The sequence below is a fragment of the Candoia aspera genome, chromosome 1 (assembly GCF_035149785.1).
Source record: "Candoia aspera isolate rCanAsp1 chromosome 1, rCanAsp1.hap2, whole genome shotgun sequence".
Lineage (NCBI taxonomy): Eukaryota > Metazoa > Chordata > Lepidosauria > Squamata > Boidae > Candoia > Candoia aspera.
In genome coordinates this window covers 146,653,724-146,725,812 of record NC_086153.1, presented here as the reverse complement: position 1 = coordinate 146,725,812, position 72,089 = coordinate 146,653,724, and positions in this window count along the sequence as shown.

Sequence of the window (72,089 nt, the reverse complement as noted above, 5' to 3'; positions counted from 1 at the left end):
CAGGTTACACGGTAGCCCCTCCCACTTAACTTCTGATCACAGGACCCAGTTCACTTTTCAATTTTGGAAATCATTTTTGAAGTTGATCGGCACCAAACAGGCTTTGTCCACTGCGTCGCATCCTCAAACGCATGGTTCAACTGAGATTCTTAATGCTACCTTAGAACAGTTTCTTAGAGCTTACATTAACTACCATCAGGATGATTGGGTGGACTTACTCCCCTTTGCAGAGGTGGCATACAATAACTGTGCACCAGAGTACTGGGAAAACCCCTTTTCAGGTGGTTAATGGACACGACTTTGTACCTATTCCAGAATTACCCCAGCTTCCCTCCCCATCTAGCTCTGTGGCTGACTGGGGCACCCGAATTTCAAACTCATGGCCAATCATTCAACAAGCCTTGGCTGACGCCCAGGACGCCTATAAAAAACATGCTCACCTGCACCGCTCCCCTGCTGAAGAATTTAAAGTTGGAGATAAAGTTTATCTCTCCACCAAATACATCAGATCCTCCCAACCTTCCAAAAAGTTGGCACCCAAATGTATTGGGCCCTTTCCTATCATTGACATCATTAATCCTGTGACTGTGAAGCTTCAACTTCCCCATAATTTAAAATGCCTCCATCCTTTCTTTCACTGCAGTTTGCTGAAGCCTTTTCGTGCCTCGCACTGCTGGCAGCCATCTCCACCCCCACCTCCTCCAATCATGATTGATGGACACCAGCATTTTGAGTTAAAGGACACTGTAGATTCCAGAAAGCTGCAAGGCTCCCTGCAATATCTTGTCTGCTGGAAACACTTCCCTCACCCCGGATGGGTGCCTGCTCATCACGCTAATGCTCCTGACTGAACAGCTTTCATCTTGCCTACCCTGACAAGCCACATATTTAGTTTGTTTCCTGCTATTAACCTGTTCTTTTCCTAGTCTTCTTTCTTTCAGGGGGACAGAATGTCATGGTTACTGTTCCAATGTTCCTGGAAAACATCGAAATGGGTTCCCATGCCATGGGGCTGACACGAGTTGCTGTACGGGAGGGGGCTGCTCCTGTTCCTTGTACCAGGTTGTGATGCGAGGAGTGAAGAATGAAGAATGCAAGTTTGGGTTATCTCGCCTTGTCAAGGACATTTCCTGCAGACCGGCAGGAACCGTTAGGGGCACCTATGGGCATGGAATTGTGCTAACTTTGGGGGGAGGGACTGGGAGTTGCTTGGGGTTTTATTGGGAGACATCCTGTGCTTTTGCTTGTGATCCTGCATACTATTCATTATTAAATCAGATATCCATGAAAGCCTTGTGTGAGTCTGATAGTGATTTTGAATAGGCAATCATTACACATTAACTCCTACTCTCACTAGTCAAGTATCTAGGGGGTGCCATAATCTACTGCCTGAAGCATGGAGGATTTCAAAGAGACTTTCTCAGAGTTCCATTGTGAGTTTAAACAGTCCTTCAGACAGATTTTTTCCGATTCCTGTCAAGCTATTTGCAAGATATTCAGGACACTACAGAAAATATCAGTTTTAAAATGTGTTATCTGGCTGAAGATGCTGTGGAAGAAGTTGAAGATTTTAACAAAGAGATGTTTCTACTGACAGCAAGATTGAAGCCTTTGTTGAAATGCCAGGCGACGATTACATTCTGGTGTTGAAGGGGTTAAAGGGACAGTCTGAGTTGCAAATCACAAATGGAGTTGTTTTTCTGATGGAATGTTATAGGAAAGAAGAGGCTCTGTTCTGTGGGAGGTTTTTTGCTGAGAAGTCTGAGTTTCTAATGGGGGCAGTTGGGCTGTTTGATTTCTGCATGAAAAATGCTTTGTGTGTGATATGGAGATATGTAAATGCTTTGGTATATTTTGAAGTGGGGTAAAGATTTAAGAAGGTTTATTTGGATTGATATTAAGGCATGAATGATTTCATTTTTCTTAAATGATTTGGATTAAGATTTACTGAACTGTTTTTAAGGTTTGTTTGATTTTTAAGATTTATAAAGTACAATAATAATTGCTTGGTTTTAGGTTTAATAGGGTTAAGATTGTTATAGTATTATTAAAGTAGACAATTTATATGTTTTTATAATCTTTTTACTATAGTGAACAGAAATAAGGGGGGTTGATTTGGAGGTTTCTATATATTTCTTTTTCTTTTAATATAAGGGAATGAGCAATTGTATTTAGTGATTTTTATAATGTGCTAATGGAATGATTTATAGAAATAATGTGATCTTGGTTTGATATAGAGCAAGGGATTGATTATGGAAATTGCTGTATATTCTTGTTGTTAAGAGTTGGAAGCCACCTCTTTAGGTAATCTTCAAAATTATTTTTTCTTGTGGTTTACACTTTTTTGTTTTGTTTTTGTTTTTGTTTTTGTAGCTTTTTGCTTTTTTGTAGTTTTTATCTTTGTTTTAAACTTAATAAAATTCTTATAAAGAAACCTTTAGAGATAGCTTGAAACCTTTTGATGTATGAATTCAGCAATCTCTCCCTCAGTTGTGCTGGCAAGTTTTATTTTTTTTCCAAGATTTCTACTTTGAGATCTGTAATGGAGTTGAAATGTTCTGATATCCTTAAGAACATAGGCAGTGCCATGCTAGATTGGACTCAGACTGTTCTCAGACTGGCCAAGCAACTGCCCTAGGAAGCCTACTAAACTCCCAGCAGATGGCCTTCAAAGGCAGTCATACTAGGCACCCCATGGTTTTGAGTCTTGATATCAAATTTGTGTCCAATAATTCTTTTGTGCAAAGTTTGACCTGTTAGCCCAACATAGAATTCAAAAAGGCATTTCTGGCTAATGATGTCATATGTCACATTACAGGAAAAGCATGTACCGGTACCTTTAATCTTATATGTAAAATTGCTGGGGCCTATGCTGATCCTGTTGGTATAAATGAGGCAGGCAAAGTATATCTGGGTTTGTTGCAGGGCCCAGTTCTCCTGTTCTGTTGTGTCTTGTTCCTTGTGAGAATCTGCTTCAGACTGGATGGTTTCCTGTATGCAAATATGGACCTGCCACCCAGTGACAGAGAAAGTGAAGTGTCATTGTCAAGAATGGGTTGCAGATAATTAATAATGAGACTGCGTGGCTTGAGAACCAATAGAGTTCCATTCTTCTGTTTTTGTGGTATGTCTTTTAATAGGTCCTCCCTGAGAATTGGTCTGGTTCTGTTGACTTGTCCATTGATTTCATTGGGTGGGTAGTTCAGTTCCCTAAATGCCTGGTTTGACTCTATCTTTTGAGTATCTCTGTCAAGTGGGTCAGAACAAATGCAGCTGTAGCACAGAGCCGGTGTGTGACTGATAGACTCCATGGTGTGTCCTGGACGGAAGCTGAAAGCAGGTAGGTATGCATGGCAATCTATAGGTTTCCTATATGATGTGGTATAAAGGCAGAGATCAAGGAGGAAATAAACGGCTGTTGACAGACAGCATGCACTCAGTAAGGAAATCAGAATTGGGGACTTCTATTTTTTAATATATAATTTTTATTAAAGAAAATTTTTACAAAGTTAAAAGATAACAATGAAAAAATTGGAAGGAAGGGAGGGAGGGAGGGAGAAAAAAGTGTTGAAAACAATAGAAAGTGGAGAAAAAGAAAAAAAAACTTAAAGAAGCTACTTCTGATTATCTTTACAGAAGTTATAGACATACTTAATTGCATTTCCCCCTTCAAAATTACATAACATACTTCCCTTCTCCCCATATACAGCCCTTTTTAATCAGTAAATCCAGAAATCACCTGTTCATTTTTATCCATTTTCAGCAAAAAGTCCATACAAGGTTTCGAATCTTTTATAAAAGTAGTCATTATTCCCTCCCTAATCAAACAAGTCAATTTAGCCATTTCTGCAAGTTCTACCATCTTCGCAGTCCACTCCTCCGTTGTCGGTATTTCTGTATTCCTCCGTCTTTGTGCATGTAATAACTTCACTGCGTCACCATACAAGAACTAGTGGCTTCTAGGATGACAAGGGTCAGTTCCAAAGAGTAGAGAAGCACAGGTGAAACTCAGAAGAATTAGAGAAATGTCTAAGCAACTGTGCAGCTATGGATACACAGACAGAAACAGATAAAGAGACCCAGGGCTCATCTGCATTACCAGGTTGCCCAGGATACGTATGGTCCACTAACTATTTCCTGATGGCAAGAAATGCACGATGTTACTTCCTCCCTGCCCCCAGGCAATCAGGGAAGCAACCTCCCCCTGTCTTCTCCTGCTACACATCAAAAGTAGTGCTTTGAGATTTGTGCCAATACAAGGGGTGCCGTGTGCTTCACCTGCTTCATCGTCATTCATTGTAAACAAACGCCTCGTGGTGCACCCCGGGCAACGTGTGACTTGCCACAGCTAAATAGTCTACACACCTGGCTGCTGGACCTCACAAGGATTTCCCAGCAAGAAAAAAAGCAGCATGAACATCAAACTGCTGTGCCATATGATTAAAAACAACAACAACAACTCCACACCAACCACTGAGCACTGGCAGGAGTGCCCCCTCCCTTCATCACTGGTTGCTGCTGCCCTCCAAAGCCATTTTGTAATGGGTTGCCAGTTTGCTTCTGAAGAAACTTGGATCACTGGGGTTTTGTTTTGTTTTCTTTTACAAGTGGAAAGGTGAAAGTAGACCTTTCTTTTTTCTTTTCTTCATCTTTTCTCTGCCAGAAAAAAAAATGACAAGATTTCTACACTATCTATTGTGTACAGCTGCGACCTCTAAACAACCCTCTGTAAGACACAAGGAAATTCATCCCATTGAGTGCAGTGGCTCTGTATTGGTTAAACTGCAAAACTGCTGTACCTCTGTATGATTTTCCTTTTTGTAACACAAGCAGTAAAGTAAAATGATAGTTGACTGCTCCTGACTAAAAGCCTGATGCCCAATAATGGGGGTGGCAGCAAGAAGGCCTAATTTGCCAGTCACTTTTGCCCACAAGCAGGCCTGCAACTAGGGTCTGTGTCACCCGGGGCAAACATGGATTCTGCGCCCCCCCCTCCCACATGGGCTGGTGAGGGAGATGTTAGCAAGTTTTATTATTCTATTATACATTAAATTAATAAAACATTCCGTTTACAAAAACTATTTTGTCATTTTGGCACTCCCCCCAGTGCAGTGTCCGGGGCACATGCCCCTCTTGCCCCTCCCAGTTGCAGCCGTGCCCACAAGCATGGATGACCTCAAAACCAAAAGACCTCGGAGAAGGGGCTGGTTCAACCCTGAGGGCACCTTTTCCCCATATTAAATCTATTGCAGATTCATCTGCTTTTATACATCTTTACAAGGGGAAACTAAGCTCTCTGTGTTCCCCAAGGACATTGCCCCTTAACACACACATACGCACCCCATGATTTGGAGACTTGTTTAGCAGGCTTGTTAAAAGTGAATAGTATAAAACCTGGAGAGATCCTGCTAGGGAATGTCTGGAAGTGTCAGTTCATTGAACCCAGAACAGTTTTGGTATTAAAGCAGGAGCTACACAAGTATTCCATCTGAAACCCTTTATGGGCAAAGCAGCTGGTGCTCTTCTGTTGAGCTCTTGTCCTGACTCCCAGGAAACACGCTGAGACAGGGAACTGGTCTCTAATGTTTTATTGCTAGTACTTAACAGTAATCCTAACAAACTGAACAAGCGTGGGAAAACCCAGACATATAACCCCCAAGGGTTAAGGCAGTCCCGATCTGTGTCTCTTTGAATGGCTGCCCAATTCCTCAGTGCTACGCATGCGCTTGACAGTCTGGATGGGAGCCCCCTGCTCGCCATCCTTACTCATGACAGCTCTGGCCCTTTCAAAGGAAAATGAAGGCAGATCTAATTTTACGAAACAGACTGAAACACCGTTGACAGTTTTGGATCTTCACCAGACCGGCAGGAAGAATAAGTTAAAATGTAATAACGGTACACTGACATAAGAGAAAAACTTATAAGTCAACCTGAAAAGGGGTTTAGAAGATGAAGATTTGTGTCTGGACCAGATTGATGGAGACAAGTGCAGAAAATTACATTTCAGTTTCTTGCCTTTTTAGCAGTTTTCAGAGCCTTACTTTGGCAGCCTCTTAATGACCCTTAGTGAATAATAAGAATAGAAAAAATGATGTATCAAAAAGAAACTCATATGGCATTAAGAGCTCAGAATGATAAAAGTTGAAAAATCTGTTGCCTCCACCAAGTTTTAAAAGAGGCTGAGTTCCATCCAGCCTTAGCCATGGTTGGAGTAGGTACATCAAAATCCATGGGACATATTAATTTATAGTAACTGATTTAACTCCCAATGATTTAATGGGACTTAAATTGATCATGATTAACTTCAGCCCCATTAATTTCAGTGGGTTTTCTCTAAGCATGACTAAGACTAGTTTCCACCATCACCACCACCCCCTTTTCTTTTCTTTTCTTTTCTTTTCTTCTTCCCACAGACAATGAGAATGAAGGCAATTTTAAAATGATACAGACTGATGCTTAGGTTATGATGGAGTAAATATCATTAAACGCAGGATTTACTTACAAGTATAGATCCACTTCGACTACTCTTAAAAAAGGTATGTGGGGTCAGTCCACCAGAAAATCCAAAGACTGTAGAACAGACTGGGAAGTTGTGCAGAGCGAGGAATCCTGGCAGAAGACAATGGCAGAACCTCTTCCATATCATCGCCAAGAGGACAGCATCAACTGGGGAGAAGAGCATCTGTCCCTGGAAAGTTTCCCCAGAAAGTTTTTACTTAAGTTTAGTAGTTGTTTCCCTTTGTTTTATTCCTCTAGACCTTTTTTCCCTCTGTATTTCACTATTCTAATAATTTAAAAAAATCTTTAAAGAGAAAACAACATAAATGTATCCATGCAGTTATCAGGAGAGAGTCTGAATTTGTCTAGAGGGAGACTAGGCATTGGACTACACTCTTTATGCAGTTCTAGCCCTATCTGCCTTTTAATGTATCCACTGCCTAATTCACCTATTTTTTTAAGCCCTGAGCGATGAAGGAATGAGATAACTTCCTTTCCTGTGCAGTCATCAATTTATTCTCTCCAGCAAAATGACTGATTATTTTAGCACTCATAATTGCTGAATTATTACTGATAGATGTATCCCACACTTTGAAAAAAAATCCATCTTCCAACATTCAGTGCAAAATCTCCTGTGGGAGTTCCTTCCTTCTAACTTACAGCTATATGCGATGAAGAGTGTTGCATACCCCTAATTCATTAGCTGAGTCAACATTGCATCTTGTTGATCAGAAACCAACTGTTTCTCCCTGCTGTTTTTAAAGCCAAGGATATTAAGTGTTAATGATGATATGGTTAATTATGATAAAAGCATTGTTGCTTTTTATTACTGATTTATATTGTTGTTTTAAAATATTCATAAGGAAGAGCTGTAGCTCATTGGTAAAGCATGTGCTTTGTACAAACAAAGGTATAATATTAAATTCCCAGTTTCAAGTAAGACAGGAAAATCAATCAATCGATCTATCGATCGATCGATCAATTTGAAACTCGGAGAACTGTTGCTAATCATTATAGAGCAAGGCACAGGTATTGCCGAATTACAGTTCCCAGTAGCCCCTTCTAGCATGCTAAATGGTGAAGGATGCTGATAGGTATAGTTCAGCAACATTTGGATCATCACAGGATTCCCATGCTCATCTTAGGCAATACTGAGGTAGCTGAACCGACATGCTGCTTCTCAAAATCTAGCTTCTAGGGAACGTGCAGAATAACATTCTGGTGGCTTATCTAGAGCTATAAAAAGGGCCCATCCATCTTGGGTTGATCTGGAGACAATCACACTGGTACCTGAATCTGGAGTGCTTTGAGAACAAATAGATGTCTTGTTTCCCCATCATCTATCACAGTAAAAACATCAACAGCTGTAAACTTTTTGTTTTTCAGGAAAATGGGGGTTGATTTGCAAGCAATCTAAAACATACGTGGAAATGAACCCACATTTCATAGATACCAGTATGAGGGGGGCAGCCACATTCCTTTAAAATCTGTGTTTTTAAGGTGCCTTTAACTGTTGTTTAAGACAAAATGCAGTGATAACAATAATTCATTATCTTGTGTCAAATTTCAGGCAGAAAGGCTGAGGAAGAGGTTCCTTAAGGAAGAAATGATGGCCCTTCCTGAATACAAGAGATCTGTCTATCTGGGGATGAGGTAGGAGAAAGGCTCACTTCTTCTGAATATGATGGTATGAGAATGATGAATGTTACCTCCAGGGTATAGCATGTTATAGTCACATTGTGAAAATTATTGACATTTGTGTAGCCATTTTTTCCCCCCTTTTGGTGTTTTGAGTCAGTCTTGACTCCTGGTGACTGCCCGGACAAGTCCCTACACTTTTCTTGGCAAGATTTTGGAAGTGGTTTGCCATTGCCTGCTTCTTCCTGGGACTGAGAAAGAGGGGCTGGACCAAAGTCACCCACCTGGCTTTGTGCTTAAGGAGGGGCTAGAACTCATGCCGTTCCGGTTTCTAGCCTGATGCCTTAACCATTCCATAGACTCCAAAAATATTTTTTTGGTTGAATTACCCTAGTTTTTAAATAAGAATTATACTTTATGTTTCTTAAAACTTGGGACCATTTGATAGTATAAGCTATTTCTTTATTCTATATTTCTTGAATATTGCCCCAATTTATTTGTATATACTTTCTAAATTGTTGATAATATTGAATTGTTGTTCAGCCTCTATAAAAACATTTCCAATGCATTCAAAGCTGTCAGATTTTCAGAGGTTGCTAAAACGTCTAAATCATAGTAAAGCATTTGTTATATTCTGTATTTGATTTAGACGTTAGATTGATATTCAGCTGTTTGGGGTAGATAATATTATTTTTGTACTCTTCCAGAAGTCTTTAAAAAGCTTATAAAAGCAGTATACAATAAATTATACAATGAACATCATAACATCACAATAACAACTACATCATGAACAGTGTCTTAAGTATATATACCATCCATATTCTTTAACTAACAGTAACCTGAGTACATATATCATCCATATCTCAGTCCCCAAATGCCTTCTCAAAATAGGCAAGTTCTCACTAAACTTCTAAATATTAACCAAGATGCTGTTCTTATTTCTGATTAAAAGTAATTATCCCATTTTTCACCCAAGGAGGATTACCTTCAAGTGTGAATTTCTCATGAGAACTAGGGTACAATTTTAAAAATTTTTTTACCAAATATACTCATTTATGTCCAACACTTTGACATGCTGGAAATATCATATTATTCCTACTATAACTGGAACCCAGTTCTTACCAGGAGTTCAAAGATGCCATGTAGTAACTCTCTAATTGGGCCTATAATGGTATATATTCAATATTATTTGAATTCTAATACATTACTGATATTAACAAGTAAGCCCAATGGTGGTTTAAAAACAGGAAAAGTTGAAACCATCACTATCATGTTGAAGGCATAGATTTAAAAGAAGAATCCTTGGTTTGGGCCTTAAATTGAAAATTAACCATTGAATTATCTATCTATTTAAAATATTTGAGTGAAAGTCACATAGCCATTATTGTCAATGTACTGTATATATCAACCCTGAAGTCATATTGATTTTCACTACATTTATTTTTCTCCACAGACTCATAATTTTTTTTTCATATACTTCTGAATATCCCCATTTATCTGTGCTATGCAGCTCTAAATATTCATATCTGCTAACACGATATTTTCCTAAAAATAATTATCCCCAAGTATTTAATAGCATCTCTACAAGAAACCAGTCCCAGTTTTTTATAAAGATACCGTGTAACCAATTGGCAAATATTAGATTTGCTCCAATATGATGGAGCAGTATGATGCTTAATTCCCATATTACTGCACCACTTCTACAAATCTGGCTAAAGATCTTTGTTCATCATTGAAAAGACCCAAGATATCATCAGCATATAGTAACCATTTATGATTGATTCCTGCTGCCCAAATACCCTGAACATCCCTAGACTGTGTTATTAAATATAAGTTCCAACACCAAATTAAATATTGAAGGAAACCGTTTAAGCTATTCAAATCCATCTTAACTCAAATTGCCACCACTGTACAAAACAGAAGTTCTATCTTTCATAATTGTATGATGGAGGGAAATCAACTTTTTTCTCAGTTCAGAATGATGGGCAAAGCATCAGCTGATTTAGGCCTGGTGTGGGGTTCTCTGAAATACAGATTCCCCTTGATGTGCCTCCTGTCTCCAGTGCTATTCTCAATGGTATGTTTTCTCAGTGCAGGGTTTCAGCGGCTTCTTAAAAATAGTTTTTCATTTTACTTGGGATGGAATGAGAGAAAGAGAACTGCCACTGTTATGCAGCACAATGAGAAACCAATTTGGGTTTCAGGAACATGCTGCCTCTTAGATTTGTTTTACTAAAATGAAAAAAAAAGAAAGAGAGAAGATATTTCATTGTTACAAAGAGCTAATATATTAACAATAAATAATATAAATCAAACTGGACAGTGACATGGGACCAGATTTAGACTGATCTGCCCAACCCTAAGCAAAACATGCAGGTAGAGATCCTATTTCTGACAACTCGCATGCTGGAGGAATTATCCAGTTTATCCTCCAGGGAAACAAAGGAAGGCAAAAGACAACAGCAAACAACAGAGAATGAAGAGGAATGATGTAGAACTGAGTGGCTAAGAAATCTTTTTTCATATCACAGGGAATGACTTTCTGGGATTCTCCAATTAAATACTTTGTGGGAAGAATGGGAGCGGATCCTCTGCTGCACTCTTCTCTCTGCTGTCTGTTCAATCTGTCTCAACAGAGCAAGAACGTTTGTCAAGCTTTGGTCGAGTGAGATTTCACAGAGGGTGCTAAGATCAATGTGGTTTATTTGAATTTGGCTAAATGTGACGTATGGCTCCATTGTGGTTTCTAATATACTTTTCTATAGGAAGAGCTCCTTCCTTCCTTCCTTCCTTCCTTCCTTCCTTCCTTCCTTCCTTCCTTCCTTCCTTCCAAGAGAAAGCTCAGAAAAACAGGCTTTCTCCTAGAGCATGTAATTTCCTTATTTATTTTTATTTGACCTTTAGGACTTTAAGCATTCTCTGTCTAGATACCCTTAACGGGACTGGTTTTACTCACAGATCTTTCTTGTTTTGCTAAATATGGGCTTCAGTGAATAAATTGGAGGATCACAACCAAAGTTACCTCAACATTTTATCAACAAAGTCAGCATCTAAATACCTTCTATCCCTTACAATGAGTCTATCAGTATTTAAATAGGTAACTTACTTTTAGTCCCTGCTGATTCTGCTAAATGTGAGCATGCAAATTCAAGGAGGTACATGGCTTCTTTTATGTTGCTGCTAAAAATGTTCCAGTCTCAATTGTATTACTTCATTAAAGAAATATTTGGGGAGGGTAAATTTTAGGCCAAAGTACCTCCCCAGATGAATCAGCTTTGGAACTGATTTTCAATTTTTCATGCAAAATATTCTTGCTTTAGGGAAAGATTTCAACATTTAAATGAATAATACTTTTTTCAATAACATCAAAATGACATTGAAAACTTGAAAGTCCTTGAATGTGTACAATAATTGAGGAGGCATCTGAATGAATTGGCCAGACAAATGTAGATTAAAAAGGTATGTTTTTACTGCTGATACTCAGCTTCAATTATGTTCATTATATATCCTACGTAGGATACCTATTTTTGCCACCTCATATTTACCATTCACCTATTATTTGAATCCAATGGATGGAGAAATAAAATGTGATGCTTTGCATGTGGAATCAGATTTTAGCAGTCAGTGACCGTAGCAACTGGGGGTGGAGAAAGTGTCTTCACTCCTAACCTGTGAAGCAAGACAGGCTATCAGATCAATTTTGTTGCATATTTCTGAGGTTTTGCTGCCACCAATACCTAGTTTGAAAGAATTATTAAACTTTGGTCTAAACAAGCAAAAATCAGGGCCTATCAGCTGAACTCTAAAGAAGACATTCCTGATCCAGAGGTTTCCTTTTCTCTCCTTAAGAACCACTTAAGAAGCCAGCACTCTGATACATGGTAAGATCAAGTCAATACTAAACTATCTCCATTTCCTGATGCAGTCTGTTTATTAAAAACTCCAGCAGAGAAGAGTCAGACATGTTAAGCTGCAGTTTAAAACAAAACACAACATAGATTCTTATCAAAACTTATAATTAACTTACTAAGTTGATTAGGAACTTAACCCTGGATTATATTTACAGGAATATTCTCTGGAACTCCACAGAAGGATCTGGTCTCTGCCAGTCTTTAGAAGACAAAACAGGTGCACCAAATGTTGTTTGGTGGGAATAGCTTCTGATGAGGGCAATTGAAACTGGACCTCAACAGGTGAATTCTTGTAGGACCTGTTTAGCATAAGGCTGAGTCATAATAAATAAATCAGTCTAGGAAGAAAATTCAGAGAGGTTTTGGCCTGGGCATGCTTGGAGATATCCTTGGCTTAAAGAAATTGTCTAGCAGCAGAGGAATGTGGATTTGTAAAGGGGACAAAAGACTATAAGCCCTATCTGCATACTTTTTGAAACATTTCTTTAAAAAGCAGAGCAAGTGATCACTGACAAATATCAGACAGTCTTGGCTGAAAAGAATATTCAATATCCATCTCCAGCCTAGGCTGAGAAAGAACCTTACTGACCTGTGAAATAACCTATGCTGAAAGATGCACATGGGAATGTGATCCAATTCATTCTTTTGAACCTTTCAGTGTCTTTCAGTATCATTCCAGTAAGGTATCAAAGTCAGGACACAACAGCACTGAATTCTGGTATTTGCTCCTACTTGGATGGCTGATTCCAGAAGATGGTATTCAGAGATAGTATTCTGCCCTGTGACTGTTGCACAGTGGGACTCTTCAGGGCTATTTTATCTGCTGTTCTTTATAATACCTATGTGAAACCACTAGAAGAGGTATGGAGGAATGTGGACTGACACAAGACACAATAACACTCAGCTTCTTTTCATGCAGTGCAGGTATGTAAACTGATGATTCTGAGAAGTTCTCCAACAGAGTAATGCCTAGATGAGGACCAAGAAACTGAGGCAATTTGTACAAGAATTTCCTAATTACTGTATTTACCCTGTTACGGAGCAGTTGCATTCTCCCACTAAAAGATAATATGCATTATTTGCGGGGTGGAGAGGAATGATGCTTTTGCCATTTTTGTTGGTTGCTAAATTTAATTGAAAATGTTGCTTTTCAGATGTAAAGTCTGAAAAACTTGAGGTCAGGTCACCTGCAGGAAAATTTCCACCATATTGATCTAACAGGTGGACCCAAATACCATTATCTGAAGCCCTGTTTCAGATGCTTAAGCAGATGGATTGAAGTGGGTGCCTTAAAAGAGGAAATCTTTTTAGTAAGGGTGAACCCTTTATTCTCTTAGGTGAAAAGCATATGCTCTTTATTCTCTTACCTATTTAATGTGCTAAGTTTTAAGGAATATACAACATTCAGGTCTCTTATTTCATGTTAAACATTATATATACTTGCCTTGTTGTACAATGTGTTTGTGTGTGTGTGTTTTAATTTCTATTTTTTCTAAAAAAAAGCTAAGATTCAAAACTGCTTTTTGATATGTTTGTCAACCCAGTGACTCTCAATCCTAATTTCAAGTGTAGGGTTCTAAGAAAGAGAAGCCTGGCTGTATTGCGGTTTAGTAGCTTTTACTTACTCTGGAATAACTCACTACTCTAAGTCTTGTTATACTTGATAGTTACATCCAATTCTCAGCAGATGGCATGCCAGGTAACCCTGGGTCAACCTGTCTAAATTCAGTAGCTAAGCAGGGTCATGCCTGGTTAGTACTTGGATGGGAGACCTCCAGGTCTGTAGGCTAGATTAAATGTGGCCAGAGCTCCAGTTTGGAACTGGATGGAGTTGGCAAACTTGGGACACTGCTAATCCTAGGCTAGATTTTTGTATTGTTGCCAAGAAAACTACATGGATATGTCCATGAACTCATGAGAAGCCAAGCTTGACTTGGAGACTTTACCATTTTATATTTATATTCATATTCATATTTCATATTACATTTATATTTATATATGACACACTTTACACTGCAGTAATTTCTGCATCTTTCATTGATTCTGTTCTTTATTTGAAAGAACTCATTTTACTAAGACACAATACCCTTTGAAAGAGCCCCATCATAGAGAGGAAGAATTGCTTTCCAAATGCATCGAAGAACCCTTGATTACAGTTATATTGTCAAGTTCATCTCCTCATTTTGCATATATATTGCAAAATGATATTCTTTAGAACCGTTCTCCCTTTGTTTACTTTCATCCTTGCTTTGGTATAATTGAATATTAGTTACTTTTCTGCTGCATTCTTATATGTCAGTGGGAACTATGCACCATCTGCTCATTGGAAATTGGATGGATTTTCTCTGCTGCTAAAGGTAGGACTTAAGTTTCTTTGCCAACATTCTTGTTTTGCACTGTTGGATTAAAACTATTTGGTATATACAAGACAAAAGGAGTAGGGTACATCTGAAGCATCCTTCCACAACTCGCAACTTCTTTTTTCTATTGTGTCTCTAGAACATTGCCTTCATCTCATCTTCAGCCTATTTGTGAGAGAGACTTTAAGTTGTCCTTAACTATACTGTTGTTAAGGCAATATTTTATCTGTTAGGTTGAGAACATTTAGCAACAGCCACAAGACATGTAAAATCTGTTTAAAATCCAATACACTTCACCCATTATGTTGGAGCCAAAGTCAGGTGACCAGTAGTCTGTGGGATCAAGAGAGGTGGTTCTCTGCCATTTCAGACTAATTTAGGCATGCTTCGATTAGTCCATTCCTGGGTCATCCTTATCTGTCACCTTTCTCTCCATATAGAGCTGGATGCAGTATTTGTCAGGATTGGAAAATAGCCAGAAATCTAGCACAAGGCTGAAACACTGAAATGACTGGATTGGCACTGCCACCATTGCTTCCCAAACACAGTATAGAACAACATGGAAGTCAGTCACGGAAACTCAATAGTTGGCTTTAGACCAATCACTGTTTCTCAGCCCCACCACACAGGATTGTTGTGTAGGGAAAGGAGGAGGCCAGAGTGCTCTGCATGCCACTTTGAGCTTTTGAATGTTAACAAAAACATACATATTTAACATACGTAAGTTAAATATGCTAACACATTTAATAATATGCCTATATAAAGAAAAGAAAGGAGAAAGAGACAATTTGAAATCCTGCTTGTGACTCAGCTCCCTTCATAATTCTGATCTGGTTTTGGTTTTGTTTCATATTAAGTTATTCTCCTTGGGTTACAACAGAATAGGGTGTAGGAGGACAAACCTAGAGATGACGGATAGGGTCCTGTAGCTATAACCACTCCCTTTTGCAATTTTGTACCACACTGGGCAGATGTTTTTCCTACTGACTTGTGGTGGTATGCAGAAGAGAAAAATTAGCAAAGCCAAAGTTATTGCTCAGTTGCTTTGCCCCTTAGATGCTGCATAAGCAAAATGAGAACGTCACAATTAGGCAGCGAGTCAGAACAGACTCCGTAGACAGAGAATAGGGACTGGCAGTGGAGACAGCAGATTTCTTGGCAGTATAGAACTCCAAATGGTCATTTTGGATGGAATTCTGGGAGTTGGAGGCTCCACATCTGGAAATGCACAAGTTGGGAAATGTATTTATGTATTTATGTGTTATTATTATTATTATTATTATTATTATTATTATTATTATTTAGATTTCTATATTTTATTCAGGAGCTCAAGGCAGTATACATAGCACTGCTTTCTGGCATTTACACCCCAGCAACAACGTTATGAAATAACTTGGGTTGAGGGAATGTGACTGACCCAAAGTCACATTCTTATCTAGAAAATATTCTAGAAATATGTTTGGCTGAGCAGTAAATGGCAAATATATGCAGTTAAAGAAATACTATAGATCTTAACTTCCTATTCAGGCATGAAATGTTGTTGCTGAATGTGTTCAGTTAAGATTATACTATAAACAGTACACTTAGGACAAATGTGGTGTAAACCTTCTGCTTGTTGGTATTCTTTTCCATTGTAAGGTTAATATCATTCCTTTCGCTTTGGAAAACAGAACATGGAAGTTCAGAGAGGAGTGTTTTCAGCAGTGTGGTTCAGATTAGTAGCTTAGATAAAGAGCAGTGCAGTGTTTACAAGACCCAGATAGGACCTACTTCCTCTGGGAGACATTAGAAATTATAGTAGCGGATTGCTGGGGGTGCGCGATATGAGCCGTCATATGCACCATCTGGTATTCAGAGGCACAGGAGCTTGAGGGATTTGATCTTTTGCACACTCTTATGTAAAATAACTTGATGATTTTACGTAGTGGGAACATCGGTTAACTCATCTTTATTTGAAAGGTCTATTTCCATTGTGCCTGAAGGAGCCCATAGCTCATTCCATGTTGGAAAAAAACTTGCTTAGATCTCTTTTCGGGCAGGGTCTTTGAACATAGGATGGCATCACAGCCTGAAAAAAGGAGGTAGCAGCTAACAGCCTCTAAAAGATTCAGAGAAAGTACCGTGTTCAGTTCTCTTCTTCTACGTGGAATTCAAGCACACTAAATGGCTCAGAGTCAAAGCATCTAAAAGATCACTTGCTCCAAAGTAATCTACTAAACTTATAAGACCCTCCTTCCAAAACAGGGAGGACATTCCCAAAGGGGAAGCAAAATGCTCCCATTTTCTGGAATTCCTTACCTCCTGAAACTGTTTAGCTCCAGCTTGTGTGTTTAGGCATAAGGTAATGAGCTGGCTTTTCTTGGCTTCATTTCAATTATTTTCTGATTCTTATTCCTCTGCAAAATTGATGGTTTAAATCTATATTTTACTTCCTTACATAATGTATTTTTAATGGAGCTTTTAAATGTGGCTTGCATTTTTAATGCTATTTTTAATTATCTAGTTAGTTTCTTTGAGTACTTTTAATTCAAAAAGCAGGATAATATATTTTAAATAAATAAATGAATAATTCTACTCATAATAAAATGAAGATTGAAATTTAGTTATCTCTCAGGTTTCATGTCAATATTGTTCTCAACTTTTTAAAACAGTAGCAAAATATGTATTTTAGAACAATTTTCCTGATTTGTTATGGATCTTAAATGCTATCCAGCTTTTTAGTTTGTGTACTACAGTCCACTTCATCAAACAGATGACATGCAGGAAGTATGGAGAGTTATAGTCACCTTATTAATGAGGCTGTTTGCAAAACAGTAACATATATGCCACAGTGATGAACCAATTATACATAGTGTGACTATAACAAAACAGGGCTTTTTCTCTGTTCAAGCCACAGGTTATACAGCTGAATTGTTTGATGAATTATAATTTAGCTGTTTCATGTTGCAATCAGTGTTTTGAACTCCTTTGTTCACAAATGGCCATTGTAGGGTCAGTGATATGGTCTTCTGAGAGACTGAAGTGTTTTCTGCTGGTTTTACGTACCGCCCATTTCCATTGTCAGATCTGGGTCAAGATTTTGAATTGAGATGGCTTGTTTTTTCTACGTAGAGTACAATCGGGCATTTGTGCCAGAGGATGGCATATATCTATTTGAAAGATAAACAAAGCTCTGATTTGCAGGTAACATTGTTGCTAAGTCCTGTAATAAAGTGGATGCTAAGAATGAGCTGTCACCTGATCACAGAATCTACTTCCTGTGCCTTGTTGCATGATTTATGTTGCTAGTGAATATTAGGATTCAATTGGTCAGCTGTCTCAGCAAGCACAAGGCTGCTATGGAAAGCTAAGGAGAAGAAGACTTGATTGTCTAGGATGGGTTAAAAAGATCATTAGTGAGAACATGTTGTGAGCTGTTTTCTCTTAAGGGGCTGTCTTGTAGTAAATCATTCCAGGATGTTAGTCTGACCCAACTGATCTGTTATTCCACTGCTCTAAACAGGAAACATAATACAAGATATGAATTCAATAGTTTTAAGCCTATATATAGATACCTAACAGGTACATTAAATGGTTAAGATAGAAACAGTAGATTTTTGTGATGTAATACAAGTCAGAAGTGCACATGTATGTGTAGCAATCATTAGTTTTCCAATGCAAGTTAGTATTTCCTATGTTCATTACACAGATGTACAACAATGTCCAGAAAACAAGCCTACTGTATAGACTGTTCAAGGTTCAGGTTGATTACATAGTTCAGAGTGAAAACTTAGAATAATGAAGATTTGTCAGGACCTCCTATCTATGAATCCAACTAACAGGCTGATCATCAACGTATCACAAATAGAGAAGCGGCTTTTGTGACAGGAGATGAGGAAATGTTGTTCTACATCAGCCTTAAAGAAGTTGGCATCTTTTTTTGTTTTGTAATTCAGTACAGATTCTAAGGGCACGTCAAGAACACATTGCAATACATTTTGTCAGTGTATTTAATTATGCATTTTGAACAAAAATTGTTGTCTTTTAACAGTAGATGTTTGTTTCAAATTAGAAATTCATGCAGAAATGACAGGCTGGCACATAATCAGATGAAGAAGACACAGACGTGAAATTAACACCCACAGTTCTCAGTACTGTGGGCTGTTTGCTGCACGCATACCACAACACATTATGCCTTTTGACCTCTAATGGTCACATCTCTCTAAGTGCAGCCTATCAACCCAATTGCCAGAGCATACCCCGCCCAGAGTTGTTGTGTGCGAGATGGGCAGCAGAGGAATTCAATAAATAAATAAATAAATAAATACATACCCAACACTACTGCCCAAAGTATCCTTGTGATCATCCCACACAAATATGCTAAAGTCCACATTGAATCCAATTATATAGTTTTGATCCATTTAGAAAGCAGGGGCTTAGACCATTCAGACCTTCTGCTTTTCATTTACAAGCTCTAGAAATATCAGTAGCTTCCTCAATAATATTTCATTCTTATTTTTAATGGAACTTTATTAAAAGGAAATAAATTAATCATGCCTATGACTTGCTCAGGATAAAAGTCTTTTAGGCATATATCTACATTGTTCTCTTTACTCTTAAACAGGTATGTTTCAACAAGTTAATTTTAAAATTCTTGCCTTGCCATGCAAGTGCTTGCATATTCTGATCTAGTAGTGCAGTTTCAGTAATGATATCCCTTTCATTGTTATCTTAGTTCATAAAAAATAATTCTGTATATAATTATCCCTTTTCAGCCCCTTTGAATTTTCCTATCTTTCATTATGAAACTCAACAAAAATGGGAACAGCCAATTTAAATTAAGTTTATAAATTAGATCTTCAGTCCAGATATTCCTTCTCTTCAGACACAAAACTTGGCAAAAGAATTTGTGAAAAATGCAAATGATCTTTCTTTCTATGGTGATATTTAATGGCACAATTCTTTTTCCATATCACCCAAGAAGTGCTGTTGGCACTGCGTTTTTATGCAATAACAGTAACAATAATAATGAAAGGCCCTGCAAGTCAGTTAATTTATTCACTCTGGATCTGTTCAAACTGATATTAAATGCATTTAAACTTTTAATACAGCAGCATTCAAATTGCTCCGTTCATTGATTTTCAGGGAATGTTCCTTCTGATTCTGGCCTCTCCAGAATGTTCTATTGCTTCTTTAATCCTCCAAACACATTGAAACACTTTTTAAACTCTGGGAAACATACAGCCTTATCCCAAACATATTTACTTTACTCAAATGCAAATGGGATTATCACTGAATATTGCTGCATTAAAAACTAAGAACCATTTTCATGTAGGCATTAGTAGAAGTAGAATTACAACTCAACTCTTTTATGTTTCCTTCAAAGTCAGGTTTGACATGCCAGATGTCCTAAAGGAAGTCCCACCACAGATTAAAGTAGTTGTAAGATGAGCACAAGTAAAGAAGGGCAGGTGTATTTTATTTTTATTATTTCTACTGAACAGAAATAATTCTTACTTCTCCAAGCATCTACCAAAATATACTTTATTCAGGCATTCATGGTTCAGGACCTTACATTTCCTTTGCATCCGATTATCCCTGATTTCTTGGTATTTTGAACTGGCAGGCCAAAATGGATAGTACTCTACAGGGCAGGCTTATTATTTATTTATTTATCAAATTTGTCACCACCCATCTCCTCCAACCGGAGGGACTCTGGGTGGTTTACAACACAGAATAAATATACAATAAAAACTCAAATAAAAACACAGTAAAATTCCAATTAAATCCCATTAAAAGCCAAAACAATTTCTTAACTACCCCAGCTCATAAAATCCAGATGGCTATGATCTCTTCAACCATCATGTAGGAGGGGCACTTCAAGGCACCAGCCAACCCCAAGTATGTCGATTCTCCTCCCTGCCCCAAGCCCGGTGGCAGAGCCAGGTCTTCAACTTCCTCCAGAAGGCTAAAAAGGATGGGGCTAATCTTACCTCCGGGGGCAAGATGTTCCAAAGGGCGGGCACTACTGCTGAGAAGGCCCGCCTCCTGGACCCCACCAGATGGAATTCTCTTATTGATGGGGTCCGCAGCATGTCCCCTCTGCATGAGTGGGTGGGATGGGCTGATGATACGGGGAACAGGCGGTCCCTCAGGTAACCTGGTCCCATGCCATGTAGGGCTTTAAAGGTGATAACCAACACCTTGAATTGGACCCGGAAGCAAACTGGTATCCAATGCAGCTCACGTAGCAAAGGTGTTATGCACGCCCTTCTAGGGGTGCCAAAAATAGCCCGCGCAGCCGCATTCTGGACCAGCTGAAGCTTCCAGATACTCTTCAAGGGTAGCCCCATCTAGAATGCATTGCAATAGTCTATATGGGAGATAACAAGGGCATGAGTGACCATCCGAAGGGCTTCCCGATCCAGGAAAGGGCACAACTGGTGCACAACACGAAGCTGTGCAAAGGCCCTTCCGGCCACGGCTGCCACCTGCTCTTCCAGCAGGAGCCGTGAGTCCATGAGGACCCCCAGGTTATGCACTGGGTCTGTCTGGGGCAGTGCAACCCCATCCAGAACTAAAGATGACAAAGTCCCGGATACAGAGGAACCTTTAACCCACAGCCACTCCGACTTACCAGGGTTCAGCCAAAGCCTGTTGTTCCCCATCCAGACCCCTACAGCCCCCAGGCACTGAGAGAGGGCAGTCACGGCATCACTTACCTCACCCGGGATGGAGATATACAATTGAGTATCATTGGCATACTGATGATACCTCATCCCGTGATGATGGATGATCTGAGGAGAGAGGACTGAGCCCTGTGGCACCCCACAAAGGAGAGGTTGAGGGTCGGATCTCTCCCCCACTATCACCACCGACTGGGACCGGCACTGGAGGAAGGAGGTGAACCAGCGCAAACTACGCTGCCCACCCCCAACTCCCTGAGCCAACCCAAAAGGATACCGTGGTTGATGGTATCGAAAGCTGCTGAGAGGTCAAGAAGAGCCAGGATGGATGCACTACCCCGATCCCGCTCCCACCAGAGATCATCCATAAGTGCGACCAATGCCGTTTCTGTCCCATATCTTGGCCTGAAACCTGACTGAAAGGGGTCTAGATAATATGTTTCCTCCAGAATCCTCTGGAGTTGTAATGCCACCACTTTCTCAACCACTTTCCCCAAAAAGGGGAGGTGGGAGACTGGACGAAAGTTATCCAGTACAGTAGGGTCCAACGATGGTTTCTTGAGGAGGGGTTGTACCAGTGCTTCGTTAAAGGCAGCTGGAAACACCCCCTCCCTCAAGGATGTATTAACCATTGCCTGGACCCAACCACATGTCACCTCCCAAGCTGCTTTCACCAGCCAGGAGGGACATGGATCTAATTGGCAAGTGGTGGCATTTACTGTCTGGAGGATCTTGTCCACTTCCTTGGGTCCAACAGGATCATACTGTTCCCAGATAACATGGTAAGTACGATCCCTTGGTATCTCCACAGACCCTGCCTCACCCTTGGAGTCTAGCGTAGAGCAGATCCGAGCGATTTTGTCTTGCAGATGCTCCGAGAACTCCTCTGCATGGCCCTGCAGGTGGGTCACTGCACCTACCTTCCCCAAAAGGGATTGAGTGATTTTAAATAGGGCTGTTGGGCGGCATTCTGCAGATGCAATAAGAGCAGAGAAGTATTGATGCTTCGCCGCTTTTATCGCCACCAGGTAGGCCTTAATAGCGGCTCTAACCAGTGTTCGGTCGGATTCGGTCTTTGTCTTCCTCCAGCGGCGCTCTAGACGACTCTTAGTCCTCTTCAAAACCCTCAGCTCCTCTGCAAACCATGGGGAGCATCGAGTGTGATGAGGCAAGAGAGGTCGCACAGGTGCGATCCTGTCCAAGGCCCCAGCCACCTCCCTATTCCAGGTGGCGGCCAGGGCCTCCACTGGACCGTGCAGCAGATCCCCAGGTATAACCCCCAGCTCCCTCTGAAACCCTAATGGGTCCATCAGTCGCTGGGGGCGGACCAATCGAATGGGTCCTGCCTCCCCGCGGAGGGGGGTGGCATAAGAGAATCTCAAGGCCACCAGGGCGTGATCTGACCATGACAATGGGAATAGCTGTAACTCTCCCCTCAGGTCACATTGCCACTGCTCTGACAAGAAAACTTAATCCGGGGTGAGGCCACTGTCTCGAGTTGGGTCGCGAATAATCTGAGTCAGGCCCATGGCTGCCATGGTAGCCATGAATTCCTGAGCTGCCTCAGAGGCCCAGCCCAGGGAAGGCAGGTTGAAGTCCCCCAGAACCATAAGCCTGGGGAACTCCACTGCCAACCCTGAGATGGCCTCCAGCAGCTCAGGCAGGGAGGTTGCCATGCAGCAGGGAGGCTGGTACAGCAGCAACACTCCCAACTGCTCTTGTGCACCCAACTTGAAAAACAGGGTCTCACAACCGGCCACTTGTGGGGCAGGGCCCCTGAAGGCCACCAGAGAGTCCCAGATGACAACTGCCACCCCTCCCCCCTGCCCTGGAATCTCGGCTGGTGCCATACCATAAACCCGGCTGGGCACATTTCCGAAAGGGGCACCCCCCCTTCGGGGCCCAGCCAGGTTTCAGTAATACATGCCAGGTCTGCCCCCTCCTCAGTGATCAAGTCACTTTTGAGGGGGGCTTTGTTGTTAACAGACCTGGCATTAAGTAGCAACAGCCGAAGACCAGGGCCCCTGTGGGTCTGCTGACCAGGGCCTGGGTCTGAGCTCAGAGGGCCAGAACATGCCACCGGCAACAAACACCAGGGGCGTCTTCCCCAAAGATGGCCTGCCCTCTGGCTCCCGCCATAACGTCCCCTACCTGTCACCACCTCAATAGTATGGCCCGCCCTACAGCCCCCAGAGACTCCAAATCCACCTAGCCCCATTCCAGCACTTCTGGAGTCTCCTGCTTGGAGTTGAGGTCCCTCCATCCACTCACACACCCTCACACATGCACAGTTACCCACAGGGCAATGGCAAGCCCTCTGGTGCACCAGCTCACGCTCTCGGCACCATCTGGGCCCAGCCATCACCCACCCATGCATTCTTCAATTCCAATGCTCCCTGTTTGGCCTCTCTCACCAGTCGGCCAGGGGCATCTCATTCGCTCCCCTCACCTCCTGCCTCTCACTCAGGAGGTGAGTGTTCTCCCACACCATCAGACACTTCCTGACTCCCCCCCTCGTCTCTCACCCCAGGAGGGAGTCCTCATTCACACTGGAGGGGCCCCAACAGCTCTCCACTGCTTCCAGCATGTAGGGAGGGGATGGCCCAGATCTCCTTGCCCAGCTCCCTCCACGTCCTCGGCCCTACAACGCCAAGGCCTATAGCCTTAGGCCTATCCTGAGCTCTCCCTGGTTGGTCAGTCAGTTCACTGTCTAGCTGGTAGTCGACCTGCTCCACCAAACCAGGCCTCCAGGTTCGTTCCGCCGGCTCACTGAGCTGCTGGGCTGCTGCACCGCTCACCCGCTCTGCCAGGCTGGGCCTCCAAGGTGGGTCTGCAGGTTTGTCTTGCCACTGGTCTGCTGTGCCGCCGAACTGCTCCGCTGGGCTGGCCCTCCAAAGTTGGGCTGTCGCACCACTGAGCCGTCCGTCTACTGCGATGCCAAACCGTCCCACCAGGCTGGTCCACCGAGGCCGGTCAGCTGGCCCACAACGCCGTCGATTCACCATGCCGTCAGGCCACTCCCCCGTGCCTCTAGGCCACCAGGCCACCGCAGGCCACCATCCAGCGTCCCCAGGAGTCGCACCGCCAACGCCCCTCATGCCATTTGAGCCTCTCCCGAGTCCCATGTGCCGCCAATCTGCTGCGCCGCCAAACCTCCAGGACTTGCCGCGTCGCTTCGTGCTGCCGGGGCTTGCCCAGGTCCGCTGCCCCTCGCCGGTCCGTCCAGGGTTCTCCGTCCAACCCCGACCCATCAGGTATGAGGGCCGGGGAGTCTAGAAATCTCCCTCCAAAACCCCCCGATCAGGTGAAAACCGGGGGGGGGGGGACCCAGGAGTCTTCCCCTTAGAGCAGCGGTCGGCATCGGCGTCTGCTCCCGGTTGCCATCTTGGATTTCTCTGACTTCATTTGAACAGATCTAGGATAAATGGTTTGTGATTTGCAACCATACACCAAGTCTTTAAATTCAACATTTAGCCATACTACCCTCTCCTAACCTGTTGGAGACTGTGCTATGAATGAAGAAGGAAAACAAAGATGTCTGCTTCATTGTTTTGCACCTAGCTGACATACTAAGAATGTTTGGGAAGGAGTGTCTTCTCCCAGTAGAGATGATGACACATACTCATTCTTATTTGTGGATGGAATGAGGATCACATCCTTCTCACAGACAAGAACAATAAGTCCTTGAGAAGTAAAGATTTAAATAAAAAGAAAATGAATCTTTACATTTAATCAATGCCTGAAATTATTTTCTTCCATCCCTTGGGAAATTACTAAAAATGCCCCTCTACATGATAAAGCCTGTCGAATTGGTCTTTTGAAGAAGGAGAGAGGGCACTGAGATCCAAGGTGGGAAGGCTGCATCATGGAAATGGTGAAGGGGGAACCCCAACCTTTTGGTTTTCCCCTATGGATTAGGTAGGTCTGGAAGTTTATTTGAGTGATTTAAGCTAATTAAGACCAGGGTTGGGTAAAATATTTGAAGGGATACTTCCTGGAGCTTGTTGGTGCAAAAGAAGATCCCTCCCCCAAATTGTGAGGGAGCTGTGTTCTTCAGAAGACTGAGCCTGGCCGCTTCAAGGACTTTCAAGGACTTTTCCAGTTGTCTCTATATGGAACAATCTAGGAAAGCCCTCCAAGCACCTGCACCAAGGCCTCCAGAACATGTTGCCGTTTCAGTGTTTTAAAGAGGTGCATTTCACTCATTTCAGAGTGCTATATGAAGCACTTCTTTGAATGCTTTACACAATCATGGTGGAAAAAAATAGCAGAAAACTGAGCTGCCAATTCTTTGCAGTCCACTGCCAAATTTTAGCAGCAAAAAGTGGCTTCAGGATAGTGTCCGGACTCCTAGCTGCCCATCTCCACAACAGGCCAGTGAAGCTACTCAGAGCACAGGAGAACCAAATGAATTACTTCTAAGCAACGTCTTTGAATGATAAGGAAATGGTGAGGTAGGAAGAGATCTATAAATACTGGAGGAATATGAAGCACAATTATGGTGTACAGTCAGGAAAGAATAACTCAGCCAGATATTTGATGGAGTTTTTAATGGTTAATAAAAGAACTCCAAACAGCAAACAGCAATCTTGCAGAGTAGAAGTGTGAACCAAAAGAAGGAACTTGCACATTAAGCTTAATTAAGTTCAGAAATAAATTCAGTCTTCACACTGTAGTTAGATGAGGAAAATAGAGATAGCTTACTTTTATTTAGTAGATCTGGATACACGTAGGTTCATAGTAGAAAGCATTTAATTATCACTGGTTCTTTGTAGACACTTTCTATAGGGTGAGAGCTGCATTTCTGAAGCACCTCCTGCTTGCATGTGTGCCAGAAGGGTAATGGAGATTGTTAATCCCCAAGCCCGAGGAGGAGGTGGAAATCAAGTGACCCATGTGACATCCCACAAGTACAGTAGAGATGCATTTGCTAGACAGCCCCCTTATGCTTATGAGACAATGCTGAGTTGACCCCTGATAATTCCAACAATATCCTTGTACTATTCAACATCTAATTTGTTTTTCAAAAGAATAATGTTTAACACTGACATTTTACTCTATTCAGGGTTAATGGAGGTTAAATAAAGACAAAAGGGCAGCACACCTGTGTGCTTGCTTGCAGCACAAGGACAAAACTGTTATGTGAGTAAGATAGACTGTCTTCTCAGCCCTCTCAGTCCTTTTTGACACTAGGACCTAAGGGCTGCACATCAGTGATTGAAGGTTTTCTGCAATACTTGGCTCATTTGCATTTGGAAAGATTGAAATCATACTTGTCAATGTGCTCTTAATTTTTAAACAAAGTTTTTTTCTTTTCCCTTGAACCTGTTAATATGCTAGGTAATTTCAGGCTGCACCAAACTTTGCTCAATGCTCTCAGTATCTGCACATTCTGTCAGTACTTTTACTGAAAAGCCTTGATTCTAACTTTTCTTTTGGTGCCACAGAGGGAGAGACATCTGTACACCTACACAGAGCTTTTTCCACCTGATTATATGATTATTAGATATGCAGTCTACTGTCATGATTAATTGAAAGAAAAAGAAGTAATAGGTTTCTATGATAACACAATGAGAAATATCTCTTCAGCAGGAAGGAAGATGGCTGAAGTAAAGCTTCTGCCTTCTAATCTCCCAATTATATCCACGTACTGTACATCAGTGATCTAGTCAGAAAACAATATAATTCTCTGAAATTCAGATGTTGTAAATCTACTAGCAGTAATTATTATTAAATTTTTGCATATATGTTTCAGGCAATGATTTAGGAAAGCAGGGGAAAAAACTAACATTTCCAGAATGCTTCCCAATTTCCTGCTGGCCAGTATGTTTAAACAGTAGGAAGTCTACTGTATAGAAAGAAAACTTGTACTAAGGATTTTCCATTGGTTGTTTATTCAAAATGCATCAGTGCAGTTGCAAACTCAGTTTTCTAGATAAAGTTACATAACCCCCCCTCTTCCACTATCCCTTAGTGAAATCTACCAATGTTTGACCTTTCCTCACTGGAGCAATTAAGCATAGAGCTCCATATGCAGCACTCGTATTGATCTTCTAAAAGGTTGGACAATTAACCTGTTAGATTGGTTTGGGTTGGTCAATTATTAATTAAATACTATTTTAAAAAAACCAATGCATGTTACGCATTAGCTCAAGAAAATATGTACTTCATGAACAGACTTGACATTATGTAAACAACTGAAAAAAAAACTAACCTTTTTTTTATTTATAACATGCCTTTCACCAGAAGGCATTCTACTCAGAATAACAACAGCAACAACAAATCAGAACTAAACAGCATTTAAAGTTACACAAAAGGAATAAAATCAATGTATAGCATAGTATATTTACAGTCATAAGGAAAATAATGCTATGCAGTTATAAAAACCTAAACCTGTCATTTAACTTTACTAATAAGATTTACAGTAAAACATCCTTGCTGCCCTTCTCAGCATCTGCTCACAATCAGACTAAAATAATTTAGTTAATAGTTACTGTGAAACAATTAAATCTCTGTGTTCGTGTGTGTGTGTGTAATATATAATGCATATATGTGAATGTCTGTTTGTGTGTGTGAACTCTTATAACTTTTAACGATAATAGGAGATGTTTCTCCAAATGTGGGTGACTTACTGAAGATTTTTGCTTGGTTTTTCTTCTGAAACATTAGATCACTGATGACCACTTACATTCCTACTGCTGCATGTTAACGTGTGTTTCAATATTGCCCGCAATTCCTCTGTTTGCTCCTGGCTGGTACAGGGCAACATATTAAAACATCTTTGCTCTGTGAAGTCAAGCTGCCTTCACTTCTCATCATGCTAACAAAAGAAATTTTAATTTTCAGCTTCAGATAATATTTGCCTATGCTCAAATAAGAGTGGATAACTTGACCAACTGAATTCACTAGCATTTAACTCATGGCTGGCTTTACACATCATGCAAAACAGTAGTGTGGTTTGTTTTTGGCTTAGTGTAATGTTTAAACCCAGCCATTAAGAGTTATAAGCCAGGCTGTATAGTAGCCATTTATGCAAATTTAAACTTAGTTAACCCATCAGTTTAGATGATGAGGATCAGAGCCCAACTGTGGATTCAAATGAAGACCCTTTTGAAGATATGCACAGCCACAGAAAGTATTGCCCTTAAGTCAATCTAGTAAATAAGATAATTATAATCCTTCCTGCTTCTATGAATAATAGATATGAAAGCCACCCAGAGTCACAGTGTTTGAGTTGGGTGGCCACATAAATTTCTTAAATAAATGAACTGGGAACGTTGAGGGTAGTAAATGGATTTTTTCTTTTTTCCCTGTTTTTCGCTCTCCTACTCCCTAGCCCCAGCCCCCACACAAGTTCTTTCCAATTCTACCAAGAGATCTGTTTGGGATAATCAATGGTAATTGATCCCAAAGATTATTTGGATGTGAAGAAAGACCTGTCTGTCAGTGAAACCCATACTCCTCTCCCACCATTCATTGCCAAGATATTTTATAAGAACAAGCATCAAAATGAGCTTCCTGGAGGAATCTGAACTGGAAATAGAACAAAGTAGAGCCATCAGTCCACATCTTGAATTAAAAACACCCCAAACTATCTGTGAACTTCTAGGTCACAATAATTTGGAGTACAGCCCTCTTAAAATAGACATTATTAGAGTGGTGGGAAATGGGATGTGTATTAAACCATCTTCTAAAGTATGGCTAGAGTGGAGATGGATTCTCTCCGAGAACCACAGATGAGGGCAATCTGAGGTGTGCTCAGCAAGCATCACTGCTTTCAGTTTCAGACCTGCAGGAGAAAAAAAAATGAGAAAACAGCTGCAGACCAATGATCCAGAACTGCATTGTGCTATTTCAGACTCTTTCATAAAGCCTGAAAGAATACTGTAAAATATTAGCACCTTGGGAAATAACCAGGCCAGCAGAAGCTGGATATTTTTATGAGTTTCATGTTCCTCTGCCATGAGCTGGCTGATATAATAAAAACAGAGACCCTATTATTGATAAAGGGTTAATGACTGTGGTTTGACATGTATGTATGTGCTTCTGCATTTAAACATTTTGGGTCATTAGCTTTGCAAAAATTGCTTTCATTCAATATGGTGCAAGCCTTATGGAAGATAAAGTCCTTCCTACTGTTGCTATAATATAGGACGACACATTGGCCTTTTGAATATCAGCACCCTCATGCAACAAACATCACAACAATTGAACTACGATTTATAAGGTCAAAGTACCAGTTAAAGTAACCAGGATGAATTCATTATAATTTGTTGAACTGTAACGTTCAATGTCTATTCTAAGAACCAAATAAACTACAGTATATGTAATTACTATATGAGTGATATAACTGGGGGAAAAAATCTAAGCCAGTCAGTGATCTTGGGGGTGGGTGGAGGGACAGAGAATGTCTCATCAGCACTTCTAGATTATTCAAAAATTAAATCTTGTGGACAGAAAAATTGTCACATTATGTTTCATTTCCCAGACAGAACAAAAGTATGCCTTTGATGGGATGAGTAATCTATCTTTATAGAGATCATTAGGTTCAAGACAGCTGGTAAAAATATAATAGGATCTTGCTTGTCCTGCATAAAATTTCCCGAAAAGACAAAACTGAAGCTCATTTCCATTTGAATGGACAAAAAAATGTTTTCATAATTCACTACTGGAGTCTGGGAGATGCACTGATATTTATTTATAAGTGCCTGTACATTTTTCCATACATTTACAAAGAGTTTATCACAGAATAAAAATAATGCTTGTGATTCCATTATCCACTTAGCTGGATAAGGCAAAGGAACACGCTTGTTCGAAATGAGCATTGTGATAACAGGACGTTGGATTCTTTGCATTTCATATGAGCCAGAATTTCAAATCTGGACCTTGTTCAAATAAATAACTTTCAGTAAAAAGTAAAATGGGAAAAAAGAGCTAGTATAGATATGTCTAATGGGATTTTTTTCCCATTAGTTTTCCTTAAAGAGGTTATGTGCTTCAGATTCAATTCCAGAAGGGCACTTCAAAGATTACAGGAGTGCAGATGTATCCACCTGTCTGAAACTTTTAAAGTGAAGGAGTGACTGCTTTAAAGAACTGCAGACATTTGCATCCCCACATGCTCTGAAGCATCTTTGGGGAATCACATCCAGAAATGCTGCACACCCCAGCCTATCCATGCCTATCACAACTCTTTCCCCATGTTACATCAAGAACAATGTTGACTTGTGTGAAGGAGGGGAAGGCTATTCAAGCAAATTAGTCCAAACTTTCTGAATAGGAAAACTTTCAGTAAACATGTGGCTCGGTATGACTAGAATAATGGAGTTGTGTTCATTCATGTAATTGGCTGAATCTTCTAGATGCTGCTGTTTGGCCCTCATAGTCACCCTGGGAGGACAAATCATGACAGAAGTTTTGTTCCTGTGAGGAAACCCTCATCCACAAAACTGATTTTCTCTGGGCACAGATAGGGAAAGGAGCGAGCAATCCAGGAGCAATCATTGCTTCCTGCATACAAAAGTAGTCCTTTCTTTTTGCAGTAGGAAAAAAAAATGAGTAATTGTACCCTGCCATCATGGATTTGACCAAAAGTGGCCTATTATCTCTGCTCAGCTCTCAAAAAGGTTCCTCTTTTGAGCACTGAACAGGGAAAGTCTCTTATGATTAATCAGCTGATTGAATGTACTAAATTTACTGATTAAATCAGAAATATTATCCCCACCCCCACCCTGTACCCTCAACTTTTTCCTATTGTTACACATGCACCTTAGGTTAATAGCACATGGGAAATCTTTCTGGAGTGCTTTAATTGCAACTGTATTGCCCCCAAACAGCAGCAGTTGTGACATGAGATGTATAACTTCTTTACCCAAATGTTGTTCTTTCCTTCTCCCCAACTCTTGCTTCCTTTGTGCATCGATCTGACTCACCTGAATAAAAGCTAAATCTGGGATTCTCCATAATGCTGGCAGAAACTAAATAGAGAGGCTAAAGATCATGAAATATTAATAAACTACTGTGTGTTTGATAGGAACATCTAGTATTAGCTTTTGGCCTCTATTTCTGTCTTAACAGTTCTAGCCAATGTATGCACATAAATAGACCAGGCTTACACATTCACTCTCTGATCATATAATCCCAAGTGGTGAAGGACAAGGACTTGCTGGAAAGAAGAATTAGGTGCTCCTTCCTTGAACCAGTGCATTTTCACCTACTTTCTCTTATACAGCTTTAATTGAAGACAGGAGTTGTATGCCAACATCAGTTTTGTAGCAAGTGAATTTCACTATATTTTTAAACTAATAGTAACAATAGAATAGGGACGCGGTGGCGCTGCGGGTTAAACCGCTGAGCTGTCGATCGGAAGGTCGGCGGTTCGAAACCGCGCGGCGGGGTGAGCTCCCGTTGCTCGTCCCAGCTTCTGCACACCAAGCAGTTCGAAAACATGCAAATGTGAGTAGATTAATTGGTACCGCTTCGGCGGGAAGGTAACGGCGTTCCTTGAGTCATACTGGCCACATGACCCGGAAGTGTCCTATGGACAACGCCGGCTCCAAGGCTTTGAAACGGAGATGAGCACCGCCCCCTAGAGTCGGACACGACTGGACTTTACGTCAAGGGAAACCTTTACCTTTACCTTTAACAATAGAATAGTAGAATAATAGAACTTTCTCAGAAAAAAATTCCACATCTCTGAAATTTGGTGGGTCACCCATTACCTTTTATGGCTCAGGCAAAACTTTTGCTTCTCAAGTAGAGTTACAAATATGTACTCATTTAGTGGGCTGCAAAGATTCTTTCAAATGCTATGCATGGCCTAATTCTGTTTCATCACTCTGTATGTACAATACTGAAACATAATGGGGATGGCTGGCACCTTAAAGTGGTCCTCATACATGCATGAATTGAATTAGAATTGCCATCTGGATTCTATTTTATATTTATATTTTGTATTTATATCTTGTGTATTTTATGTGGTTTTATTGTATTTTAATTTTTTAACTTTATTGTAAACCACCGAGTCCCTCTCTTGGGGGGAGATGGGCAGTGGCAAAATTTGGTGAATAAATAAATGAATAAAATAATACATCAAATATTAGCATCAGTTCTCCAATGGTAAAATTTAATCCAACGTGGCTTTAATTGCTAAATTTAGCATGCATATGTACTGTATAGAATTTCCACTGCAGAGATTAGACCTAATTAGTAAATTATTTTTAAAAGTTAGATTCTTAGTTGTTTGGGGGAACCTTGTCCTTTTGGAAGGCAAAGGTGAGTAAAAAAAAGTTTACAAATGAAATTAAAATAATTACTGTGGGTGTGTGGAACTATTTCAGTTCAGGATAAAATATCACCCTGTTAAGAAGTAGCAAGTCATCTTTATGTGAAACATTTTGTTATTAGAAATCTCTCATCTTAAATGTTAGTCTCTCTGTGCAATCATGTGTCCCTGTTCTCATTAGATAAAATGTCTCCTTGGGATTCAACCACTGACTTCCTGCCAGTATGCCTACCTGCTAAGCAGCAGTGGACCAAAAAACTTCCAGAAACATTTTTCCTACACATCATTTAATCTCTAATGTGGTACTATTAAAAAGTATCAAACTGGCAGTGGATTGTGTCTATAGGCAAACTGATTGAAATTTAACATTAAAAAAAAATCAAGAAAACTATGATTATAACAAATCACAAAAATGGCTGTATAAGTTGAAACAGAGTTTGCTTTGTTATCTTTTTGCATTCTATCTTGTTGAAGACTGATAATGCTTTAAAAACAAAAACTGATATGAAGAATATACACAGGTCAAAGTTTTAGGAAAAGTTGATTTAACATGGCCAATTAAAGCTGTTTTAAATATCTTTCTTTCGTCTGTAGCTGCATCTCAAATTGCAACCAAAAACATCATATTTACACACTTTTTTATCCTGATTCACTTGAGTAACGCACAAAAGGCTCTCCAACCCATTCTCCTGGGCAATTTATCGCTATATATTTCATTTGTTTTGCAATTGCTGTTATGGTGGCTTTAAATTTATATGTGTACCAGTCTTGTGACAGCTAATGAATTTATAGCTGTTTGTGATGAGACTGGATGGAAAGCTATAGGTTCTGTTTTACAACAGCTTCCCCTACTTCTTTGTCCTTGGGCAGGTGGAATGAGATCAACCATTAGGAAATCCATGTTTGGATGTTCATTGCATAATGGCAAACAGCTGCATAATCCTTATTTAAATCTGCATTCTGTACAACTGTCAAATTGTTTATGCAGACTAAAACATCAACCTGAAACAACAGTATAAAAGGAAAGGTTGTTAAAACCATGAATTTTTGGGTTCCACCATGAAGAGGAAAGTAAAAATGAACTCACCAGATCTGACAGGCCCTACAGAGCACCTACAAGTTCATGCACAATCCTTGCAGAACGGCTTAAGATGCTATCAGACTTTAAAAAATCTCCTCCTGCTTCTTCCACAATTACAGCCCAAAAGATGGCTTGTAACATGTGTACATGCTATAAACACAAGTGGTAAAGCACGTATGAATGTGCCAATTCTGCCTAATTCTCCTGCAAATAGAATATGGTCCACTGAGGTGTGATACACAGCACCCATTAATCATAAAGTGCCAAATGGGACCCCAGTGTAAATTCTGACTTAAGACTTCGTAAAAATAGACTTACTGCATCCACTTTTAATTTCATTCAACATGCAAAGAAGTGACAGGGAAATCTCTGTGGAGCTGGCAGGAATCATTCGTGTATTTTTAATATTGTCAAACTCATTTTGAGTCACTAGTTAAGTAATGAAAGAGGTTGCAGCCCGTGGCCGGGCTACTGCTGTAGAAAGGAGCTGGGTGGTAAGACTGGCTGCTCGGTCTTCTTCAGTAAAGTGTGTTAAGATGGTCTGCAGACAGCTCTGCTTGTGCTCTGCTCCTGCTCTTCCTCGCAACAGGAGGTGAGGCAGAAGGGTGATCTGAAAGAGCTGCTACTTCCCTACCTTTTCACAAGACTTTGGTTCATGGGTCTCCTTTCCCAAGGAGAGCTGGAGAAAGACTCCTTTCTAAATTTGGCTGGATTCATTGGGTTCTGAGTTGGGAGAATGATGGAAATTGTGATTTACAGCTTTTCGGATGGGAGGCTGGAGCAGAGCATGTCGCTTGGGGGAAAGAAGCACTTTCTGTGCCAAAGGCAGAGTGGATTGGAGAGGTGCGTAGATTGCACACAGTTGGTCTGAAGGGACCACAGCACTTTGCTCCACCTTGGTAAAGAACTGAGTGGGAGGAATTCTCAGGACTAGCAGCCTCTCTGCCTGCACAGAGGACACTACAATAGAGTGGTGAGGCATTCTGGATACCTCTTCACAGAAATGCTCAGAAAGGACACTTTGCTCAGCTATCCTATGAAACAAAGCACCTTTTCAAAGGTAGGCACAGCTCTAATGGTGATACAACCCTTCTTTTCCCTGTAAAAAAAACACCCGGACTTGCTTGTTCCAATACTAGCATTCTTTAAGCTATGTTGGTTTTGGGCTCTTAAATCTTACAACAGAGGGGGGCTAAGGGAAGAACATAAAACATTAGGCATGCTAGGTCAGGTCAGTGGAAGAAGCCACACTGGTTTCTTCTCAGCAAAGCTAGTTCTTTCCTTTTCTCTTTAACAGTTGCTCCACTATTTTGCCCAAATAACTGGCCTATAAATTCCTACATCTCTGCTCAAGCACTTTTCTAAAGAAGTGATTTTGTCCTTAGGAAATATGAGAGCTCACATTCAAGATCCTCAGATATGAAGTCAACCCTATGGAAGAGTAGAAAGCCTTAGGCAGGTCAGTTTAATTTGATTTGGGAAATAAATGGGGATCTCAGTACATGCATAAAAAAGGGAGTAATTTCCAAAGGATGGAATTTGTATTGAGATTCGATGGGAACAATTGATGACTTTTCAATGACCAGTTTGACTGGTTTTCTCTAAAACAAACATGATTGCAGCATTGGAATTTTGAGGTGCAGAAACCTGGGCAGTCTCAGAGCAAAGATATGGGCTACTCACACACGATTTATATTTGTGAATGTCGGCCTTTAGTTTCTCAGCTTTTTTTCCTCTCACTCTGCAAGTGGGTACATAACAGAAAGCAAATCCAACCCCAGGGATACAGCTCCATCCCATATTAATTGAAAATGAATGATTTAAAAAGGATCTGTTGGTGTCCTCCTCCTAGAGCAGCCTTCTCAAATTAATGCCGAGGGAGGGGCCAATTCTGATTGACTTGGACTTTGGACAGAGGACATTAGTAGGGGCCCTGGTGGTATGGTTGACGACAGGGGTGATGAGCTCCTTGGACTCTAGACCCTAGTGCCAGATCCTCCCTGGATGAAAATCTTAGTGGGGAGGTGACGGGAGGGAATAGTCCAGAGTGTGGGTGTGGGTCACCCCCCAACCTGCCCAGAGACGGCAGGCAGTTAAGAGGGTCCCTCCAGTGTACTTGTGGTACTCCTTCCAAGTGTGAGAGACACGGGGGGAGTCCACAGGTGTGTGGTTATGTGTGGTTGCGTGTGAGAGTGCTTACCCCGTGGGAGAGATGGGGGGGGGGACAGGAATGGATGGGTGCCTCCCCATCGACCAGTGAGAGAGGCTGAAGGGGGGCACAGGGAGAGTGTGAGGAGTACTGGCTAGGCTTCCGCAGCGCTGAGAGTGTGAGCTGCTGCACTGTGGAGCCGGCCACTGCCCGGCCTTTGATTAAGTTTTGGGGACGGGTGAGTGGAGGAGGAGACCCTTATTCCCATCCAGGGTTTCTGGAGGTCTGGGAGTGGAGGCAACTGGGCCTGGAAATTCTGGGGGCTATAGGGCAGGGTGTACCATTGAGGTGGCGACAGGTCGGGGATGTTATGACGGGAACTGGAGGGCAGGCCATCTTCGGGGAAGACGCCCCCGGTGTCTGTTACCGGTGGCATGTTCTGGCCCTCTGAGTTCAGACCCAGGCCCTGGACTGCAGATCCTTGAGGGCCCTGGTCTCTGGCTGCTGCTCCTTAACACCAGGTCAGTTAACAACAGGCCCCCCTCATATGCGATTTGATCACAGAGAAGGGGGCAGACCTGGCGTGTATCACCGAGACCTGGCTGGGCCCAGAAGGTGGGGTAGCCCTTTCAGAAATGTGCCCAGCCAGGTTTCAGGTGTGGCACCAGCCGAGACACCAGGGTAGGGGAGGTGGGGTGGCTGTTGTCATCCGAGAGTCTCTGGTGGCCTTCAGGGGCCCTGCCCCACAAGTGGCAGGGTGTGAGACCCTGTTTTTCAAGTTGGGTTCCTGAGAACACTTGGGAGTGCTGCTACTGTACCAGCCTCCCTGCTGCATAGCAACCTCCCTGAGCTGCTGGAGGCTGTCTCAGGGTTGGCGGTGGAGTACCCCAGACTTATGGTTCTGGGGGACTTCAACTTGCCTTCCCTTGGGTGTGCCTCAGAGGTGGCTCGGGAGTTCATGGCTACCATGGCAGCCATGGACCTGCCCGAGATTATTTGGGACCCGACTTGAGACAGTGGTCTCACTCCGGACTTGGTTTTCTTGTCGGAGCAGTGGCAACGTAATCTGAGGGGAGAGCTACATCTATCCCCATTGTCATGATCAGATCATGCCCTGGTGGCCCTGAGATTCTCTTATGCTGCCCCCCTCCACAGGGAGGCGGGACTCATTCGATTGGTCTGCCCCCAGCGACTGAAGGACCCAGTGAGGTTTCAGAGGGAGCTGGGGGTTAAACCCGAGGATCTGCTGCATGGTCCAGCAGAGGCCCTGACGGCCTGGAATAGGGCCACGGCCAGGGCCTTGGATAGGATCACGCCTGTGCGGCCTCTCTTGCCTCATCCAACCCAACACTCCCCGTGGTTCACGGAGGAGCTGAGGGTTTTGAAGAGGCGTAAGAGATGTCTAGAGCACTGCTGGAAGAAAACGAAGACCGAATCTGACCGAACACAAGCTAGAGCCGCTATTAAGGCCTACCTTGTGGCGGTAAGTGCGGCGAAATGGCAGTATTTCTCCGCTCTTATTGCATCCGCAGATTGCCGTCTAATGGCCCTGTTTAAGATCGTACGTACCCTTCTGGGGAAGATGGGCCCAGTGGCCTACCTACAAGGCCATGTGGAAGAGTTTTCTGAACATCTGCAGGATGAAATCACTCAGATCCATTCCAAGTTGGACTCCATGCGTGAAGCAGGATCTGAGGAGATGCCGAGGGAACGTTTTAGCCTTGTTATCTGGGAGCGGTTTGATCCTGTTGGACCCAAGGAAGTGGACAGGATCCTCCAGATTGTGAATGCCACCACCTGTCAGTTAGATCCATGCCCCTCCTGGCTGGTGAAGGCAGCTCGGGAGGTGACATGTGGTTGGGTCCAAGCAATGGTAAATACATCCTTGAGTGAGGGGGTGTTCCTGGTGGCCTTTAAGGAGGCACTAGTGCCCCCCCCTCCTCAAGAAGCCATTGCTGGACCCAACTGTGCTGGACAATTTTCATCCAGTCTCCCACCTCCCATTTTTGGGGAAGGTGGTTGAGAAGGTGGTGGCGTTACAACTCCAGAGGATTCTGGATGAAATGGATTATCTGAACCCCTTCCAGTCAGGTTTCAGGCCAGGATACAGGACAGAAACTGCATTGGTCACACTTATGATTTCTGGCAGGAGCAGGATGGAGGCAGTGCATCCATCCTTGCTCTCCTTGACCTCTCAGCGGCTTTCGATACCATCGACCATAGTATCCTTTTGGGACGGCTCAGGGAGTTGGGGGTGGGCCGCATAGTTCTGTGCTGGTTCACCTCCTTCCTCCAGGGCCGATCCCAATTGGTGCTGATAGGAGAGGACCCTCAGCCCCTCCATTCTGGGGTGCCGCAGTGTTCGGTTCTCTCTCCTCTCTTATTTAACATCTACATGAAACCACTGGGTGAGATCATCCGTCACCACGGGATGAGGTATCATCAGTATGCCGATGATACTCAATTCTATATCTCCATCCTGGGTGAGGTAAGTGATGCAGTGACTGCCCTTTCTCAGTGCCTAGGGGCTGTGGGGGTCTGGATGGGGAACATCAGGCTTCAGCTGAACCCTGGTAAGACAGAGTGGCTATGGATTGACAGCGCCTCGCCTTCCAGGAAATTGTCATCTTTAGTTCTGAATGGGATTGCACTGCCCCAGAAAGACTCAGTGCGTAATCTGGGGGTTCTCCTGGGCTCACGACTCCTGCTCAAAGAGCAGGTGGCAGTTGTGGCCAGGGGGGCCTTTGTGCAACTTTGGGTAGTGCGCCAGTTACACCCATTCCTGGAATGAGAGGCCCTCCAAACAGTCGCTCACGCCCTGGTCATCTCTCATATAGACTACTGCAATGCACTCTACATGGGGCTACCCTTGAAGAGTATCCGGAAGCTTCAGCTGGTCCAGAATGCAGCCAAGCGGGCCATTTTTGGTGCCCCTAGGTCAGCACATATAACACCCTTGCTGCGCGAGCTGCACTGGGTGCCAGTTTGTTTCCGGGTCCAATTCAAGGTGTTGGTTATCACCTTTAAAGCCCTACATGGCATGGGGCCAGGTTACCTGAGGGACTGTCTAATCCCTATTACATTGGCCGCCCCACCTGATCATCCAGAGACGGCATGCTACGGACACCATCCGTAAGAGAATTTCATCGGGTGGGGTCCAGGAAACGCGCCTTCTCTGCAGTGGCCCCCGCCCTTTGGAACATCTTGCCCCTGGAGGTGAGGCAGGCCCCTTCACTCCTGACCTTTCGGAAGGCCCTGAAGACTTGGTTCTGCCGTCTCGCCTGGGGCGAGACAGTGGGTAATCATTCTTGGGGGTGGCTCGCACCCTAGAGGCCCTCCCACCAGCTCGAAATTTTATACCGACTTGGACTTTATATGTATTTATTGCATTTTATAATAATTGTTATGTGTTTGGTTTTTTGAGATTTTAACGTTTAGGATTATAGTTGGATTTTATTGTAAACTGCCCAGAGTCCCTCTTTTGGGGTAGATGGGCGGTAATTAAATTTGAATAATAAATAAATAATAAACGCAATCCAGAAATGATGGATGCTCTAATGAGTGCTAAGCTGGGAATTACTGTTCTAGAAACATCACGTTATCTGCACTGCCTAGTTGCCCTGACACTGAAATGGGCAACCACCTCCAGACAATAGCACCTTCTATTAATCCTTCACATCAAAGCAACTGTCAAAGCAATCTCAGGCTTCGCTGTTCTGCTCCACTTCTGAACTTCACTTTTCCAAGTTATGTCTGCTCAAGCATCCCTGCCTGTTTGGGATAGCATTCGTCATTTGTCACAGACTAAACTCAGCAGGCCATTGGCTCCTTCCAGAGAAAGGAATGCCCCTTCAACAGAGCCAATGCTTACCATGCTCCCTAACATATTTTAAAGCTGATATATACACACAAAAGCTGTAATAACACCACAGCTATACATATAGTCCTCATTTAGTGACTGCCTTGTTTAGCAACCGTTCAGTTACGATGGTGATGAAAAAGTAACTTTGTGACCAGTCCTCATGTTTACAACCTTCACAGGTCTGTAAAGCAAAGGAAAGCTGAAATAAGATCATAAGCACAGTTGCAGTTTCAATTAGTGACTACCACACTTAATGACTGAGTTGCCAATCCCAATTGTGGATTGTGGCTTAAAAACTAGAATGAGTTTGAACCTTGAATGAGAACTGCATTTATTGGCTTCTTGAAAAAGAGGAAGAAACTTCCGGTTGAGGGTAAGGCACCAGACGGAAAAAAAAAATTGAATCCATTCAATCGTGTCCGATTCTCAGAGACTGCCTGGGCTAGTCCCTGCAGTTTCCTTGGCAAGGTTTTTCAGAAATGGTTTGCCCTTGCCTGCTTTCCAGGGCTGAGAGAGAGGGACTGGCCCAAGGTCCCCCAGCTGGCTTTGTGCCTCAGGCAGGACTAGAATTCACGGACTCCCAGTTTCTAGCCACTACACCAAACCAGCTCTTATAGAGAAAAATTACTCCACAACATTTTATGCTTAATTTCCCTGTCAGGGTCAACAGCTAGTGGGCCTGCAAAGCATTAAAACCTGAAATAGGGAAAAATTGTACTATTCACTGTACTTCTCAGGGAAAATCCAGGGCCCTTTCTCTGTTGGCCAGCAGGCCCATTTCTGATTTGAACAACAGATTTCTCACTAACACATAAAGGTTGCCATAGTAATGGCTCCTCACACGATCACCATTTACCAAAAGGCTCTTCCCACCATCTTGTTCTCCTGCCAGGATGTTCTCTCCCATTTCAGCTTATTTTTCTGAGCAAATAGACATCCTTTCCAATCTAAGCAATGAGCCACAGGCACTCACCATTTTATTTTTTAAAAAGGCCTCCAGAGGCTACGTGGGGCCAAGGCACTACTGGAAGTAGATGCTCTGTTTGACAATGATACTCTACAGCCTGCTAGCTTCTCATTTTTTATAGGCTGAATTACAATCTAAAACTAAATAGAATCCTGTAGATAGGGAGCCCGGGTGATACCAAAGATACTGCCCTAATGAAAGGATTCATTAAGCAGTTTTTTCCATTAAGGACAACATTGGATAATAAACTTCACGCTTGATATATTTTTTTAAAAATATCATGTGTTAACATCCAAATAAAGGAAAGAATGCAAAAGGGAATGTGATAATTCCAAAGATACTGTGAAGAATATAAAGATGCTTTTAAAATCAATGATTTTAGTCAGTTCCAGTAAGGGGGAGGGGGCGTGCGCATACGTGCATATGTGCCCACATACCTTAGTGGGAGGACAGGCAGTAGAGAAGTAACATAATCAGTTTTATTCATAAACACACATTAGACACACACTAGGCATAATTTAGATTCTCTCCTGGTTCTCTGGGTTTTCAGAGTCTGCAGACAACCATGCTTTACGTTACATTATCATTTTGATGGAATGAGCAGGGTTAATACTGTCACTTCTTTGCCTATTCCCACCTTCATTCAGGGACAGAGGATTATTCTAAAGCCAATCATCAATCAATGGATGTAATCAACCGCTTTAAACTTCCTTGCCACTTTTGCGTAACCTGTTTTTGGTGTAACAAAACCTAAATATCAATGTGTTGGGTTTGGAGTTTGTTTTTTTGTCTTTGTGTTTTTTTCAGCTTTACTTGATAGTCCTCCTGCATCCCCTCTAAGATAGTAAAAGGCCAACAAGGATTTGAAATGCGTTTGGTGATTAAAAAGATTATTGCAGTAGATTGATTCCAGAGATTACATCATTCCCACTCCAGGACCTTTTGCTGTGTGAATTCATTTACATATAATTGTATATCCATTATTGCTACATCTCATATACTCCCACTAACTTTATCTCCATTCTAGAGGTTAATAGCTTTCTGAATAAATTTAATAAAGACACACCAACAAGCAACACAAAATCAAGCAAATAAGCTTTGGATATACAGTAAATGTAAGAGCTGCTGACAATCAATATGTCATAAATAAATAACACAAACCAAGTTGTGTAATTCCTTCCAGTAATGTAGGGAACACAGAATCTGTTGGTCTGCTGGTACCCTAGAAATCATAGCTGTACTTAGTGCTATGGTAGAAGGTCCGGGCAAGAGCCAAACGATCAGCAATCACAGGATCCATCGATTGCTGGGTGACATCAGTATCTGACTGTGTGAATGCTTCCATACTTAAAAGTGAGAACCATAATGTGACAATCTCTTACGCACATGGAAATATTCAAGGATGCCTTTGTCCCCTCTCTTACCATTCTTGTCCTTTTCCTCTTCAGAAATGTCCTCTACAGTTTAACTGAGTATGGGGAGAGGGATGGTGCCATGGACTGCTCACATTCTATTTTTTATGCCATGCCAATTTTTTCACATAGGATCTCATGTCCGAGACAAACAGACAGACACACTCAAAAAAGAAAAGCAGACAATGGGAATGTGAGGGTGGGGGTGAAGGATGAGTGCCATGAATCTCAAAAAAGGTGCTTCACCCTCTTTTCTTCTTCAGTCAAAGAAGGATAGTTCATTTCCATTGAGCCATTCTATTACAAAACAGCAGCCCCAGGGCTGCTGACTGTAATTTTGCCATTGCTTGAAATGATAATGCTTTTGTTTTTAAAGAGAAAACACACACAAACCCCTCAGCTGCTTCCTTTTTCATGGCCAATTACCTAAAATGCCCCCCACATTTTCACAGCCTGCAAATGGTTCTAAAAAGGGGAGAGGGTTCAGCATGGCTCCCCTTTCCTGGACTCACAGAAAAGAAATGCATTTCACACATTTTAAGGCCTTGTCAGTTTTATCACTCATCTTTTTTTCCTATGGGCTACCCTATTATCTTGTCAGGTGTTTATTTCCAGCCTTTGAAAGCTGGCAAAGCCATTATTTGTCTATTTGTGCAATAACCCAATTTTTCTGACTCTTAATCAGCAGTCACGCCACACAAAATTTATTGTAAAGTGAGAAATGGGGGGGTTGGGGGTTGGAAGTGAATCAGCAGGCCTCAGACAATCATTTTAATTAGTAACTTACTTATTTGCATGGGACTCACAGCTATCAAATATAGGCAAGAGTCTTCATTAGGAATTATAATAATAATACCAGAGATTTCTAGTTTTGAAAAGCTATTGAAAACTTGGAATTGTCCTTGTTTAAAAGAGAAGTCATCTTCTGTTACAATGATGGCTTAGGGCAAGGAGAGAATTTTCTCTGTGTTAATCCAAAGCTAAATTTTAAAAGTATTTCCCAAATGTAATTAGCCTTTTATTATTTCCAAAGGCCCAGCTCCTATTTACATAATAAAATGGAAGGCTATGTATTTCTGTGCCTCTTACTGCACCCCTAACAGGGTCCACAAGCAAAAGATTTGGAACACTCCTTATTAGGGGAAATACTTTTACCTTTGTTCCTATCAAACAAAAGGAGAATAAGAGAAACTGAAGGTGACAAGAGGTCATCAGCATGAGTAATAATCAGAAATTTGAAAAAAAAGCTTCAGAAAAAAAATGAAGTATTTCTTAAAGAACAAGAACAAAAAAACAACATAAATGTGCCCAAGAGAATACAGAGGTAAGGAATGCCAATATACATAAGCATATATATAACCAACAATTTTTTCAAAGGTATGATAAGGAAGCCAGCTACAGTTGCCAAATGACCCCAAAATTAAAGGAAATTAATTGCATTAATACTCTGATCTGTCTTCAGTATAGATGTAGGATGAATATTGGCATGAATATGCCTGAGGAAGTGAAGTGAAAGTTAATGGCAAGAGATGAATCCTTCCAGACTCAGTTGGCATATTGAAAATAAATTTGGAGTTCAGATAATGTTCAGCTAAGGATTTTTAAAGATTGACCTTTCTTCTAATAGAAAAGTATAACTTTTCTATTAGTCTCTGCAAAAGGGAATATGTAAGTAACCAAAATAATGCCAATTTTAAAAAAAGGATCTGTATGTGAATGTGCAGAAGTCATGATTAGCTGAAAACATTCCAAAAAGTTGGTGAAATGTATTTTTAAAGTTTATTTATTAGATTTTTATCCTGCCTTTATTTTTGATTAGCTCTGTGCCTATTTTCCCCACAGCAACAATCTTGTGAGGTGGGTTGGGCTGAGAGAGAGGGACTGGCCCAAAGTCACCCAAGTGATTTTCATGCCTAGAGGAGGACCAGAACTCACATTTCCTTGGTTTCTAGCCTAACATCTTAAGTGCTACACCAAACTGGCTCTCTGACACCAAAGTTAATATTATGAAACAGAGAAATGCAAACGAATATCTCCCTTTCTCCATTTTCTTTTTCATTCTGACAATGATCATCTGACCATGCAAAATTGTAGGATCAAGCAATCACTGGAACAAATGGAACAAATATTTGGCACACCACTAGTTAGTTAGTGTAATGGCTAGTTCTTTTGAATGTGTTCATATATTATTCAGAGTTAGAGGTGAACACTGTGATGGCTACTTCAAATGCCCCAATATTGTTAAAGTAAACAATTGCTACTAGCTAAAACTTCTTCACCCCATCGCTCTTTATTCTTAAAAGTGAGCAGGAGACAGGTGCTTTAATTTAGTCAGATTCCTGTAAAATATAGTGATAATGTAGCAAATCAAATTTTTATGTCAGCAATTCCTAAACATTAAAAATCAGGTGTGCATTTAAGTCAGATTTAAATTAATAGAAAGTATTGAGAATTCTGGAGATCTCAGCTCAGGCAAGATTTCCTGAGAAAGACCAAGATAAATCTTAAGCTATTAAGATTCATTCTCCCACCTGAAATTTCCTCTGCACATATACAGATCTCCACACATATGTTCTTATAATTTAATACATTTTAATATTAGATGCAAAACTTTTTTTTTACTGATACCACATTATTACAATGGCAGTGTGTTATAGGTATATGCATACATAATTTAAGAGAGAAAGATAAGGAATAGTTGTAAGAAATGAGGAGGAGAAGGTGGTTACCCCAACCTTAAAATCCACTTTTTGAAAGGGAACAAATAACAACAATGATGTGAATAATTTAAAATGAAGAGTTAAAATTACCAGATGCTACAGCATATGCTAGAGAAAGAAAAACTTTATTTCTCACCTTCATTAAAACCTTTTCTGAGAATCTGCAAGGCAATAATAAAAAAAAGTTAAGTATTTAAGGATTTTCCTTCTTATTTCTTAGCAGTCTGTGGATTTCTCTGTCTGTTTAAAGCCCTCTGGTAGCTGGGAGGGAGAGTGTGAACATATTGCATCTTTCATGTTTTTTGACAGTATTAATATCAGTGATCCCCCAGACTTTTGGGCAAGCATTTAGATGTCAGTTAACCATTGCTTTTCTGGCTTTAACTAAGATTAAGTGCCGAAGATGATGGACTGTTTCACAATGTGATTTATTTGCTGTTGGCTTCATGTGCCACTGTAGTTTGCAAATCAGAATTTAGAGCACTGTGTGAAGTCAATCAGGGAACTGCAGTCTGATTCAGCTTGTACAAGTTGTGATCCATCACTCGAAGGGTAGCCCAGAAGCCCTAGTTCTACTAGGAATTCATCAAGTCCTCTCTTTTTCTAAATCCGGGTAAGCTTTAAAATGGGAGTTAAAAGCCCATGGCAAGCTGCAAAACATGAGACAAGCAGGCATTGCCCATTTTTGCTTCAGTTAATTAAGGCTTTCATATAATATTTTTAGTGAGATAGAGAAGGTGTGGATTACATTACCAGTCTTAGTCATACCTATGGCACATGTAGCATTCCTTAACAGTGAGGAATGTACTAGTTAAAGTTGGCACAGTTGGCTAGTTATGCCATAAGCACAACTAAACCCCAGTTTTATCTCAAACTTCTCACACTACTCTATGCAAACCAGGACTTCTAATCCAGAGACTACCTTGCAAGCCATCATACTGTTACCTCCATCCCACCAGTGGGAGATATATGCAGTGCACTGACACACACTTAGGACATATGGTGCCGAAGAAATAGAAGGCCCTTTCCCCAAAAAAGCATCTTAAGTGTTACCAATGGCGTCCTGAATTAGCCACAGCTGGGTAGCTTTGTGCTGTCTGTTTCTTTCCTTTCTGTAAAAAAAGTGGTAATTAGATTTTACTTAGATACTGCAAACACTCCTGCATTTTCCCACCAGTTATCTATAAATTATACATGTTCTAAAATATCAGCACTCTCTCTCACACACACTCCCTTTCTTCCTTTTCTCTTTTTACCGGTTTCAAGTAATACCCTATGTTTTGCACAGTAGGCAAACGTCACATTTGATCCATTGCTATGTCAAGCCTGGGGAATTAAGCAAAAATAAATTCTAAAATAAGCAAAGTTGATCCCCTTCACCGGACTGACATCTCTTGGTGAAAGAAAACAATCTGGAGCCTCGAGGACTGAAGAAAAAGCCTGTCAAAAGTGGCTTACTGAGTTTCTGAAGGGAACTGCACTCAGTGGTAGGTTTCCAGACTGTAAATCCCATGAGGTAAAGACTTATTAAACATGGTCTTTCTAAATGTTCACCCAAGATGTGCTGCATCTTGAGGAAAATGCATGACTATAGACTATAGGTTTCTCAACCTTGGCAACTTTAAGATTGTGTGGATGTCAGCTCCCAGAACTGGCTGGGGAATTCTGGGAATTGAAGTCCACACATCTTAAAGTTGCCAAGTTGCCAAGAGAAACACTGCTATAGATGAAGGACCATATGACCAAATGTTTTTCCAAAATTTTGAAAATACTTCCCAGTCATCGGCTCTTCTGCTTTCTTTGTTCTATCTCCTTGCCCTTTCTCTCTTCTTTCCACTTTCTTTCTGCTGTTGCTTACTTTTTAAAAAAATCTCGACATTTAGTTTTGTGCCTACACAAAAGATACTTTTTGTAGCATTTATTCTTCTGTAATGTTCTCTGCAGTTACCCATGGACATCTTATGTCTAATATTAACCTTTATTTTGTTTTCAGATCTGCCTCTAGGCCAAGGGTAGACAAACGTCTTGTTCCAAGGGTTGGAGTTTTTCTTAAACAGCCTACTTTAAAAATTTCCAAAGGCAACAGGTAGTGTGGGGGTACCACAATGATGTCAGCAGAAAGACATGGCTGAAAATTTTGTCTCTTCTTCTTCTTCTTCTTCTTTTTACTGATGGGAGATTTAAAAAAAAAACATTTTAACGCTTTGGGGTGCTTAACACACCAGCTTTATTTCATTTTAAACTGAAAATAAACATTTCAGTACCTTAATTTAATTATGCAGGATGCAATCTAGGAAGCTGCACAAAAAGGAGTTGGTAGTCACAGGCAACACACAGGCAAAGGTTGCTCACCTTGTCCAAAGAAACCAGAAAAAGGGATGTCAGTAACAAGCATTGTGATGCAACCACAGACCCACTGAGTGGTAATACCCAGTTCAAACTCTGTTTGGGGCACATAACCTTGCAGCTGCAGGCTTGCAGCTCCAATTGGTCTTTCACACCAAAAGATTCCTTCTAACAAAGTCTATGATGGAATTATTAAAATAAAGGATACACTTCAGAAACAGATGAGCTAATGCAGTGAGAGCTAGCATTGTCACATTAGGGGTGATGAGGTAAATTATCTCTCTACTGGATTTTCATCAGCCCAGAATTGGATTTCATAGTGAAGGCATAACTAGTCTCCTGAACCAGAGCTAAGAATTATTCTCTGTTGAATCTCAATAAGCCCTAGAAGATCACTTTTTTTTTTCATTTTCTGCATCTTCATAGGCTGCTGTACTTCTATCTCAAGAGGAGTTTACAAAGAAGGATTTTATTAATTAATTAATTTACATACTTACTCACTTACCAGGGCTTATATGCCTCTCCAATCCAAAGGGTCTCTGAGCAGTTTACATTCCATTCTTTCAGGAAGAAGATCAAAATATTAAAACAATATAGCAAAGAACAACTAGCAGCATCAGCCAAAAAAAAAAAAAGACTACAGGCACCAAGGAACAGTGAACATCCTGAAACAACACAGGGTGAGCCAGATCATAGCAGGTCCATGCTGAAGCATCTGTTCCTAACCACAGTGATGGCAAAATGATACGACATGCATCCTGACATCACAATGGAAGCCCCATTCTTTCTTATGTGGATTGCAACATCTCTCATGAATACATAAGGGCTGGGCTTGCATTGTGACACCACCACACATGTGTTATCACTTGTCTCCTACCTCCCATGGATGTCTGTGGGTCCAGCCTAAAAGGGCTAGAAGGTTCAATCTAGTAATTTCACTGAGATTTGATAGAGCTTCAGTAGCTCAGAAAGTGTCAACTGTACTTTTTTTTTCCTGGATTAAAGTACAGATTTAATCCCTAGTCATATTCATCTAAGTCTCTGGGACATTTATTGGTTATTTTTTGTCCATCTCAGAACACAGAAAGTCCACTTGCACTTTCCCCAGCAGTTTACATTTACAGGAACTTGCCTGTAATTCCAAAGATGGTAAAGGGCATTGAGATTAGTAGCTGTTGATAGACCAATATTCCATGAATTGATCCAGTCTCTTTTTAATTCCATTCAAAATCCTGTCCATCATAGATGCTGCTAGTGAATTGTTCTGTATGCATTGTGTAAAGTACTTGCTTTTATCGGTCTTGAATCTCCTCACTCTTAATTTCAGTTGGCTGTCTCTGACTCCTAATATTTGTGACAGAAGAAAAAAAAATATTTCTATCTATATTTTTCATACTAGGCATGATTTTATGTCTGTCTGTCATGACTTTCTTACCCAATTTCATTCCAAAGGAAAAAAAACACCCTAATGATTGTAATATTTCCTTGTCTGAGCAATTGTTCTAGTCACCTCCTAATTATAGTTGCTCTATTTTGAACCTTTTTGAGCTTTTCAAGGTTGGAATTGTTCCTTGTCTTTTCAGAAAAAATCTTATGCCGAGTTACTTAGAAGTTACTCTTGTGCTTTGATTTTATAATATTTAGTGTGTGTGTGTGTTAGTATTGACAAAAGTGCTTTGATGTTCAGAAACTATTAATTGTCAGAAGCAGCAGTGTCCCATTGTACTGCTTGTATTTTTTTTAATGGGGGTAATTAAATCCAGAAAGCAGTGCAATTTTCCCCCTCTGGGTATAAATTGTACATTTTCTTGAATATCAATGTTTTCTTAAATATCTACCTTTTCTGTTTCAAGTCTGAATTGATAGTGTGCGCTTTGCAGAGCTGGCAGACCACATGTGTCACATTCCAACTTCCTATTTTAACTGCCTCACTTTCCAAAAAGCACTTCAACAGCAAACTCCAGAAAGATACTGCAGCATTTGGCCTCCAGCAGTCAGGCGTGTTGTGCCTCCCTTCCATTGAAAATATGTTCACGCCTCTAAGCCCATCAAATCTTCCTAGTTCTAGTTAACAGGGTTCAGTAATTTCTATGAGGACAGTAACAAGCACAAGTCTTACTTCTAGTTATACTGAAGGAACTATACTTGTCTTCTAGAAAGATAAAAATTAATGAATCAACATGACAAACTCCTCAGACCATTAAAAATCATGATCCTTTTTCCTCTGGAAGGCAGGCAGGCAGGCAGGCAGGCAGGCAGGCAGGCAGGCAGGCAGGCAGGCAGGCAGGCAGGGTGTTATTTCACTTAGTATATTGTATGAGTGAGCTTGAAGGCTGGCTGATCAGGCACATGCTCATTCATTCACTATTTATTGACTTGGTTGAATGAAAAGATTTATCATTCATTCATTCATTCATTCATTCAATTTCTCCACAAAGAGAGTTCCATGCAGGCAAGCCATCTTCAGCATGAATTGCCAGTGTAGATGTACTTTCCATCTCTACTGGGATGCCATTCAAGGCTAGACAGCAAAGTTGAGTGCATCTTTGGATGCTATAGGTAGTCATTTGAAACTTTGATTGGACTGGAGCCACTTTGCACAGGAAGTCCCTAGTGCAGTGGTCAAGCACATTGCACCGAAGTTTCCAGATTCAATCTCACATCTCTCCAGTAACCACATAAGATAGCGATAGATAGTGTGGAAAGTATCTCTCTGAATCCCTGGAGAACTTCTATCAGACAGTACTAGGCTAACTGGACAAATGGCCAGATTGGCAGCTTCCTATGGTGAGTTTAGGCCACTTAGGCAATTGTCTGTTTTTAGTGTTGGATCAGTAATCCATGGAAACCAACGTACTGTTCTGTAGTCTTCAGAAAATGGGAATTTTGCATTCACATGTGAAACAATCCAAAGCACCAGGAGACCATATGAAAGATAAAACAAGTAGATACTGTATGCAAGACTCATTGTGTTAAAGACTTCAAAGGGTAAGAATGCAATCAGGGACTGGAACCAACCATATTCAGATTGTTATCTTAGTGTATGTACAACACACACATAAAGCATTATAAGGTGTTTGGGTTCATTTACCATGCCTTAGGAAAAAAGCACTGGGTGTCACTATGAAACTGAAATTTCATTCCATCTTTGGGAGGAGATAGTTTACTTTGTTTTTCTTTATTTGCCAAAATCATCACCCCAGTTTGTAACAACAACATCCATTGGCATAGAAACTTAGTTTCTGCTGGAATATTTTAGAGAGTGACAGGTTTCCTTCCTTCCTTTTAAATGTTTTGGTAAATGAGGATAGTCATTTTAGTCTTTGGCAGAAAAACAATAGACAATCTAGTGGAACCTTAAATAGTAACACACGTAGAGCCATGTTCACCTTTCAAATGCTGTAACTATTCTCATTATTATTTCTTTTCAGGCTAATGTGCAAATGGGATCCATGCAAGCCAGAATACTAAGCATCTCCACTAACAGGGTACCTGGAATAAGGAGCAGAACTGAGGAAAGGCAGACAAGTACAGTAGACAATATCAAGTGACATTTGACTCAGGGTAAGCCCCATTATATATTGCAGGGGGGAGCCTTTTACAGGAACTGTAAAGTCATTTTTTAAATACATCGATTTGCAGATTTTACATGTCTTACAGCCTTTGGATGTGCTCTGGATATGGTCAGCCAAACAAAAGCTGAAACAGGTTTGAAGATTATTTTTTTTAATCTTGATCTAAAGATCTCATATAATTAGTCCTATATTTGCAGTTTAAATAGATGCACACTGGGCTTTGTCCTTAGGAAAAGGTTACTTGTCAACAAAGGTATTTTAGATCCATTCTGCCTGAATTGACAGATTGCTTTATGAGACATCTTCAGATTTATGGCTCAGAAAGACAATTTTAAGTAAACTTGTATTCATGGCTGCTCAAGTACCTTTGGTTCAATAAGGCTTACTCCCAGGTAGCTGAGTATAGATTGGTTTCCTATTGAGAAACAATTGTAAAAGCTTTCAACTTTAGCAAATTGGTTTTAGAAAGGAACAGTCATATTGAATGGAACTAAGAAATAAAGAAAAGTAGAATTTGAGGCAAAGGTAGTAGCAATAACATCATAGGTAAAATGTTCAAAGGTACCTCAGTCCCGCATATGGATCCATAGGATAATCTTAAGTTAATATAATGTCATCTTCCCATTCCTGTTTCTATGGAAATGACACAGATACAGCCCCAATTAACTATGTTTAAGTAATTTCTGGTTTGACTACTGTAGCATGGCTCAGAAGATGCATCTAGTGCATAATTTTGCATGTCAGATTCTGATGAGAAGAAGCCATAGAGGTTATGTCACTATGATCTCAGCCCAGCTGTATTGGTTGATCAATTCAGGAGGTTGCTGATGCTTATATCATTTTAGTTTAATATAGCCCATGGTCATAGACTGAGGTTATGGTCATAGATTTGACCAGATGTTACTCTGAGTGGAACTTTTATATAATGTAGGCCATTATCAATCTTTTCCAATCTAGCCCATAAAGAGAATTCTCCCCGCCTCCTCTTCTCTTTCTCACAACACACACGTGTCACACATTGCTTTCAGCAATGGGAATTTTCCAGTTCAGGAAAAAAAAATATCTTAAATGTTTCTACACCATCATGTTTAGTCATTATGATAATCTGCCTGTTTGGATGACTGTTCCATTGGTTTCAATTACATCTGACTCACTGTGTCCAGGCATTCCAAGATGCATGCGTATATGCCATAGCTGACTGTCTTCTTCTGTGCAACAGGCTCTAATGCGGAGTAGCAGGTAATGAGAAAGACAGATTATATATTGCATGTATCCAGTACTTAACTGCGTACAGAACTCCACATTTCATTTACTTAAATTACCCATAAGAGACATATTTCTTTAACAAATCCCAAACAAAACATATCTAAGCTGATATTGAGATATATTGAGATTTCACACACATACGCGTATATGTCACTGCCCCATGGGCAGGAGGTAATAATTAACCCAAATAGAGTTATATTTCATTGCCAAATACTAAAATGCCAATATTATAAATATCCTAATGCAAACACGTTTAGAAATGGTAGGAAAGATACAAATGGAACCAGATTTGGAGGGAGGGAAAAGAGCTATTGAGAAACTTACGTGACGATATAAAAGCATCTTTGGAAATTCTGTCTGGTGAATCAATTGTTTTGTTTCTGAAATTGAGAGATGGCCATCTTTTGTGGTTGGTTTGTTGTTGCTGTTTTTTAGTGGCAGCACTCTGAAGTATTGCTGACTTCAAATAACATTACTTATCCCAATTTTTAAGATTCAGTCTCATGTAGTCCCCTGCAGAATATCAGGCGTTTGTAAGATCGTTCAGAATGCTGTACGTAGTCCACCTTCCATTAAGCTCTCAGAGAGAGAGAGAGAGAGAGACAGATTTACATTATATCATACCCCATGTATGAGGCTCTACATGCCTTCCTCCCACCAGGCTACTTTTGGGGAGGCCAAGGGTCACACACAATCTTGGAGGAAGGCTGAGAGCTGCAGTGGGTGGGGATACTGTATGTCACAGTTGTAGACAAGGCTGAGTTGTGGGGTGAATATTGGAGGGTTTCTTTTTTGTTTGTCTGTTTAGCGGTGAAATGCCGTATTTATTTATTTAATAGTTCTATTTCCTTTGTTCAGGACCTCAGGAAAGCGGACACAGCAGTGCCTCCTCCCATTTTCCCCCACAACGGACCTGTGCTGAGAGTGAGTGACTGGTCCAGAGTCACCAATGAGCTTCTATGGCTGAGGGTAGACCAGAACCTGGATCTCCCCATCCAACACTTAACCAGAGTTAATTCAGCAAACCAGAATGGGCTGGTTCATATATAATGCTAAACCATAGAAGTGTGGTGAACGTTCACTTCCTGAGCAAATCCAGGTTATGCTTAGGGGCATCGTTATTCAGCAGGTGTACAGAATGGGCCAGTTTTGAAATAGTAGCACTGTGCTACTTTCAGGAGACCATCTCTCCAGAAGAGGAGAAGAAAAAAAAAAGAATGGCAGTGGAGGAGACGACCCAGGGTTGGTGGGGAGAGAGTGTGTCTACAACAAACTGTAGTGGCCAGTTGGTGCTGGGCTAATCCCATGCCTGTGGGTCAATTGGCTAGGTCACTGACAATCCAGGAGGCAAAGCATTTGCCATATTTTGAAACTGCTGTTGGCTGCTCTCAGTAAAAGGAAAACAGTGGAGTCCTTGGTGCTCTCTGAGCCTTGTTGTTTTCTTGCAGACATTTCATTGCCAGACTAGGGAACATCTTCAGTGCAAAGAGGGAGTGGGCCTTGCTCTCATTTTATATACCGTGGCTTGCCCTGCTTGTGTTGGTGGGGGTGTTGTTCTCTCCTTGGGAGTTCTTTGATTGGGCTGTTGTTTGTTTGCTGCTTGGTTGACCACCTGAGTTAATAGTTCCTTGATTAGGGTGTATTGTGCTGTTTGATGGTTCATCTGGTGTTAATCCTAGTGTTGATTTTTGCATATCTGGGTGTTGATTGCTGGCAAGGGAGTGTACTGGTCTTTTGGCTTTTCTATTGTCTCTTTCGAATGGTATGTAAATGTTGTTTACCTCTATGTATCTGTTGATGGCTGCTTTGTCTGAGTGCCAGGCTTCCAGGAATTCTCTGGCGTTTTTGGATTTGGCTTGGTTTAGGATGCTCACAGTTTCCCAGTTGAAACTATGGTTGAGTCTGTCCATGTGTTGTGAGATTAAGGAGTTTTCATCATGTCTTCTGACTGCTAGTTGGTGTTTGTGGATGCGCTCTGCTAGTCTTCTGCCCGTCTGTCCTACATAGTGGCTGTTACAGTCTTTGCATTGTATGTTGTAAATAACTCCTGTTTTTTCTTCTTGGGCTATTGGGTCTTTTGGCTTGCTTAATATGTTTTGAAGAGTTTTAGTTGGTTTATGTGCTACCATGATGCCATGTGGTTGTAACGTCTGTTGGTGGTTTCTGAGATGTTTCTGATGTGTGGCAGTGTTATCCTTTTCATAGTTTCCATTGGTTGGGTTGTAGTGGGTTGGGTGGTGAGGCACTTTTTGATAAAGGTGAGCAGGTATCCATTCTGTTGGAAGATGCTGTGGAGATGTTCTTTTTCCTTTTTCTGGTGTTCTGGGTTGCTGCAGTGTGTAAGTGCTTGTCTGAATAATGTTCTTACACAGCTTCTCTTGTGGGAGGTTGGATTGTTACTTTGGTAGCGGAGCACTTGGTTGGTATAGGTAGCTTTCCTGTAGACTTGTGTTTCTAACTTACCATCATTTCCTCTACTGATGAGGATGTCCAGGAATGGTAGTGAGTTGTTTTCTTCCTCCCTTGTGAATTTTATTCCATTAAAGATGTTATTGATGATTTTGTGGGTTTCTTCCAGTTGTTTCTTTTGTATTATGACAAAAGGTCATCTACATACCAGATCCATACTTTGGGTTGTATGAGTGGGAGTGCTATCCTTTCCAGATGCTGCATTACAATCTCTGCTATAAGTCCTGAAATAGGTGATCCCAGGGGTGTTCCTTTGATCTGTTGGTATATTTCTGCATCAAACTGAAAGTAGGTTGTAAGGCAGAGGCTGATGAGGTCCATTATCCTGGGTATTTCTATTCTGGTGTATTTGGCTAGGTCTGGTGTGTTGCGCAGAACTGCAGCCATGGATTCTTTCACTAGTGCCGGGTCTACGGATGTGAAGAGAGCTGTAACATCAAATGACACCATGATCTCATCTTCTATTTTTAGGTTTTTTTATTTTCTGGAGGCGCTGTAGTGGGGAGTTGATCGAATGTTCACTCTCCTCTGTGAGGTGTCTGAGTTTCTTTGTGAGCTCTTTAGCTATGTTATATGTAGGAGTCCCTGGTAATGATACAATGGGCCAAAAATCAAAAACCTAAAAATAGAAAATCAAAAACATAAAAATAGAAAAAATAGAAAATCATTACAACCCACTACAACCCAACCAATGAAAACTATGAAAAGGATAACACTGCCACACATCAGAAACATCTCAGAAACCACCAACAGATGTTACAACCACATGGCATCACCGTAGCACATAAACCAACTAAAACTCTTCAAAACATATTAAGCAAGCCAAAAGACCCAATAGCCCAAGAAGAAAAAACAGGAGTTATTTACAACATACAGTGCAAAGACTGTAACAGCCACTATGTAGGACAGACAGGCAGAAGACTAGCAGAGCGCATCCACGAACACCAACTAGCAGTCAGAAGACATGATGAAAACTCCTTAATCTCACAAAACATGGACAGACTCAACCATAGTTTCAACTGGGAAACCGTGAGCATCCTAAACCAAGCCAAATCCAAAAACACCAGAGAATTCCTGGAAGCCTGGCACTCAGACAAAGCAGCCATCAACAGGCACATAGAGGTAAACAACATTTACATACCATTCGAAAGAGACAATAGAAAAGCCAAAAGACCAGTACACTCCCTTGCCAGCAATCAACACCCAGATATGCAAAAATCAACACTAGGATTAACACCAGATGAACCATCAAACAGCACAATACACCCTAATCAAGGAACTATTAACTCAGGCAATCAACCAAGCAACAAACAACAGCCCAATCAAAGAACTCCCAAGGAGAGAACAACACCCCCACCAACACAAGCAAGGCAAGCCACGGTATATAAACTGAGAGCAAGGCCCACTCCCTCTTTGCACTGAAGATGTTCCCTAGTCTGACAATGAAATGTCTGCAAGAAAACAACAAGGCTCAGAGAGCACCAAGGACTCCACAGTTCAACCCTGAGCTACAAATATTTGCTTCAAAAGGAAAACACTTCTTTACCTGTGTTACACCTAAAGATGAGTTAAGGCTGTTTCACACACAGGCTGAGCATTACATGAAGGCAACATCTTAGGGATATGGCAGAGTAAATATATTACTAGGAGATGTTTGTACCAGGATGAAATGTAAATGGAGAAAGGTCCTAAATGCTACTTGAAAGTTACTTTGTATTACTCTATGTGTCTTACTGTGCATATCATTCAAACAACAGTGAATGGATCATGGAAATCAGAAGTTACCATCAGGCACAGCAGTCCATGGTGCTACATTAGATTGGGAAGGTATGTGCACATATAATTACATTGTCTGAGACTCCATTCTTGTGGTATGGGATATACATCTGAACTAAAATAATTCCATGGCAACCACTATCCTGATCCAGCAAAGAAGTGCGGTAGACTGATCTGCACAAAACTGATTCAGATCTAATGTTACCTAGTTGCGTAATGAAAAGCAAGCAACCAAGCTCAGAGTGCACCAAGGATTTCACATGATTCATGCATTTACCTCTGTGTAATTTTGTATTGATCGAGCTGCATGCACACTTTTGTTTTGAATGGAAATGTTCATTTTCCTTTTCAGGGACACTAATTTTTATGCCCAATTAACTATATGAACAGGGCCCTTATTTCCTGTCTATATAAAATACACCAACCATATTTTGTGGCCTGACTTCAGACAAGAATACAATATATGATTACATACTGACAACCAGCACTTTGTACTAGACGCAGCTTGGAATTATACATTCAGTTTGGTTGAGGCCATAAATATTGTCTACTGAAAATCTGATAACAATGTCTTGACTACTTCCTGGCTGAAGAATCAGTCAGCAAAAACAGAAAAGAAAAGCAGAGTTTTGATGAACTGTAATATCCAAAACTATTCTAGAAACAATTACATTGTCAAATCTAAATTATTTCTTGAAGGGAAATGTAATGTAACTAGCAAGGCAACAGCATGTGCACTCAAAAATAAATTGGATTTTAAATTATGCTGATGTACAACTACCCTAGTATAAGATGATGTTACATTTAATTCATGACATAGGTAAAGAATGATAATCTAGCTTTCATTATACATAATGTCACTTTTGCTAATGGAACTATAATTTTAAGTTGTTGCTTTGATAAAAAAAAAAAAACAGAAGAAAACTCTCCATATAGAAACGCAGTTTCACATATAGAGTTGCTGTTCCAGATATGCAAAATGTGCTGGCATTGTTGCTTTGACCAATATAGTCTCTACCAGCTGGTGTTTTTGAAAGGGAATGGGAGTAGGAATAATATTACTCTTCTTACAGAATAATTATTAACTAGTCTATCTTGCCAAGATCTATTCAGCTACCTTCATCTATAGAGAAATGAGATTGGATGTTATTCTATATAGTGAAGCATATCAATATGATATAAAATCTAATGTTATGCTATCATTTCTGTACCATAATCACAGACCATTACATCAACACAGGGCTTCTTGGATAGCTTTTCAATCAACAATATATGTATTTCTTTCTTAATCTTCCCTGAAGAAAACCCCTGAGTTCTGGTTTAGTTAAAGCTATATCTAACCCAATTAAAATCAAAGGACTAAAGAGCACAGTGCCTGTCTAGGAGGTCTGGTTCAGATATATCCCAGGTGCAGTTGGCTGAGGATGAAAGGTGATTTTTAACCATGATCAGAACACCCGTTCACTATGAAGACATGTTATAGTGATGATAATTACATCTGCATAACAGAAAGACCTCTCTGTAACATAAGTATTCCTTGCCTCCCCACCAGCCATTTTATCCTTACAAAAATAGTTAGATTTGCCTGAGAGAAACTGAAGCTTTTCAGCTGACCCAGTAGTGAAGACCGCTCCACCACACCTTACCTGCAGTTGACAAAATCAGAACATAACCTCTAGGGCTTGTTCCTGTGTGGAGTTTTCATATATTTCGGTGCTGGTACATATACATGGGAGGGAAATCTCACTTCAAGACTGCAACTGCCAGCTGAGAAACCACAGTGAATCACTGCCTAACATTTGAAAGGTTGGCCTCTTACTGGAGGAGATTCCTGGCTTGCCCCGCCTCCTTGCTACTGGTATCAATCATAGTGGTAGACTGCAAGATTAAGAAAAGAGGCTTAAATCTCTAATGCTCAGTACACCAGAGTTAGGAAGGCAATGGAGGTTTGTAGCTATGGCAGGTAGAGAAACACAGGTGATTCATTCTGTTTTCCTACTGTGAACAGGAGAAAGGGAGTCCCTCTTTAGACATCAACCTGAAAGGGCAGGATGGAACACTCAGTAACTCTCTGGCAAGCAAGCTAACGTTGGCTGATAGTTCCCTATGCTCAGCTAATGACCAGAAAGTGGTCATTAACACTGGTTTAGTTCCTTAGAATAGATATGCCTTCAACAACTCCCCAATTCACCCAACTCCACTTTTTTGTTCCAATTTCAGTGATATAATCCCGGTCTCAGATGCTAAACTGCCAAACTCCCTTAATATACAACCTCAGTTTTTGAACACTTACAGTTCTGAAATTGCAGAGAACATTTTTCTTTCCATTTTGCAAACTGTGCAGTTTAACAAGCCTGGAGAGTTTTGATAGCTCACAACTGCAAGTCTGCTTTCCTGGAAGAATTTTGGAGGGACACTCCTTCAACAGGACATAGCATCAAAAACCCACAATCATAGAAAGATTCAGAATAATCCTCATACATAAGGTACTTGCAAGGTGGAGGAGAAATGCTAAAAGACAACAGAGGATTCTTCTTAAACCTACATTTATTTATCAAGACAAATAGTACAGCTCTGAAAAATTTTGAAGCAATTTTTTATTGCAAACCCTAACTACAGCTGTAGCAAAAAATAGCATATAGCACTGTATATAAACAAAAAAAAATGGGGGAAAGGAGTTAATTTCTTGCATTTAAATCTTGACAGCATCCCACACAGTATGGAACAATCAACCTGATTCTTACGGAGGAGACATCAGATGCTCTCCAAGTACGTGTCTGTAACTGAACAGAACAGCTCATATAGACTCTACAATTCCATTGGAAGTCACCTGTAAGACTGTGTCCTGCAGTAAGGTGGAGGATGGAGACACTGCAAGTTCCATCTGTGTCTCTACCAAATATAGGACCTTCTCATCACCAGCTTCAATGGAGCACCAGGCTGGTCTGGTCTTATTTATTTGTTAGAAAAATTTAGATGGTCACCCATATTATATAAGATAACCCTAGGTGGCTAGCAAACAGCTATACAAATAACAGAGTAAACACGATTTCTAGAAACTCTTACATACCACCAGCCATCATAACACTATACTCTCAAAACCGAAATGCTGCCCCCCCCCATCCAATGCCAGAGAGAAGAGCCAGATCTTAACAGCCTTCCAGAAGGCAAGGAGGGTAAGGGCCCTCCATATTTCAAAGGGAAAGCTGTTTGAAAGCTACAGAAAAGCCTGGCTTCCTAGGCCCTGCCAGATGGCAACATTTAATAGAGGGAATTTGAAGTGAGCTCACCCTATACAATCTAATGAAACCAGTAGATGTTCTTAGGGAGAGGCTATCCCTCAAATATTGGCAAAGCTTAGCCTCTTCTAGGCAGGACTCAGAAGGAACACCACAGAGTTCCCTTGATGGAGCAGGGTAGTTTTGCTGCTTCTCATGATTGGGCTCTGTGGAGGGCCAGGAAGGTTGACACAGCTGATTGGCCATCTTGGCCACTCCTGGGAAGGATCCCTCATTGCAGTCCAGACTCAGTTCTTTCATGGTTATGCCTTGCTGGCAATGCATAAGTAGTGAGCTATGTCACAAAGGCAGCAGAAACAAGCTGGCACAGTTAACTATAGTGCCACAAAGATAGGCAAGTCACAGAGAATGAGACTAGGACAGGAAAAGTAGCATTTGTAACCTTACAGCTTTTGCAATAAATGTTTGAGCTAGCACCTGCAAGGATTGTCCTGACACCCATTGTTGAGTTAAACTTCTCCCAGTTTAAAAGTAGTGTTTAACTTTAGAGTACATAGTGGGCTACTCAGCCTTTACATTGGGAGCTAAAGTGGGCTCTCCACACAGAAGGGTGACATCCCATTAACCGAACAAAGAGCAAAGTTGAGAAGTGATCAAGTGTGGGAAGACAAGCCCTTGCCACCCCAAAAGAGCTCTGATGGGCAGAAACTTTAATGAGACATTAAATTGATTATCAATATCAAAGAGCATGTTATACTCAACTCCTTTCAACTTGCTCTATATAGAGAATGTAGAGTTACAACGTTGTCTATAAGAACCCCTAAAGCTGTGGAAAAGCCATCATATTAGTGAACTGCTTCAAAAGCATCTGATTCAATGCAGCACTTTGAAACGGGTGCCCACTTCAGTTCATAAACCTCCTTTGATGGGATGAATCCATCAAACTTTTACTGGTCTAAAGTACTATTTGAAGTTTTGCACAGACCTAGGCTCTCCTAAGCAGTATGACTCAGTCTAAATCCAGCTGTGTATTCCTAATGAGCTACAATTTACCATGCTTTGCCCATGTGTATAATACCGGAATTGTGAACAACTGAGATATATATGTGTGTGTGTGTGGATATACATTCTATAGTAAAAGGTTTTCTGCCCAGGGCAAAATTTATCCTTTAGATGAAAGGAGACGTTATCCAGTCTAAAGCTTTCTATAGAAGGGAATGCAGAATATTTACATAGAACTTTAATGAACTGCAGCTAAGTCTCAGATTTTTAAAAAGACAGACAGACATTGAATTGTAAAGAGAAATCCAGTTACCAGTGCATACTATTGTAGCAGCAGCCTCAAGATTTATTGTATGTCCAGAGGATTTGCCCTGTAATCTTATAACCAAAGCATCTCAAGTTGTTCTTTTTGAAAGTGGGGGGAGGGGGCTCACAGCCATTTGCAGAACATTTTGCCCTGGTTGCCCTTTCATTTTCTCTAACGTGCAAGGAAAAAGAATAAATTCCAAAGAGTGAGGTTGCATTTTCCTTTCTCTCTAGTGGATAAAACCATTTCTTACTTCCATCGATTTTTGTTTCTGTATGGCCTAGAGGGCTCTTTGGGCTACTGCAATATGTCATCACCACCAGGGCATATCTAGAAGATGTCACATGTAAGGCTTGCTAAAGGGCAAGTGCTGATAACTAATTCTCCCATAGAAACAAGAAAAAGTTGTACACCTAACAAAACTTGTTTCTTCAGAGCGCCAAAAATAAATTGCCCCCTCTCTAGCACAGACCAGTTATTGTTTTTTCTCATGCACTGAAAGACCCAAATAGGTTCTTTGTGATAGCATCACCTTTATTCTTCAGGTTGGCCAATATCTTCTTCATTTCAAGAAGATTGTAAAGCAAATTTTATGTGCCATTCAAATATATGTAGGGAAGAAACTGGAACTGGAGCAAACAGCCAGGGCAAATTGAGTTGAAAAATAAGTCACTGGCAGAGAAATGGTTCAATAGCTTCAATCCAAAAGTTGCATTTCATTGCAGAAAACACTCAGGTTCCATTACAAATTCTTGAATCTAATGCGTAGCATGTTCTATCACTGTCATCCATTACCCTGCTCCTTTGCCATAGGAGATAGGGTCAGTTGCTGTCACCAAGAACAATAAATGCACCAGAGCAATTAGAGAACATTATATGAATAACTCCCCAGGACGTTCAGTTTATAGCTGAAGCAGAGGTTTCTTTGAATGAATGCAGTAACCATTCTGGATACCCAAGAGAAATTCACAAGCTGCTCAGGGAAGAATCTCAGTTGTAAACCACATCAAGGAAAATGAGAATACTAGCATAAATCTGCAGAGCAAGACAACTCTTCCAGATGTTGCCTAATTACTTGGCTGGAGAAGTCCTGATCCTGCCAGCTCTTGACTTCAGGCATGCACCGTTTGCTCCAGTAGCCTCAGTTGCCTTACTCTGTGAATCTGGAGAGGAGCATATTCCAAGACACCATCTCCAACTGGGTCCTCTTGTGGAAAGGTGATTTGCTCAGGCTTTTTGCCAACAGCTGGCTGGAATATTATTGCCTCCTGCAAGTCCTGATCCTGCAAAGTTATCAACTCTTCATCAGAGGACTCAGAAGCAGACATGACATCCTGGTCTCTCCTGTGATTACCTGAGTATTCCTACCTTAGCTGTAAAATTTCCTGTGATTTCTCTGATCTTCGTAAAAAGATTCTATTTTCCTTTTTTGATTATAGTCCACTATTTGTTGACATTCGATATTAAGATAACTTTCCTTGTTTTTTCTTGTTTGATGTTGGAAGTCTGCATTAATTCATCATACATCCTTTTTGTTGCCTAAGGCTTTTATTCTTTTTTTTTTTTCCTGGCTATCATGAGAGCTTGTTTTGAAAGCCACTTGGATCTTTTCCTCTTTGAAATTGTGGGGATATTTTTCAGCTGCAGTTTTCTCAGGGTCTCTTATCTCTCCCATAGCTTCTCAGGTTCTCTTTGCATAAGTGAATACTAAATTTGTTTTTTTATTGATTTTACATTCTGACTGTGTGTTCTCTGAGTTGTATCTTGCCTGTATACCTACTCTTTAGTTCCTAACTTTAAGCCATATACTTGACATCAATAATTCATAATCTATTCTACAATAAGCACCTGGAAGTGTCCTGGCTGAATGGATTGTACTTCTCCACCTTCTGTTTCCTATTATGAGGTCAGTTGGATTCCAATGATGTCCATCTGGTGGTGTCCAGGTGTAGAGTCTGCAGTTATGTTGCTTGAACCAGATATGGGCAATAAACAAAGATTTGTCTTTGCAAAGTGTCTCCTGTATTATTGTGTTTATCCAGTCCAGCCTTTACTGTTTATTTATTTATTTACAGGCTTATAAACCATTCTAATCCATTGATGCCGAGCTGCATCCAACTCCCTAATATGTAATTGGGACTAAAAATATATACGTCAAATTAAAAACAACAGATTCATCAAAACTTAATAAAACCAGAAGCCATGACTAAAACATTAATGACAATAATAAAACCAATCCATTGACAGGAGAGGTAGTCACAACAATCCTGTCCCCTGGCTTGGTTATTAGATTCCTTCATTTTTCCAACTTTTACAACCAGTTATCTACCAACCACCTATCTATTATCTATGTCCCTTCTTGCTATTGCATGTAGCACTTATTGGAGCTTACCTCAATGTCTTCCTCCACCGCATCTGTATTAGGGGCATATCTCTGTATAACATGTTACCTGCACATTCATTAATTCCAGTGGATATAATCTTGTTATTAATTATGTTATACCCAAGCACAAAGCAATATTCTTTTTGAGTATCACTGCCACTCCATCCCGTGGAATGGATTTTTGCTTTGTATGGCAAATTATATAACAATCTAAGTTTATTATGTATAAGTCATCCAGCCTGATAGCTTCCTTTCTGCTTTTGCAATTTCAATATTTTTTGGTTTGTACTTTTCACATTCCATATTTTGATTGTACATATCCTTATAAAATTAAGAACTCCTCTTTCAAGAGTTGCACTGTCAGGACCAGACTTTCTTGTGCCTTTGGTCTGGCCACATCACCACATCCAAATTCCATTTGTGGAAATATGACAGCCATGCCTTTACAGTTTTTCTCTATTGCCTGACTTCGGAGTTCTCCTAGCTGTGTTGACTTCCCTGATGCCTGCCTGTCCTTCATTGTGGTGGATTGTTCTTAGCTTCTCCCTTCCCTCTTACTGACTAGAGTGAACGTACCAGGAGTTCCTGCTGGTGTCACTCTCAAGGTCACTAGAACTACTGAACCTTCCCAGCACATCAAGATGCTAATCCCTGAATGGGGTAGATGATGTAGAAGTACACAGATAAGAACACAGCAGGGGGAGGGGAAAAACAACAGCAGAAACCTATCTGTTATTATACAGGCAAGAACTTGCTGTTACTGATATATGTTGCAGTTAATTCTCCCAAAGCACGTTATACCCAGTGACTCAGTTCCCACAACACACTTAGCTAAATTCAATGAGTGTTCTGTGTGTTCTGAAAACACCAAGGCATGTTACTTTGGATTAAATTTAATCCAAAACAGACACAGTCATGCATAAGGTTAAAGTAATTCAACCCAGTCTGTTGTCTTGGAAGAACACCTAAACCCCAAAGGACCCATTATACATTCTTAGTCTAGGGCAGGACAGGGACAGGGACTCAAAGGCAAGCCACCCCATTACTGAACTCACTGCCAAGGTTTGGCAGGACAGAACACTTCAGAACATTGGTTGGCTGCAGTGGACAAGCCATGCCTACTGAAACTTGCCCAAGAAGGCAGAGGTTAGTGATGTAATGAAGCCTTACTAGCACTCTAAAAGGTATCATGGGACACGTAGCACTTCCTAGAAAAAGTGGGTGAGGTCTCTGTGTTACTCAGCTGAAGATTCATGACCAGTTTCTGTGGTTGTGTGCTGTCAGACCACTGGCAAGATTTGGCTAGGTTAGTGGCTGATTAGGTTGAGCTGCTTGTGGGAACAGGCCCGGTACATGTTTAGGAAGAAATAGATGAATCAAGCCACAACATTCTGACCAAGGATTTACTATGTTTGTACCACCTGCTGTTGACACTTGCCAATACTAAAAGGACCTGCAAAGCCATTATGCAATGCCATAGCTCCTACTTTCTAGATATAGTGTTGTTTCATTACTACTACAATGTGCATCCTATCTATAAGGGTCCTACCTAACTGTGAAAGGCAGTAGTTCAACAATCTAAATCCCAGAGTTGGATTTAATTCACTGATAGGATGACATGTTTTGCATGGAAAGGGGCCCATGCTCAGTCAGAATATTCTAGTTCCATAGTTAGCCAGATGAGGTGGGAAATCTAAGAGCCAAAGCATGTCTGTCAGAGAGAATAATGGGCTAGATTAAGCAATCTGTCTCAGTATAAAGCACTTTGTATGTACAGTATACAGGAATACAGAAAGCCAAGGACAGAATCACCATTGGCTCAGACAATGGTATACCCTCTCACTAGAGGTCAGCTGGACAGACACTGTTCGGGTCTCCTCTTGTTCTAACTCTCCTGCCTTAAGGAGGACCCAGAGATTCTATGCCAGTATTTTGTGCAACACAGGAACAAATTCAATGTAATTGTATCATCTGGGATGGGAGAACCCGAGAGCTCTGCGTTCTCCCCCATTCTTCCTTTCAAGTGTTTGTAATTCTTCAAGTTCTTCCCTACATTAGGAAGATCATAACAAAGAGTGATAAGCAAATGTTCTTCGGATCAGTTTGCAAGTAAGCTCTAGGCAACAAACTAGTTCTCCAAGAAGTTAGAAATCTCATTAGGAAGTTGGGAAAATACATTTTTGCAACTCACCTAAGTCCAAGAACCACATTTCCCAGGCTGTGGCTGCCAACCCTGCCAGTTAGGTTTGTGGGAATAAAAAGTATACTACAACTGGTGAAAGGGCTGACTGGTGTTTGGCTACCTGTATTTGAAATCCCCCCATTCTGAATTCCCTCTATCTTTGGAATACAATATATATTTGGAATTAATGAGAGAGGGAGGGAGGGAGGGAGAGTGCGCATTTTGGACATGCAGCATTAGAATGATACATAAGCAATATGTAATCCATGTCCTAACGTTGCTGCAATAATTCCATGACTAGTCAGTCAAGTAGCTACATCTTTTCTATGACACCTTCTACATAATAGAATTTCTACAACTAGCTAATACCAATATTCCGAATTCCTCCTCCTCCTCCTTTCAAGTTAGGAAAAAACCTTTCTACTTATTTAAGTTCCTAACAGTATTCATTCAGCAATAATGCATGATCCCATTTCTAATGGGTTTTATGATACTCTATCAAAGAAAACGCTGAAGTTCTATTTTTTTTTCAACTTGTTCATCTGTTTCTTCTAAATTACTAGGATCCTGAAAGTAATCACTATGGTTGTTTATTGAATAGTGTTGTAAGGAATGACATTCTAGTACAAATCAACAAAGAGACATCAAGAATTAATAATTTAACAGGCTGATGTACTTATAGGGCCTATTGCAAGGATTGCCTATTCTAATGTACATCAGACTCATAAGCAGGGTTTCAAAGATATCTGATTTATTGAAGAACAGTATGCAGGATCACAGAGAAAGCTGAGAATGATGAAAGCGTGCCAAATTCAAACTAAAAACCCTCGGTGCAAATGAGATCCCTGCTCCCGTAGAATCTTCTCAAGTTCACAATCCCAGGTGCTCCTAACGGTTTCTGATGGTCTGCGGGAAAAGGCCTTGAGCAGAGCACATAACCCAAACACATTCCATTGTCCTGATTTCACATACAGAGCTTGGTACAAGGTCTCACAGCAGCTCCCTCCCAAACAGAAACGCGTGTCAGCGCCATAGCATGGGAAACGTTACGATGTATAAACTACATTGAAGCAGTGAACATGACAGCTATTAGAATTTAAATGGCTGGTATACTTATAGGGCCAAACAAAAATACATACAAAGATTTTAGGTATGCTGATATTGAAACAAAGCAATCCAAATCCAACTGCTGCCTTTAAAAACCATGTATGAAAACGTTCATGACATTATTTTGGGAAATGCATAAGGAATACAGCTAGAACCTTTTCCTGAGTTATGCTATTATTGCATCTGATTCCTCTTGTCTAGACTTTGTGATAGACCTGCGGGATTAAGCTATATTCATTCTTTCATCAATATAGATTTATTGCAATGAAGTGCACTGAGGCATGATTTCCACATTTATTTGTTCTTGCAATTTGCAGCCAAACAATATATATTTTCAGCTGCATTACTAGAAGACAATTGTAGATCAATATGATCATGTTAATTTTTAAGAAGCAATTGTAAGGTCAGCAGGACACATTCTTATAACATGTTATCCTCTGCTAGTGACTGTATTGCTTGAAGGCACTCTACTTCTCATTTCCCAGGCACACACAAAAGAACTCTGCAAATATAGCAGACAAGCAAAAATAGCGTTAACCCTGCACTTAATCTATTTTTATATAACAATTTTTATTAAAGTTTACAGATACAAAGATAAAAAACTAATACAAACTAAGAAAATTATAAAAAGTAAAAATAAAAAGGGCAGAAAAAAAGAAAAAACAATAAAGAAAAAAAGATAAAAATGACTTCACCCTTTCATCAAGACAAGTACAATTTCAGTAAGTTATCACCTTCTCTGATACTTCAACAAAAGCTATCTTCTTCCCATATCACATTTCTTAACAATTTTTAAAGCCTCATCATTCAATCCTAATCAATAAAAGTCCATTAAGAGTTACCAGAAATAACAGTGTATATATTTTAATCTTAATCAAATAACCCAGCTTTATATTCCTTTACTTTACTTTTAACTAATCAATTTCTCTGAAAATTGAACAAAGGATCTCTTCTTCCCATATCTTATCTCTTATCTATATACAAATCTTTAAAATCTCATCATTTGATCCTAGTAATAAGTCCATTAAAAAAACTACCAGATCCATTGTAAGATCTTTTTCCATATCATTCTTGTAGCCTGACATTTTTAAATCCACTTTCAGATCCACATTTGAATCAGCCTCAATCTCTGTTTTGCACAGTAAAATCTGTTCTTCTTCTATAACCTTTTAAATCCATTTTTATAATAGCAGACAACTGTATTAATGTGTCTCTTCTCCTTTATATTAAAAGATTAATATTAATCTTTAGTTCTTCCTGATTCCCTCTAGTGTCCAACCTTCAAAGTCCTCACTTACCTTTTTTTTTTCCTAATCAACATTTTCCCACAGGAAGGTTCCTTATACTTAGTTTCAAAATCTTCATTTTTAAAATAAAATTTTAATTAAATTTTAAACAACCCACAGGAAGGATTCTTATAATTAATTTCAAAATCTTATTCCAAGTCTCTCTGACCTTTTAGTCCATATATAACTTTCCAAAATCAATACTCTAATCACCCTTTTGCTGTTTATTCCAAAACAATATATTTTTTTAAGTCCTTAAACTTATGGATAACTTATTTTATCAAGGACAGAAGGAAATGCACCTGGTGTAATGAAACTTGCCTTTCTGTTGGTTCTTAATCTCCAAAAAGCTCTTAACAAGCAATTTCCCAAAGTGCTTAAGAAAGGAAGTATGTGAACCCAGAGTCCTTTTGAAGGCACTGAACAGTGGCTTAGGCGAGATGGCTTTCCCTCAGCTCCCAGAACTATAAAACCTGCCGGAGACTGCTGTCTTGCAGTCTCCTCACTGGGGGCCACTGCATGGAGAGCTTGTGGACAATCCCAGTCCTCTCCTTGCTCTGGAGAGGAATTCCAAGGAGCCGATCCATTTACCGGCTCCTTGTGCCACTGCAGTCATTGGCTCCACTCTCACAGAGCCATCTTCAGTCTGCTATTGCTTCTCCAGAAGAACCCTGCATGTGATCTAGAGCAGGGTTCCTCAACCTTGGCAACTCTAATCTGTGTGGACTTCAACTCCCAGAATTCCCCAGCCAGCTGCTGGCTGGGGAATTCAGGGAGTTGAAGTCTGCACAGCTTAGAGTTGCCAAGGTTGAGGAATCCTGCTCTAGAGCACTAACTCTGGCCAATAAAACCCTTTTTATAAAGCATATTATGAATTCTAGTATCATCAATGGGACTGTTTTTGAGCTTAATACTGAATGCTTAAAATAAAATGGAAGTGGGAAAAAATAAGCCTTTTGTGCCTAATGTTACTGACATTAGGATAATCTTTAACCTACTCACATTAGGATAATCCTTAACTTTAATCAAAATTATAGGCACTTCATTCTTCAAAATCTCACTCTCATAAATTTGCATTCAGACAAATGCCATACAAATCTCCAACTCTTTTAAAGGATGCCTCTTTGCTGCCATAATAAAATAAATTTGCCTCTTCCTATACTGACAAGCACTCAAAAACCCCAGAACAATCCAACATCAAAGTAGGCAAATCATATCTGACTGCAAAAAACCAGAAGACCCCAAGGTGGCAACAAAGAGATGCAGACAATTTGTAGTTTTTTCCTACCATTTCGGAGTCATTGACATTTTTTTTATTCCAGATATGATAAGCCTAAAATCAGAGACTTTACAACATGGTTGGAAATTTTATATGATTAATGGTTTCTAGATGCAGATGAAGCTCAGGCTGACCTCAATGGTAACTGGGTGCTGATTCCTGCATGGTTTAAGTCATATCACAATTAATTCTGTTCCAGATGGAAACAAGGCAAGCTCCAAGCCCCTCCCCGCCCCTTTAAATATAAAACTCAAATCACATCTGTATTATGGTCATAGACCAGCATAATTAAATATATATATAACTTCCTTCTTTATCTCACTTGGTCTTGAAAGGCTGTTGCTTCTCATCCATCCATATATAGACAGGAGCCTTTGCACCCAGTGTATTCTTCCTGCTACATTGGCTTCTTTGTCTGCTAGTTCAGCAAAGGGAAGGTAGTTAAGACAATGGACAAAGAATCTTAGCAGCAGCAGCAGAAAAAGAAGAAGACAGAAGACATGTCCATCAGTATTTTAAAAGATTGGGGTTTTTTTCCTCTTTGTGTCGCATTTTCCTACTCAACAGGACACTGTATAATATTGCACATACAAAACATTGTCCTAAGCTGCCATCTAGTATCAAATTCCTTTTTTCATTTTCCATTCCCTTATATCCAGCTTCCCAAATAAGTTTCTCAAACGGCAGATTTTGCCTGCACAAGAAAATGAAACTGGGAGATCTTGCCCATTCAGAACACAAAAAATCCCATGGCATAATCTTACAAGATAGGACTGGAACTGACAGCCACACAGCACGGGTGGGAGATGTGCAGGTTGGAGGGAGGGGAGGTGTTACTTATGAAATGAAAATCACCAGTCTATGCTGGGCATACACTGTTGAGGTTTGCAGACCTAAATAAGAATACTAGTAATCAATCCACTTGAGGAAGCTTTCCTTAAAGGGCAGGGAGGCCTCCCCATTTCTAACAGTGGTTGCCCTCTCTCTCTCTGCTGGGTAGCAGGAGAGGAATAATTTTCCTAGAAAATAAATCTTTATCACTCCAAAAGCTTTATAACAGTTTCTGCAGTGTGCCTTGCTCTTACTGCTATTTTCCTCAGCAGTAAAAATGGGAGCTCTGCCGTTAATAACTGCTGAGCTAGCTAGGCCTCTGAAGAGCCTGGAATCTCATTGCTTGACAATTTACAGAGACGAAAGGTGCTAATCTCTGTGCTGAAGACAAAACCTATCACCTGCATCATCAGGTGTTTTTTTTTCCTAGTACTTCCTGGAATTACACCTAAAAATGAAACTTAACAAGAGAAACCAACAAAACTTGAGACTGTGTTTTATGTTGCTATAAGTGGCAATAACTAGGGATCAATTAACACCAGCCAAGCAACTAGAGAAAGCAATTTGGGGAAAATATTATTTGTGCCCAGAAATAGATTTGTGATGATGAGAGTGGAGAATGGCATTAAGAACATTCCTGTAGAGTTCCCTGTAAACCATTACAGTACAGGGCAGAAGTCAAGATCAAACAAAGTCATCATTCTGGTCCATTTCTCATTGTTCAGACCATGCTGAGAATATTACAACTTGTTCTGGGTACTGCTTTGGCTGGAGGACATTTATAACTGGAGTGTGTCCAGAGGAGAGCAACCATGACGATAGAAGGCCCAGGAGGAAAAACTCAGGAGGAACAATTAGAGGTGTTGGGGTGATGTTTAACCTGGAGAAAGGGGAGATGATAGCTGTCCTAAAGATTTCTAAATATTTGGTTTTATTTGGAAAGTTGTTTTTGTTGTGTTTTTGCTTTGTTCACTGCCCAAAGTGTCCTTGGACAGATAGGCTGCCATATACTAAATTGGATGGGTAAATAAATAGATGCATAAATAATAAAGATGGGACAGACTTATTCAATGTTGCTTCAGAGAACAGGAAACTACAAGAACGTTGATTTTGGCTGGACATGAGGAAAAAATGCTGGACTCTCCTCCCTGAGAGGTGTTTGAACGGAAGCTAGATGACCATCTGACAGAGGTTCTATAGCAGTGGGTTCCTGCACTGATCAGGGAGTTGGACTAGATGATTTCCAAGAGTCTTCCTAAGACTTACATTCTGTAGTTCCGAGATACATTTCTTTGCAATTAATAGGGCCAACGTAACAAGCAAAACTGGAGTCTTGGTTAAAAAAAAAATCAGTAACAACAGAATAAAATAGCTCTAATGCAGCCAAAGCAATGTTTACTCAGTCATATGGCCAAAAAACACTTAACCAGTTTTAATAACATCCCTGAAATTTTACCAATCAACAGTTGTTTGATGAATAGTTTAGCTGACTTTCCTGGTAACACAGTCAATAAGGCTATGCAGTGCTTCAAATTCAAAGGCAAAAAAAAAAAAAAAAGGCTTCAGAGCCCAGAAGGGCAAAGAATGTAACACCTGTCTGAAATATCTTAAACAAAACATGTTTTCCTCCCCCCCAGGACCGCACTGCAGCTGCTTTAAGAAGTTGCCGATGGGTGCTACCAGACACCTCCCTCACGTTTCAAAGCACCTTTTGGCCTTCAGATCCAAAGCACTGCACAGCCCAAAGAACTAATAACAGGGCAATCATTTCTTGACAAGCTCCAGCATAAAAATGACAAAACAAAAGAACCTATTATGCTGCTTCTATTTCTTGGTTATTGCCGAGAGTAGTTTGTTAAAAGCCAGCCTACCTCACAGGTGAAACAAACATTGCGAAGCCATAAGTGGACAGCTAGGACCACTGAATGGAGCAGAGCTTAACACAGCAGAGAAGCTACACACAGAAAAGGAATATTAAATAGCTTTAATGAGCATGTTAGAGAAACATAGGTTATTGATCTTTTGGGGGAGATGGGCAGTAACAAAATTTGAATAATAATAAAATCTTACACACTTAGCCCTCCCAAGCATAAAGAATTACACGCTTAGACAAAGTAGGTTTAAGATAAGTAAAAAGGGTCTTACTGACTTTATTCTTGGTTCAATTATATCCATCTTCAGTGGAAAAATGAAGATTCTCCATTTCTTCTGTTCCCTAAACTTAATGAACTCTTAGCCCTATAGCTGCTAAGAGCTGTGTGGAAGAAAGTGGCAAGGACATGGCTTTAGGCCCAAGATGGAGAGAGAAGCAAAGCATGCTTCTTCCCAGATGGTGAAGGAGGAGGAAGAGAGAACAGAGAGGAAGTGGGAGTGGCAACAAACAGCTCCGTCTCACATAGAGTCTGCATCTTAGAGCAACTCATAAACATGTTAACATGAGGCATGCTGATTTGTTAAAATCTCCAACACTTTGAAGCAGGCTTACGACTTGCAT